This window comes from Pteropus alecto, unplaced genomic scaffold (assembly GCF_000325575.1).
Source record: "Pteropus alecto unplaced genomic scaffold, ASM32557v1 scaffold51, whole genome shotgun sequence".
In the NCBI taxonomy this organism is placed as follows: domain Eukaryota; kingdom Metazoa; phylum Chordata; class Mammalia; order Chiroptera; family Pteropodidae; genus Pteropus; species Pteropus alecto.
Genome location: NW_006431922.1, coordinates 1820643 through 1892731, shown reverse-complemented (window position 1 = coordinate 1892731; position 72089 = coordinate 1820643). Strand labels below are relative to the sequence as shown.

Here is a 72089-nt window from a genome sequence, read left to right as displayed (position 1 = left end):
ATTACCTAAGGTAAGCTCTGGGAAATGAAATAGGTGAGGAATATCAACTGTCACTTCTCATTTTATAGCCTTATGAATTATTTGATATTTTTATGATATGTACTTCAGTGATAATTTTTTTAATTTATTGGGGTGACATTGGTTAACAAAATTACATAATTTTCAAGAGTACAATTAAATAATACGTCACATGTAAATTGCATTGTGTGTTCACCACCCAATGTTGAATTTTCTTCCATCACCATATATTTGACCCCTTTTACTTTTACCTACCTCTCTCCACACCCTTTCCCTCTGGTAACCACTAAACTGTTTTCTGTGTCTACAAGTTTTTGTTTGTTTGTCATGTTCATTTGTTGCTTTTGTCTTTATATCCTACATGTAAGCAAAATCATATGGTTCTCAACTTTTACTGATTTATTTCGCTTAGCATGATAATCTCAAGATTCATCCACATTGTCACAAATAGCAGTATTTCATCTTTTCTTATGGTTGGGTACATGTACCACATCTTCTTTAACCAATCATCTATTGGAGGGTACTTCAGTTGTTTCCATGTCTTGGCCACCATGAATAATGCTGCAGTGAACACCGGGGTGACTATATCTTTACAGATGTTTTCAAATTTTGGAGGTAGAAACCCAGAAGAGGGATTGCTGGGTCATATGGCAATTCCATTCTTAATTTTTTTAGGAACCTCCATACTGTTTTCCATAGTGGCTGTACCAATTTACATTCCTACCAGCAGTGTATGAGGGTTCTTTTCCCCCCAGAAATTCTCCAGCTCTGGTTACCTGTCTTATTGATAACAGCCATTCTAATAGGTGTGAGGTGGTATCTCATTGTGGTTTGGATTTGCATTTCCCTAATAGCTACTGAAGTTGAATATCTTTTCATATGTCTGTTAGCTGTTTGTATGTCTTCTTGGGAGAAGTGTCTGTTCAGGTCCTCTGCCCATTTTTAAATTGGATTGTTTGTTCTTTTATTGTTGAGTGGTAAGAGTTCTTTATATATTTTGGATATTAGCCCCTTATCAGAAGTGTCATTTGCAAATATCTTCTCCCATTTGTTGGCTGCCTCTTTGTTTTGTTGATGGTTTCTTTTGCTATGCAGAAGCTTTTTAGTTTTATATAGTCTCATTCATTTATTTTTGCTTTTACTTCTCTTGCCTTTGAGGTCAAATTCATAAAATCCTCTCCAAATCCAAGGTCTATGAGTTAAGTACCTACATTTTCTTCCATGCAATTTACTGTTTCAGGTCAATTTACTGTTTGGGTCTTTGATCCATTTTAAGTTAATTTTGGTTTATAGTGGCAGACAGGACTCTAGTTTCATTATTTTGCATGTGGCTTTCCAATTTTCCCAGCACCATTTATAAAGAGGCTTTTTTTCTATTGTATGTTTTTGGCTTCTTTGTGGGAAATTATTTGCCCACATATATGTAGGTTTATTTCTGGGTTCTCAATTCAGTTCCATTGGTCTGTGTGTCTGGTTTTCTGTCACCATGCTGTTTTTATTACTGTCGCTTTGCAGTATAATTTGAAGTCAGGCAGTGTGATACCTGCAAACTTGTTCTTTAAATGGTAGAATTCACTAGTGAAGCCATCTGGTCCTGGACTTTTTCTTTTGAGAGGTTTTTGATGATTGTTTCAATTTTCTTACTGTTGATTGTTTTTTTATTGTCTCAAATTATCCCTATTTATGCTCTGAGTTCATTTCTGAGTTGCAGTACCTATTGTCTTCTCTTTTTAAAATGTTTTTACTTCCTTTAACCACTATGTAATATTTAAGTGTATAATATCCTATTCTGAGGAAGGGTTGCAATTTCCTGTTTCTGTCTGTTAGTCATCTTACTCATAGTTTTATATCTTTTTGTTTTTGTTTCAGGTAGAATAACCCCCTGCATTATTTCCTGTAATTGCAGGTCTTGTGGTTGAAAATTTCCTCATCTTCAGTATGTCTGAAAAGGTCTTTATTTCTCCTTTGTATCTAAAGAATAACTTTGTGTCTACGGCCATGCTACCCTGAACAAGCCCGATCCTGTCTGATTTCTGAAGCTAAGCAGGGTCGGGCCGGGTTAGTACTTGGATGGGAGACCAACTAGGAAGACCAGGTGCTGTAGGTGTAAAAAATAAAAATAAGAGATTGTAAACTGACAAGGTCCTTGCAATCTGTGAGGTCAACCAAGGGTTGTCTCACCTAATAAAATAAATAATAACTTTGTTGGATATACTATTCTTGGCTGGTAATTTCTCTCTTTCAATAGTTGGAATATTTGATTCCACTCCCTCCTAGCTTGTAGAGTCTTTGCTGAAAAGTCTGATGATAATCTAAAGAGTTTTCCTTCATAGCTTATAGTCTTCTTTTCCCTGGCTGCCTTGAGAATTCTTTGTCATTAGTTTTTGACAATTTCAATATAACATGCCTTGGAAAAGGCCTTCTTGGATTGAGAGAATTAGCTGTTCTGTTTGCTTCTTGGTTTCAAGCATCCAGTTCTTTCCACAAGTTTCAGAAGTTCTTGTTGACTGTTTGAATAGGCTCTGTATATCCTCCTCGCTCTGTTCTTCTTTTGGTACACACATTATTATTATATTGCTCTTTCTGATGGGGTCAGATAGCTCTTGGGCTTTTTTTTTTTTTTTTTTTTACTCTCAAGTCTCTCTCTTCTTCCATCTGCGTCATTTCCAAATTTCTGTCTTCAATATCACTAATTTTTTCCCCCATCTGGTCAGCTCTATTTCCTAAGTTTGCTATTTCATTCTTCACCTCTTTTAATGAGTTCTTCATCTCCAGAAAATGCATTTAGTTCTTTTTTAAAGTTTCAATCTCTCTGGTAAAGTATTCCTTTAATTCATTGATTTTATTTCTGTGTTCATTAAATTGTCTGAGTTTTCTTGCCTCTCATTTTTTTTCAGAACTGCAATCTTGAATTCTCTGTCATTTAAATCACATATTTCTATATCTTTAAGTGTGTTTTCTGGAGATTTTTCATTTTTTTTTCTGAGCTGCCTTGTTATCTCGGTTGTTCATGGTATTTGATGAATTATTTCTCCACCTAGTTATTTAAGGGAATGAACTCTGCTTTTTAAAAATTTTTATTATTATTAAGAGTGAAAGTGAAATCTCTTTAGCAGGTTGCTAAGAAGGGGTTTTTCTGTTGTTTTCCAGTGGGGGATGCCTGCACCACCAGGCCTCCCGGATCTCTGCTGGGTAACAAAAATGCCCTTTACTCCTGGGGAGGTGTGTGTCTCCTCAGTGACCAAGTCACCTTGATTTCAGGACTCCCGTGGGAGAATATGGTGGGTGATGGGGTTTTGAGCTCCTGAAGTCCCAGTGCTGCCCCAGTGGCCAGATTCAGTGTTGTGCTGCTGAGGTGTACCAGGTGCCTCCACTAGGATCATTATCCATGCATGGAGGTGGGGTAGGTTGGGAGAGGGTGCTGGTGTACCTGTGACTTTGTTTTCAGTAATGGTGGCTGTCAGGCCTCAGCTGCTCTGCCTCTGTATCTCCACCCCTGTCACTAGGGCCAGCTGCAGTGTACGTCTACAGCTCAGAAGCTGTCTCCTCAGTTCTTGGCTGCAGACTCCCTGCTCTGTAGCCTGACACTTTTGCTGCAGTTTTCCTTGGGGCCCACCACTAGCTCTGGGAGAGTGAGGGGAGGTGAGCTTTGGAGGGTAGGGGAAGGTGGTCAGGTTCTATGACTCTGTTTTCTGCCTGGCAATGGCAGCTGCTAGAACACAGCAATCATACCTCTGTATTCTGCTTCGCCCTAATCACTGGGTTCTGCCATAGTGTATGCTGATCATTCAGGCAGGAATACTTGGGGCTACAGAGAGTACACACCACAAACTAACTTCTCCCCTCTCCCCAAGTCCTGCAGGGAGCTCCGAGCTGGCTTCACAGCACCCATCTCTGCTCCTCTCCCTTTCCTTCTCCCTTGCTCACCTGATTTGCCCACTTTCAGATGCTTTGATGCAGAGATCTCTCAGAAGTGTCTGTCAGGCTGGGAATCTTACATTGGATTATAGCTGTTCAATTTGTAGTCTCAAGGGGAGGAATCAAAGGGACCCCTCACACCACCATGCTTCTCACAAGTTACCTAATAATTTTTTAAAAATTTTCGGATCACCTGGGCATTTTCTTATGTCAGAAATGGAAATAGTTGAGAGAAACTATGCAAGATGTACCCTCTTGCTTTCCACTCTTCCACTCCTCCACAACCCCTCTTGCAAATCCATGAAGAAATTAACAGCGAAAGTTCAAGGTGGCTCTAAGGAACTCATAGCACGGATAATTTCAAGTATGCAATAGTAGCCTCTAAAATAGTGAAAGACTGTTTTGGGAGCTGTCACCCAGCCTTAAGGGGTCACTAGGTATTAGAGCTACTGTTTAGACCCCCTGGCATATAGCCTTCATTTTTAGCAACTCGCTAAAACTGCAACTTTAGCATCAGTGATTTCTGACTGTCAAAAGTAATCTTAGTAACTCAGGCTATATTGACTTCTCCTTAGCATGTGAATCTATTAGCCATCACGTCCTTCATTCCCACTTAGATATCCCAGAGGTATTTTTGACTTTACCTTTTCCTTATCCTTATAATTCCTTCACTCATCTAGGTCTATGATCATCCTTTGAATATTTCTAGCATCTACTCCTTTGTATATAATTTTGTCCTAATTCTGGTTCTGGTCCTTATAACCTCATGCCTACAATAACACAGAAGCCTCTTCACAGTTCTCCTACTTCCAGTCTTCCATCTCTTAAATGTAAACTTCGCAAGGACAGGGACTTAGTTCATGTTTACTAAACTCTGTGTACAGCTTTATCTTATGCTCCTGGACAATGCCCAGCACATAGTAGTAGTTCAATAAATATATGCTAAATGAATATATATGCTAAATGAATATATATGCTGAATTATATGCTGAATGAATGCAACAAATGACTGCCAGATTAATCTTAATTATTTCCCTGTTCAAAACATTCAATGAAATGCCTATGCCTATAGAATATCCTACCATTCAAGCCATTCTACAATCTAACCAACGCACCTTTAAACTCAGCAACCTGATATCCTCATAATCCCTTCATACTCAATCTAGATGTTTACATTTATAATAATATCCTTGCTTACACTGTTCCTCTGCCTGGAATATTCTCCTCTTTCTTGCTACATTTGAAATCTCACTAATCCTTTAAGGTCCAGCTATTACACTGCCTCCGCATGGCAACCTTTCCAAACAACTCTGGTTCTTCCTTATAGAGCATTTATTACCTATAGTGCTCATTTGATGATTTATTATGTGTGCCCTTGCGAAAATCTTTTATTGCTATCTTACTCTGAAAATAAATTTTCCACATGCGTGTCCTGCCTTCTAACTAGATTTTAAATAAATTGGTGGCAGAAATTTTTATTCTATTAAAAATAATTTTCAAACAGGTAATACATAAAGTATAAAAAATGAAAAGCAAAGAAGGATTTAAAGAGAAAATTAAGTCTCTTTCCCACCCAATTCTCTACCTGGAGGCAACACTGCTACTAGTTTCTTGTAAATTCTTCCAGAAATAAGCTATGCATATACAAGCAAGTATACATATATAATCTTTTGTAGAAAACATAAATGGTAGCATACCAAATACATTAAACAGCAAGTACTCAATAAATGTTTGTGGGTGAATGGATAAACTTTTCTATTCTTTGTTTTTTAAGTTAATATCTTAAGTTAATATATCTTAGATTTCTTTTCATAGGAAACTGCTTTATTTTTCTATAGCTGCATCCTATACCATTGTACGGATGTACCATAGTTTATTTGACCGATATTCTCTTAACAGACTTTGACATTATTTATAATCTTTTGTCTCAGGAATAATGTTGCAATTTTTAAAAAAATGAATATACTTCTTCAGACATATATTTACCATGCTGAGACAAGAAATTCCTAAACAAGGGCTTGCTGGACAATGATCTGCATTTGATAAATAATGTCAGCTTGCCCTCCATAGAGGTTGCAACCAGTTATTCTTCCCCAATAATTGATGACTGTTTCCCTGTATCCCTGCAAACACATTGCCAAAGTTCAAAAAGTTTGATAATAAAATTTGGTGGGTTAAAAATAAAATTTTTAAATAAAATTTATTTTAAAATAAAATTTTGTTATTCTTACTCTGAGTAAGGTTGAGCAAATTTTTCATGTTTAAATCTTTCTTTCTCCATAAACTTTATTATTTTTGATCATTTTAAAAATTCAGTTATTCACTTTGCTCTTATTTATTTGTAAAAGTTTTATATATTGCCATACCTAGCCTTCTGTCTATTGTATACATTATGAATTTTTCTCCAGTTTGTAGTTTTTTTTCTAATATTGTTTATGTGGTGTTTCATGTGGTATTTTTTATTTTTATGTAGTCAAATTTATTGATTTTTCTTTCAATAGCTTCTGAGTTTTTTCTCATACTTAGGCCTATTCCACACCAAGACTACTAATTTTTTCCTGTTTTTTACAAACTTTCATAGTCACATTTAATATTTAAATATTTGACTGACTTGAAATTTATTTTTAAAAAATAAGGGTAGAAAGCCAACTTAGTCTTTTCCAAAATACCGTTTATTAATCAGTGTTTTCTCCAATGATATGAAATAGCACTTTTATCCCATACCACATTCCCAAATGAATTGGATCTATTTTGATTCTCTAAGTTCTATCAATCAGTCTATGTTATCCATAAGCCAGCCATCCATGTTATTAAGTAGCTATAAAATGTGCATATTTGAAAAGATGGTTTCCTCTTTCCTTTTTTATAATTTTCTTGACTGTTCACATATTTTCCTAGATAAACTTTAGAATTAGTTTTTGCACTCCCTAAAACAGACAAACAAAATCCTAGTAGAATTTATTAGGGTTCTTTTAAATGTACAAACTGCTATTGGGAGAGCTGACATTCACATAATATTTAATCGTTGCATCCAAGAATATGGGATGTAGTTCATTTATTAAAGCTTACCTCCGTGTTCCTCAGTAGCATGCTAAAATTTCTTCAATAATTTATCTTGAACATTTCTTTTAAAGTTTATGGCTAGGCATTTTTTGCTTTTCTGATTGCTAATGTAGATGATCTTTTCTTCCTTCAAAGTTTCTAAAGGATTATAGAAGGCTACTAATTTTAGGATATTAATTTTATATCTACTAACCTTTACTGTTTATAATAATTTTTAGTGATTCCCTTGGATTTTCTGAACATACATGCAAATCGGAAATTAATGATTTTTATCTTCTTTTAAATTTCTCTATGAATTATTTCTTTCATTTACTTAAGTGCATTATTTACATCTTTATCTGGGTCCTGATATTAATAGGAATGCTTATAATTTTTCCCTACTAATCATCATGTTGGCTTTTGAGTTGAAATACATATATTTTATCTTGTTATATTAAGGAAGTATCCATCTAATCCTACACTATTAAGAATTAAAAAAAATTTTTTTAGTCAGGTAGGACTTTTTATCCTCTCAATGCCTATACTGTCTCAAATATCATTAAATTTTGAACAACAATAAAAATAATACTGTTAAGAAATGACCATTTTATTTCAATTTATGTCCTCATCAAAAACACAAATGAGGATTTGTTACTATTTCATAAGAGATCTACTTCTTACCTAAAATATGGCCAGTGGGACAATAGCAATTTCCTTCTGCAGTTAAACCACCAGGGCAAGAAATGCAGTTCCAGCCATCTTTGGTAACACCTTTCTAAATTAAAAAATAAAAAATAAATACACACACTCACACACACACATATGTATGTATTCTCCTTCTTATTCAACTTTCTCCTTCTTAATTGATCATGTAAGTCCAAAAAGCCATAATACTGTATAATTTGCAGTTGATATTCATATAAATACACATATGAGCCACATAAAAATTCCCTGGATAGCCAATTTGTGCTTATATTCCAAAATTAAGATATACATTATAACTATGTATCAACTACTATTAACTGTGGGCAACAGTCCTTTCTGCCTCTTGATTTTCAGTTCAAATAAGTCTTTACTTTCATAATTAATAATATCATTCAGTTTTCCATTTACAAAGATAAAACAAAATTCAACAGGATTTAATAAATAGCCAGTTAACAGTTTAATATTACCTGTTTTAAAGTAATTATTCTAATTTTTAAAAATTCAAATACACTAGCTTTTTAAAATTAAGTTGTGATTCAAATGGGTGAATGTTATAGTATATAAATGATATGTAAACAAAGTTGTTAAAATTAAATTGTAAGTATATTTCCTTCTATCCATTAATAGTGTGTACTAGTAAAGGTTTTTGATAAAATACCTTTTCTTAAATCATACTATATGATTTAGGAAAACCTGGGGCAAAAATACAATAATTGTATTACTAACATGGATGTAAACAAAATTAATAGAGAACTATGGCAATAACGAAATAATACTACAAATTAAATTTTGGTTGAAAAACTGGATATAGAGATATATATCCTATATTTGACAGCACATTTACATAGGACTATTTAAAAATTGTTATCTTAGTAATGTCACTGAAAAACAAATCTACTTGGTATCACTTCATATTGGTGGCTATTTTATCATAGGTTATTCAGCTAGGATCAATATTTCCAAAAATATAAAATAAGTATCAAAATGACCATCAAACCCGTATTAGCCATAAAGTAGGACAACTAGAAACTTTGTATTAAATTCCCAGATTCAATGCTTTTCTAATACAGATAATGAGAAGAAACATTACTATAAAATCAGAACTGCCACACAGAGACTCCTAATTATTCAAAATGATTGAAATGTATTTCTGTTAATTAAGAATCATCATATACTAAAACTATTAATTTACTAATTTTCCGAAAGTTATGATGAAATGAAATGACTAAAAAAACAGCGACAGATATTTTTAAACCTATTTAGCAATGCAACTGGCATTTCATGAACTTATCACACCTTACATATCATTATGAATATTAATTATTATATAAAACTGTTGACACACAGGTCTAAAGCACTTAATCTGTACCAGTCAGAGGATACGCACATCCCAAATTGCTCTATAGATGTATGTATCAATCATGTTTTTCTTTATAACTGAGTTACTCTATGAGGAAAAATAAAGAAACAAATATTTATTGCTTTGTGGGTTTTTTGGATTTCAGATTTTAAAAAGTAAAGCAATACATTCCTGTTTTTTCCAAGTTTCCATAAAATTTCACTGATCTCTCAAAATTTACTCTAGTAAAAACAAAGCTTAAAATTTTTTTTAATTTGTGAGAAAATATTAGAGTACAGCATTAAATTATGGTTTAAAAAATAAATACATTTAATATTTTACTTGTTACGGTAAAATCATTTAAAGATAAATATGCCATACCATGTTTTCTGGGCACTTTTTACAAATAGTATCAGGTCCTCCATTATTAGAGATCATCTGAAATCCTGGTATACACACACATGAAGTTCCTAAAAAGAAGAGAGTCAATTTTGATCGTGGTAAATAATAATAAAACTCCAAGACAGGAAAACTTTTCATCATTCTTAAGATCTAGAGAAGCAATATAGTAGTTAGGAGCAGGATTCTGGAGCCAGTACTGCCTGGGTTCAATTCCACAAACATACTTCTTGGGTTCTAGATTCTGCTACTTAGCTGCGTGACCGTGAGCAAGTTACTAAACTTTTCTGTGGTCTGGCTTCCACTTTGGTAAAATGAGGGGAAAGTACCTACCTCATAGGGTTAGTATGAGTATTAAATAAGTTTTACATGTAATGATCTTAGAATGTGTGTGGCACACACTAGGTATTGTGTTTGCTACCATTTTAAGTGCAAGCATAACTAAACTGTCAAATTATTTAAATAGGAAACTAATGATCAAGTTATTAACTGTTATGAGAAAGTTTACATTTCTATTTCACTCAACCATACACATATATTCAATTAACGTAAATTTACTTTGTCAAAACAAAACCTTATTGGGAAAGTTATATTGATTCAAATAAATCATATTCCTGTTTTCACAGATAATAAATATTATAAGATAATCAATATTCAATATGCTGGATACATTAGAACAACATTCTCTAAGGAAGCATGAAATGGAAAATAACATGCAGAGGAATTTATGCAGAATGCATATGAAATCTAGGTTCATTATTATGAAACTAACACCATACATTCTAGCCTATGAAATTCTTTCTCATTCTTATTTCCTCAACTGAGGAGCTTGAACTGTCCTATATGATGACTTAAATGAGGATATGTCAAATTTGAAGATGGGGGAAAGTTTATACAATGAGTGACTAAATCAGGATTAAAAACATCTTAGACTTTGGAAAATGGGAAAAGTCTTATTCTAAGCAGTTTCAGTGAGACCTAGGACCAAATGATGGATGTTTCAACAACAAAAATTTAAGATTAATCTAAAGAGAGTTTAAGGACAATTAGAAATGTTAAATAATAAAAAGGACAAGTCCTAAGGAAATCTATGATATTACTGACACATCTTATAGTGGAAATACATAGGTAGAGACTGAGGGCAAAGATACACAATTTCTTCCAGGCCCCAATTTAACTGACAAAAAAGGACATTACAACCTCGCTGGACTTCAATTTCCTTATCCGTAAAATAAGACTGGACCTGCTCAAGGTTAAAGTACCTTCAGGCTCTAAGTTTCTGGGATTTGTAAATAAAAATAAAGGGCTATCAGAGTTTACAAGCGCTAATCTGCATTCCTTCCACGACCTGTCCTGTCACCTGCTCCTCTGCACCTCGGATTACTTCTCTATTTTTTCTGCTTTGGATAGGCAGCTTCCTAGGTGCTGGGTAAAAGACTCCTCAGCTGAGCAGTGAGGGACTGGCGCCGAGCAATTAATTACTGGCAACAGCTCATGGGGTAGCGGACACGGGGTTCCCCAACCTCATTAGAGTGTAAACTCCAATCCTCCGACGAAATCCTTTTAGGTGTTAGCAGTTAACTTTCCTGATATATTCTTCCCGCAGACGAAAAGGCGTTTCAGCGACGCCGGAGGCTGGACACAGTACCAACGCAGGCGGGTTACTTGGGCCAGGGCCCACCCCAAATCATCTCACCTCGGGCGTCCTGCCTCTGGTTGACTCCACACCGGACACAGGAGAGCGCGGAGATGTCGAAATACTGGTGGTGGCCGCACATCACCGGCTGCTGGAAAGGTAAGGAGAAGGTCTGGGCCTGTGAGAAGCCAGGGAGGACCAACAGCAGAAAAACAGTCACAGCCACATTCGAAAAGATGAACCGAGCCGCCATTGCCACCCCAACGCCACTGCCGCCGTTACTATGGTGCTGACGCTGGTGGTCGCGCAGTCTCCGGCGTCCCGTCAGCCTCTGCGGCGACTCAGAGCCAATGAGACAACTGGCTTGAGGTTCCGGAAGTGTCTAACAACTGTTTAGTTGCTAGGTTACCAAAGCCGCGGAAAAGAGTGGATTAAAAGCAAACTAACCCTGGAACCTGGCAGGCGCAACTCGATACTTAAAACATTTGCTTCAAAATTCTAGGATGCGACCCATTAGCAGGACGTGAAATCAACTAGGAGATCTGGAAATAAAATACCACAGGAAAGAAAATATCAGATTGTATCGCACAAATTAAGAGTAAGCATGGTTTCCACACAATTTCCGCACAATTTCCGTAAGCCAGTCACGAGGTTCTCGTGAGATATCAGCTGCTTCAGTACCAAGCGCTGGTGTCTGGCAGGGCCACTGTGAGACCAAGAGACAGTCTTTCCTTGCCGCCGGGATAATCAAGAGAAAAGGTCGGACCTTTGAGCACACATGGAGATAGTGAGGGTCCAGACGCAAAGCATCGACTATGGCCTGAAACGCCATAAGGAACTTAGTGATTTGGCCCGTGACCCTGCAGTACAATGTTCTGCAGGTCCAATTGGGTATATGTTTCATTGGCAAGCCACAATTACAGGGCCTAATGACGACCAATGTTGAGGTGGTGTATTCTTTTTGACATTTCATTTTCCTACAGACTACCCCTTCAAACCACCTAAGGTTGATTGTATTTATAACAAGACTTCATCAAAATATTAATAGTAATGGCAGTATTTGTCTCAATATTCTAAGGTTACAGTGGTCTCCTGCTTTAACTATTTCTAAAGTTCTTTTATCCATTTGTTCACTGCTATGTGATCCAAACCCAGATGACCCCCTAGTACCAGAGATCGCACCAATCTGTAAAACAGTCAGAGATAACTACAGCAGAATATCTTGGGAATGAACTCAGAAGAATGCCATGTAATGCCACCTTGAAGTCATAACTTGCATTATAGAATACACTTTAAATTACTGTTCTTTTTATTTATTTTATTTATTTTATTTTTGATTTTTTTATCTGGCTGCTCTCCTATCACAACTCATCTTTTTAAATTTTATTTTCGTTTACCTCCATTCATTCACATGCTCACCTGAGAAGACTTAAATTCTTCCAGTTTTTAGAAACTGTAAAGTAGTAACAAGAGAACAGTTGCCCAAGATTCAGAATTTTTTAAAAAAACGGGCACATGTATTACGTGGCCAGTGTATTCACTCTAACTTGGTTATGAGACTAAAACCATCCCTTACTGCTCTAACATACTGAAGAAATCATCTGTGGAAATGGGAGATGGATGTGTAGCTGTCACATCAAAGGAAGCAGCATTATTTTAATAACATCTATTCTTGTTTAAGCCTTCTACTGTTAGAGATCTGAGGTTACATTATACATATATATATAATGTTCTTGTTCTACAGGTAATGGAAATTGGAAGTCAAACACCCTTTGTATTCCAAAATAGGGTCTCCAATATACTATAATCTTCATTTAAATTGTTAGGAGCCTTGGAGCTATTCATTAATCTATCTTCCAATACATTGTTTAATACAGCACTGAATAAATGATGCAAGTTGTCAATAGATGAGTGATCAACTAATAGTTCTGCTAGTAATTGATTTATTTTTCTTCAATAAAGTTGTATAAACCAATGAATTAGCTGCCTGGATTAATCAGTATGAGAAACAATCTTGTAAATGCCTAGTTGTTTTGCGCAAATACTGTTGAGATTTGCTTTATTGTTTGATGTCAAATGACAATGTAAAGTTCAAAAGAGTGAATATTTTACCATGTACATTTAAAAGTGCTAAATCTGTTACAGGTTGACACATTGACCTGATTTATGCAGAATTAATAAGCTATTATCATCAGAACCAATTTAATAGGTCATAAAAGAAAATTTTATTTCTTAATATTTAAGTCTCACTTCTGTTATTATTGTATTTTGTATTTTTGATTGTTGTATTTTTGTCCCCACCCCCCGTAAAATCACCTGGCATATATTTAAGTCATCTTATTCATCAGTAGTAGAGAGGTATAGCAAAAAAAGGATGTGGAGGTCTAATGCTTTATGAAGAGGTTGGAACCAGAAATGGAAATTACCTTGGGTGTTCTAAACATTATTGTGTTGTGAATCCCCAAGCTGAGTTATTGAGCATTTGTATGAGTATACGCTTCTCAGGCACAATAGCTCTCTACGGTGCTTTCTCTCAGGGGCCTCATAATCTAGTAGAGAAACAGACATAGAAACAAATCATTAAAATATGTTGAGATAATTTATCCAATTGAGACTGTGAAACTGGAAGATGACATTAACTCTGCCTTGTGGGGTGGGAAGGAGATCAGCAAAGAAGTCACAGAGGAGGAGATATTATAGGACAAGACAGGGCCAGCAGAAACAGACTCAAAGGCTTGAGACAGCAGGCACATTGGAGAATGACATGTCTTTCAGTATCCTTGAGGTGCAGGGTGTATACATGGTCAGTGGTAGGAAATAAGATTGAAAAGAAAGGAAGGAATGAAAATGAAGGCTCTTGAATGCTTATAGTTGCCTTCCATGATTTTAAGTTTATTAAGACTTAAAGCTAGGGAATAATATGATCAGATTTGCATTTTAGGAAATAACCTGGATAAGAAGTATATAGAAACCTCTAGAGATAGAGATCACTTGGGCGGCTAACTCAGAAATTTAGGGTCTAAATTAGGGTAATGGAAGAAGAGAGAGCCAGAAAAGGATGAATGAAAGAGCAGTTTAGAAGGAAGAATTGTGAGAATGTTATGACTTGAACAAAGAAAGTAAAGAAACAGAGACAAGGATCACTCTGATTTCTGATTTGTGTGGCTGGGTGGATTTCGTCATTGAAGGAATGTAAGAATGATCTGGAACTGATAAAAACTTCATATTGAACGAAGAAAAATATTAAAGGTAGAAATTAAAGTTATAGGAATTATCTAATATGTTGGTGGGAGGGTGGTGGATAATAATTGAAATAATTGATATTAATTGCTGGCTTTCAGTGTGTCAATCACTACAATATCTAATTTGATAAAATTGAGACCATTATCATTACCTTAACTTTACAAATGAGAAAACCAAGGCTTAGAAAGCATATATGACTTCCTAAGGTCATGCTCGGATCATGATTCTAACCCTAGCAATTTAATACCAGAATCCACACTCTTAACACTGATTCTTTACTTCTGTTCTGAATATGCTTTTCTAGGCATTAATCTTTTTAAAAAAGGAAAGGCAAGTGAACCAATAAGGGGATTGATGAATTAAAATATTACAAAGAATATGAAGAACAACTTCAAAGTGCAAAAGTGGAGGTGGTAGTCAGAAAGGGGAATTAGAGAAGTCAAGATCTTACAGTTGGGACATTTTGTGCGGTGAGCTCTAAACTTTTCCCCAATCTCTAGATTCTTAGTGCTAATGCTTACTAGATATAAACAACTGCCACATCATATTCAGTATGTTCCCAACTGAACTTGGCTTTCATGATGGAACACTCTTTTGGCTTTCCTGTAGGTTATTCCTAGAATAAACTTTCTGCCTTTTGTAGGCTCAGCCTCTTTTACTTGGCTATTAAACATAGTATCCCTAAGGGCTCAGTCCTAGACTTTTGTCCCTTCCTTTCTTTCCATTCCTTGTTTTCCCTCCTAAGTGATGTCAAACATGTCCATCCAACTTGTAATATAGGTCAAAAAATCTAGGGGCCACTAACAAGATGGACAAGGGGCCACTTGTCCATTAACAAGAACTCCTGATTTTCATCTTCTAAATAACTCTTGGATTTATTGCACAAGTATCTCTAAAATTTATTTTTCTTAACCTGTACTATCACTACCACCCCGAACTGCTTTCTTCTTCTCCCATATGAATTACTGCAATGACTTATTTTAAAACTTAATTTTTCAGTTTTAGGCATTATCAATTGACTGCCTGCTATGGAAGATGAAGACTTACTTTCTACCACATTTTCTACACTTGATCTTAGCTGAAAGGCTGAGAAGCAATACTACCACATTTTCTGAACCCCTTCATATTTCTAATATGTATATTTTATAATTTAGAGTTAAGGTAGTAATCACTTTTACATTATTATGACTACTTAAGTGTTATTCACAATTGAGTCATGTACCATTTTCTCTTTAATGTGTCTTCTTTGCTTCTTATCCAGTGCTGTCATTAATTCCTAAATTCTTCCTCAGAACTATTAATCTCCTTTCAATATATTTAATACAGTTAGTATATGCCAGGTTTTCCCCTATGTGCTTTTAGTTTTTCTAATAGCCCTTCGAAGAAGATATTGTTGTCCCCAATTTATAGATGAGGAATTTAGACACAGAGAAAACCAATAAGAACTGGTATTAGGATCCAAGCATCTATATTCTTTTTTTTTTTTTAAGGAAAATATTTAATTTAATTATTTTTATTGAGTTATAATTGATATAACATTGTATTAGTTTCAAGTGTATAAAATAATGATTCGATATTTGTATGTACTTTGAAATGATCACAATAAATCTAGTTAACATCCATCACCATACAGTTACAAAAATTGTTTTTATTGTGATGAGAATGTTTAAGATCTACTCAGCAATTTGCAAATGTTCTACGCAGTATTATTAACTACAGTCACCATACTACTATATATTACATCTCCATGACTTATTTATTTTATAACAGGAAGTTTATATCTTTTGGCCACCTTAACCCATTTTACCCAACTCCCATCCCCTGCCTATGGCAACCATCAATCTGTGTGCTCTGTATCTATAAGCTTAGGTTTTTTGTTTGTTTGTTTGGTTGGTTGGTTTTATTTTATTTTTTTAGATTCCACATAAATAGGATCATATGATATTTGTCTTTCTCTGGCTGACTTATTTCACTTAGCGTAATACCCTTAAGTTTCATTCATGTTGTTGCAAACATGTTTTCATTCTTTTTCATAATAATATTATTTCATTATATTATTAAAATAATATTTCATTATATATATCTCACATCTTCTTTATCCATTCATCCATCAATGGACACTTACATTTCTTCCACATCATGGTTTGTAAATAATGCTACAACCAACATGGTAGTGTAAATATCTTTTTAAGTTACTGTTTTCATTTTTTAAGTTACTGTTTTCATTTTCTTTGGATAAATACTCAGAAGTAGAATTGCTGGATCATATAATGTTTATTTTTAATTTTTTGAGGAATCTCCGTAATGTTTTCCATAGTAGCTGCACCAATTTACATTGCCATCAACAGGGCACAAAGAGTCCTTTTTCTCTACATACTCACCAACATTTGCTATTGCTTATCTTTTTGATAATGACCATTCTATCAGGTGTGAGGTGATAGCTCTTGTGGTTTTGATTTGCATTTTCCTGTTGAATAGTGTTGTTGAACACCTTTTAATGCCATCTGTATGACTTCTTTGGAGAAATGGCTATTCAGATCTTTTGCCTATTTTTAAATCAGATTGTTTATTTTTTGCTATTGAGTTATATGAGTTGTTTATATATTTTTGGATATTAACCTCTTATTAGATATATGATTTGCAAAATTTTCTCCCATTCTATAGGTTGCTTTTTTATTGTGTTGATAGTTTCTTTTGCTGTACAAGTTTTTAGTTTGATGTGGTCCCACTTGCTTATTTTCTCTTTTGTTGCCTCAAGCATTTATGTTCTTAACCACTATGTTATGTGGTCCCACCTTAAGGAAGTAAAATAAGAATGAAGAGAACATGCAACCTATTAAACTTGGAGGGGAAAATGGAGTGATGTTAAAGAGAGATCTCAAGTTTAGTGGATTGTTTATCCTCTTCTCTTTTGGTTTACTCGTTAGGGTAGAGCATGCAGTTCAGCAGCTTTCTGAGAAAGGGTGCATAAGATGTAAATTTTTGAGACCTTGCATATCTGAAAATGTCTCCCTTCTTCCTTCATACTTACTTAATAGTTTACTTGAGTATGGAATGCTAGTTTGGAAATAATTTCCCCTCAGACTTTTGAAGGCACTACTACTATTTCTTTTGGTTTCCAATGTTGCTGTTGAAAAATCTGCTGCTATTTTAATTCTTATACTTTTGAGTGAACTTTATTTTTTATTCTCAGGATATCTTTAGAATGTTCCTCCATCCTCATTTTTCTTAATTTTGCAGTGATGTGTGTTGGGGTATTTCATTGTCTTCTTTTGCGTTGATCATTTATTGGAACTTAATTATTTCTTTGAATATCTCCTCTCCTTTTTTCCTGTTCTTTCATTCTGGCTATCTTATTTTTCAGATATTGGGCTCTTGGATTGTTTCTCTAATTTTCTTGAATTATCTTTTCCATTTTCCATTTTTCATTTTATTTTTGTTTTACTCTACTTTCTGGAAGATTTCTAAGCTCTCCCTGTCAAACATTCCTTGAACTTTTCATTTCCACTATTATTAATTCAAGTTCTAAGAACCCGTTTTTGTTTTCTGACTCTATCTTATTTATAACTCCCTAGTATTCTTTCACGGATACAATATTTTATCTCTTTGAGGACATTACTGAAAGTGTTTTAAAATTTTCTTCTGCCTGTGAAATCTATGTCTCTTCGAAGTTATGTTTGTATTAGAGGATTTCCCCATAAATCTGGTGACTGTGTTTGTATATATTATATCTAGGTATCTATGTAATATATACATATTAGAGTGGAGCACACTGAAAAGCTATCTGATGCTCTACAAGAATAGTTAGGGTTTTTTAACTGGGTTACAGTGTGTAGGGTGATTTGCCTTGACTGATTCATAGGGAATTCTCCATGTCAGTGTTCCCTGCCCCCCGCCCCCTGCTAGCTCATTGTGCTGATCAAATTCCCCAGAAAGAGTCTTCTCCCTAGAGGATTTAAGCCTGGCTGCCAGGTGTAGTGGAGAAACAGGGTGTGAGTTTCATCATTCAGTTTCATCATTCACATAATGTCCTTCTTTTATATATAGAACCCCTGATCTTATCTGTATCTATTGTCCCCTAGTCATACTTTCTCCAGACTATAAACCTTCCATTATCTGCTCTGCTCTAGTGGGGGAGAGATAGGTTTCTTGGTACTTGAAGGAAAGAGACTTTAGTGCTTTATTAATTGATGTTCCACCAATTCTGTTTTCACCTTTTTCCCCCAACAGAAAATTTTGAGGGCTCCTGAGCCTTTGAGGACTTATTTGGTGCATATCGGGTTGCTTCTTAGCTTTCTTTTCCACTGTCAATGTAGGATTCAACCTTTCATGGCAGAAATTAACACCTATCCACCTGCTTCCTGCTTATAAAGTTTTATGGCTATTGCCTCCTACCCGATTATCTTCATTCTTATCAGTTTTTGCATCTTTGGAACGTTTCTTTTCTGTTATTTAAGCAGGATTTCTGGAAGGAGTGGGAGTAAATACCTATGTCCAAACTGTCACCTTAAACTAGAAATCAAAATAACCTGTTAACCTGTCTTCACACACATAGTCTTGCCACCCTCTAATCCATTCTCCATATAACAGCTGGAGTAATCTTTTGAAATGCAAGTATGTCACCTGTCTGCTTAAAATAGTTCACTGTTTTTCCAGTGGAGAGCTCAAAGTCTTTAACATGAACTGTAACCCCCAGCAGGATTTGCCTTCTTCCTACAGCCTCTCACTGTCCTGTGTAGTATTGTGCATTCCACCCACACTGGTCTTTCAGTTCTCTGAATGCTTCTAAGCCTGTGCACTTCTCTGCCTGCTCCCCACCCACTTCCTAGCAGTTTCCCTTTACGTTGTAAACTGTTTTCCTTTTAGCTCATATCACTTATTTAGGAAACTCCTCCTGCTTTTTGTAACCAGTCCAGGCCCTCCTGGAAATACATGAAATACTCTCACAGCACCACGTATGTCCCTTTTATAGATCTTATCCCTGCTATAAATTTACATTTAGTTGAATCGTTCTTTCATTAGTTTTATTTTCTCTCCTGGACCTCAAGCTTCATCAGGTCAAGGACCATACAATTTTTGTTCAGAATTGTCGCCTTAGCACCTGGAATTGTGTATAATACATTGTAAGCATTTAATACACATTTGTTGCAATGGAAAAGAATAAATCAAACTTGCTTCATTTCCTCATTCTCTAATTTATTGTCAACTTCCAAACTCTAAACTGCTGAGGGTGTTATGGCGCAAACGATTCTAAGACCCACGGAGCCAATTGAGAATAATTATAAGCCTTTATTAGCCGGCCGGCGACTGACTCTCTACCACGCAGTGTTAGAGGAGATCAGCCCTAAGATTCCAGAAGAGGCAGCTTATAAAGCCTCCAACTACATCCTTGAATAAGCAGATTACAAGAAGCAGAAGTTAGCCTTTAATGTTTTGTACAAAGATAAATGTATCCAGGGGACTCTCAGATCAAACAGGGCCTAGTAGACAGTTTTGTCATCTGCACCTTGGAATGTTGTGCTTCTCCTGGGGCTGGCGCCTGGGAATATCACCTCCCTGAAACTGGAGAATTTCTACTTTTACATTCCCCACTGGTTTTCGAAGAGAAATCAAATCATTGATTTTCTGACTTGGAGTGGTTGGTAGTTTGTTATGAAGATCATGAATTTCACTGCCTGGACCCGCTTTCTGACATAGGCAGTTATCCAATTAATTAGACAGGGGCCAAATAGCAACCCCAGAAATACCAGCATTAGGGGTCCTGTGATGGAGTAAGCAGTGTAGTTAACCAAGGGGATCCATTGAACAGGTTCTCATACCAAGACCCTGTCCGCTGACGTTGTTCTTCTCTGTCACAGAGTCTCTGTCTGACCAGGGCTAAACTATCTCTAATAATACCTGAATGATTAGCGCAGAAACAGCAGATTTCATCCAGAGCCACACAGAGACCTCTCTGTTTCAGGACGAGGAGATCCAGTCCTCTCCTATTCTGTAAGACTACCTCTGCTAGGGAGTTTACGGAAGTCTCTAGGTGAGAAACCGATGTCTCTAAGTCTTGTAAGTCCTTGTCCACTTGTTGATTCAGGGTCAGGTAGTTAGAATCCCCCGTTACTAAGGCTGCCGCTCCAACAGCAGTTGATCAGCACGCGCCTGCGCCCGTTCGCCCGCGCCCACCGGGGAGGCACGCACGACGTCCTCAGCCCCGTGGGGTTCCTCACGTTTGCTGCGTGCGCCGCGGGGCTGCCGCCGTCTGGCGCCAGCGTCCGCCGGAAGTGAACTGCGTCTGAGGAGCTCCGCCCACCTGCAGCCGGCGGTAACGATAACGCGGAGTGGCCACCCAGGCAGGCGGTGGGCGCAGACATCCAGCCCTTTGGCCGTGTGGAAAAAATCCCAAACCAGCCCCGAGAAACACCGAGCAGTTACTCGGACACAAAAGAGAACTCAGGTTTATGCCCATCGTCCCAGAGGTGGTAGTACTCCAGATCTGAGCAGCGGGCTCAGCTGCACCTTTCTCATGTACTAGAATTTTTACACACGCTAATTGGTCAGTTTGAACTCAAACCCTTACCACCGGTGAGGGCTGCCATGGAGACTGCAAGGAGTAACATTGGTAACAGTGGACACTTTCACTGGCTGCTAGGGGTACAAGTAGTTACATTTGTTGAGCAAAAGGCAAGTAGCACAAAGTGTACAAATAGCTGTGCAGTGAGCTTCTGCGTGCAGCAAGCCCATCTACGGAAGCAGAACAAAAAAGGTGATTAGCTCTAAAAGTTAATTAGCTCCTCTGTCCAACGCAGGGTACGTTGTTCTGATGTCTGTGGTGGATGCGCAGCCTCGATCCTGGTATGGTGAATCCAATGACGGCGTCCAGCTACCTGGACTGAGGTGGGTGTTGTGAGGATGACAGGGAAAGGTCCGTCCCAGCGGTGCTCAAGAGAAGCAGGCTGTACCTTTTTCATCCAGATCCAATGGCCTGGAGTGTGGTTGTGTGGCAGGATGGGATGCTGAGCAGTTGTTCTGGTGGCAGAGACCAGTTGGTGGGTCTCCTGCCGTGCGAGATAGAGGGCCTGCAAGGACTTAAGCAGTGAAAAATTATGAACTTCTGTTAGCTTTTCTTCCCCTAACTTAGAGGGAGGAGAGGTGGGGGTCTTCCAAACATTATTTCATAAGGCGTGATTCCCTTATAATAGAGTGTGCACCGTGCCCTTAACAGGACAAAGGGGAGGAGACTCACACAGTTTTCGCCAGTTTCCAGCTCGAACTTAGTTAAGGTTTCTTTCAAGGTTCTATTCATTCTTTTTACTTGTCCTGAACTCTGAGGCCTATAAATGCAATGCAATTTCCAATTGATCCCTAACATCTTTGCTAGAGATTGGCTGGTCTGGGTGATGAACACCGGGCCGTTGTCGGACCCCAGTGCTATGGGCGGGCCAAATCGGGGCACTATTTCTGAGACTAATTTCTTTGCTACTACCTGAGCTGTCTCCTGCTTGATGGGGAAGGCTTCAGTCCATCCTGAGAAAGTGTCAATGAACACAAGCAAGTACTTGAATCCGAAGGTTCCCGGGCTGACCTCAGTGACATCCAACTCCCAATGTTCCCCCGGTGCCTGACCACAAAGTCTCGTCCCTTGCTGTATTTTCTTGGAGGGCCCTGGATTCACTTGTGCGCAGATGTGGCACCGGGCTGATACCTGCTTGGCCGTTGTTGCAGCCCCGGAATGGAATAATCTCTTTTGAATAGTTCAACTAACTTGGTTCCTCCCAAGTGAGTGCTCTGGTGAACCTGGGTTATAAGGTCTCGGCCCAAGGCCTCAGGTACTACAATGCGGCCGTCTGGGAGCCTAACCTACCCAGTAGATTCCTCTTTGCCTCCCAGCTTGTTGCATAGTTCAACTTCCCCTGGAGTGTAGGTAGGGGTGTCCATTAGCACCCTGGCCGGTAGGGCCAGCAGAATGTCAATTGGCCCCACTGGTTTTGGGGTAGCCTCCTTTGCTGTCTGATTAGCGAAGGAGTTGCCTTGTGCTACCTCTGAGCCCGAGTTCCGGTGCCCTGGGCAGTGGATGATTGCCACTTTCTTTGGCAGCCAAATTGCCTCAAGCAGGGCTAGTATTTCTTCCTCATTCTTAATTTCTTTTCCTCCCGAGGTCAGTAGCCCCCTTTCTTTATATAACGCCCCATGTACATGTGCCGTGGCAAAGGCATACCTGCTGTCCGTGTAGATGTTAACAGTCTTGTTTTCCCCCCACTGCAGAGCTTGTTCAGCCCGCTGAGATGAAGTTCCATGGCTTAGGGCTTGTGCCCAGATGACAGTTTCAGTGGTAACCACTGCAGCCCCGGCATACCTGAGTCCTTTTGAGACGAAGCTACTTCCATCCATAATTAGAGTAGCGTCTGGATTCGGCCAAGGGCTGTCTGTCAGGTCTGGTCTGGTGCAGGTGACGTTCTCTAGGACCTCAAGGCAGTCATGCAGGGGTTGGTGAGGGTCATTGTCAGGCAGTAGGGTGGCTGGGTTGAGTGCGGCAGTTTTCAGGAACCGTATGTGAGGTGAGTTGAGAAGCAGGACCTGATACTTGGTGATTCGAGCATTGGAAATCCACCAGTCCAGTGGACTGCGAAGCATTGACTCAACTGTGTGTGGGGTGATGATCTGGAAAGTCTGTCCTAGTGTCAATTTTAGGACTTCCTTAATGAGGATTGCAGTGGCAGCGATTGCCCTCAAACAGTTGGCGCATCCTGCTGCCACGTAGTCCAATCTTTTGGAGAGGTATGCAGCTGGTCGCTGCCAGGGTCCTAGGGTCTTTGTCAGGACTCCTTTAGCAATTCCCTGCACCTCGGTAACAAAGAGCTGGAATGGCTTTTCCAGGTTGGGCAGGGCTAATGCAGGGGCTGTGGTTAGGGCTGCCTTCAGGGCTTCAAATGCTTTCCTTTCTTCCTTTCCACAGGCTAGGTCCTCTCCTTTCCCTCCGGTACTGGTGTACAGAGGCTTAGGTGTTTCTGTGAACCCCGGAATGCAAAGCCTGCAGTAACCTATTGCTCCCAGGAGCTCTCGAACCTGTTGCTTGGTGCACGGCTGGGGTATCCTCAGAATAGCCTCGATCCGACTAGAGGACAGGGTCCTTTTTCCTTTCTGTAGATTGGACCCTAGGTACGCTGCTTGGGGAGTGCAAAGTTGAGCCTTCTTAGCAGACACCCGATACACATTCTTGTCTAACTCCTGGAGTAGGTCCTCAGTAGCCTGTTTACACTCTAATTCTGTTTCAGCCGCTAGCAAAAGATCATCAACATATTGTAGAAGTACTACCTCTGGGTGCCTCTGGTGGAATTCAACTAAGTCCTGACTTAGGGCTTCATCGAATTGGAGAATTCTTGAAGCCCTGAGGCAGTTGAGTCCAAGTCAACTTTCCTAAGTAAAGTCTGTCTGGGTCTTCCCATTCAAAAGCAAAGATGGGCTGGCTAGCTTTGGCCAGCGGCAGAGTAAAGAAGGCATCCTTCAGATCTAGGACAGTAAATACTTGATGACTTGCGGGTAGTTGGCTGAGAAGAGTGTAAGGGTTGGGGACTGTCGGGTGGATGGTCTCAACTCGCTTATTAACCTCCCTGAGATCCTGGACAGGCCGGTAGTCATGGGTGCCGGGCTTCTGTCCTGGGAGTAAGGGAGTGTTCCAGGGGGAGTGGCAGGGAACTAAGACTCCTGCCTCCCTCAACCTTCGAATATGGACAACAATACCCGCTCGGGCCTTCTGACTGACAGGGTATTGACGTACCTGGGCTGGAGTAGCTGAGCTGGACAGAGTCACTATAATAGGAAAATGATGTGCTGCCAAGCCGGGGGTTTTGTTTCTGCCCAGACACCAGGAATCTTTTGTTGGAATTCAGTTAATAGGGGATTTGTAGGTAAGGCTCATGGCTAGTTTATTAGGGGCTCCTCTAGCAATAGGTATTCCCTAAACAATGGGCAGGTGAATAGAATGGTTGGTGGGCCTGACCCAACGGTCAGTTCAGTATGCCCTTTCTTGAAGGAAATTGTGGCCTGTAACTTCTGTAGCAAGTTTCTACCCAGCAGCGGGCATGGGCATTCTGGCATAACTAGAAATGAATGGGTAATTGTTCCTTTTCCCAGATCTGTTATCCTGGCTTGGGTCCAAGGGTAAGATTTCCCTTGTCCAGTGGCCCCTTGTAAAGTGTATTTTCCTTTGAGAGTGGGCCTTGGGCGCTCTGTAGGACAGAGTAGGTAGCTCCTGTGTCTACCAAGAAGTTCACAGGCTTGCCCCCGACTTGTAAAGTTACCCTGGGCTCCCGGGGCCTTATAATGTAAGAGCCCCGACCTCCTCATTCTGCATCATCGAAGAGGACGAGGGGAGCCTTCTTCTTGGGGGGCTCGTCCTTTTTCAGGGCACTCATTCTTCCAATGTCTCTTTTTCTTGCAGTATGCGCATTGGTCCTTCTTTAGCTCGATTCTCCTAGGTCCACTGTTCGCTCTGGGTGCCTGTTCCTGGCCTCTGCCTTTTCCGGTCAGTCCCTTTGGATTGGCTCCTTGCATGGTTGCAAGCAGGACTTTGGTCATCTTCTTGGTCTGTGCTATATTTACCTCATCTCTATTGTTGAATACTCGTTGGGCTCTCTCGACCAGTTCAGACAGGTTCTTTTCTTCAAACCCTTCCATCCTCTGCAATTTCTTTCTAATATCCAGGACCGACTGACTGCCAAAGGCTAAATTCACAGCCCTCCTATTATTAGAGTCCTCTGGGTCAATAGGGGTATATAACCGGTACGACTCTAAAAGTTGTTCCAGGAAAGCCGGTGATTCATCCTTAGTTTGGATGACCTCACTTACCTTAGATAAGTTAATGGGTCGTCGGGCAGCAGACTGGAGGCCCTGGAGCAGAAGCTGACAATACCGTTGGAGAGCCTCCTTACCTTAGTCGGTGTTGGGGTTCCAAGGCGGACGGGTTTTAGGGAAAACATACTGGATGCGGGCTGGATCGGTGGAAGGCTGCCCATTGGGCTCTAATACCATCCTTACGCCTCCCTCGGGATTCGTTCCCGCTCCTCTGAGGTAAACAGGACCTGGAGAAGTTGCTGACAATCATCCTAAGTCGGCTGGTGGGTAAAGAAAATAGTCTCTAGGAGAGAGATTAATCTCTGAGGTTTCTCTGAGAATGAGAGGTTCTGGTGTTTCCAATTGTATAAATCGCTGGTGGAGAAAGGGACATAGACCATGAATGGCCTCTGGGTTTCTCCCCCAACCGGGGCTGCCAATTGCTGGAGCGGGGCCAGGATTGCTGCCTGGTTCGAGGAATTAGGAGCAGAGTCAGGGTCTTGTGGGGGCCGATACACATCTCCAGTGCGGGTATGGGGAGGGCTCCAGAGAGATTTTGCCTCCTGGCTGGACGGAGACAAGAATGGGTTACGAGGGGAATAAGGGGGAGGAGTAGTGATCTCCGGGTCCTCAGGGAGTTCCTGTAAGACAAGGTAAAGAGAGTTAGGTGTCTGTCCAGATGGTTTCTCCTTTTGCCCCTTCGGTGCTGAGAGGATAGGTTTGGGAGTCGCCCTTGACTCTTGACCACAGCGGCAGCCCTTCAAGTACTTGGGGGCATCAGAAACAATATCGACCCACAAATCGATATATGGAGCCTGATCAGGGTGGCCAGGATCTCTGTAGATGATATCCCGCACCCGAAAGGCTGCTTGCAGGTCGAGCGACTTTTCTGATGGCCACCCTGTTCCAAATGTGGGCTACTCCAACTGGCAGAACCTTTGGAGGTTGAAGGGAGTGACATTATCTCCATAGGCTTGGGCTTGTCTCTTAGAATCCTTAAATTGGTTAAGGAGTCACCGCAGGGGGGAAGGACGATTTGAGGAGGAAGCCTGACCCATATTAGAGAAAATCCCCACAAAAGCCAAATAAGCCAGGGCTAGGATCAGCCTCTGACCTAACGTCCAGTCGGGCAGGGCCACGGAGGCCAGACCTAAGGAAAGAATCAAACTAAGTAAACTTATGAAGGCTAAAGCAATAAGAGGGTAACAGTACATTCGGCTGGTCCAGACAGACAGACACAATACAGACAGTCAAGACAAACTACAGGTGACACAAAATGCTAGCGCACCAGACAACTGAATACCTGGAGTCAAGTCTGACATCTCAGACTTTGACCGGACTAGGGAAATATTGCTACGTCCAGCCTTTCACTAGTTCTCTTTAGGGCCCACCGACAGACAGATCCAAGCGCAGTCTACTTATCTGTGAAGCTGCTCCAGATGGCTCGTGCCCAATTGTTACAGAATTAAACCTTTTTGTCCACCTGCCCTCCTGGGCGAGTCTGCCTGGTGTCCGGTGCTGAGGAACGTCTCTCAGCGGCCGTCCCCTGGACGGGCAGGTCCTCGCCCAAGGCGGCCGGAGCTGCGGGTCTTAGGAGAGCTCCCCTCTGGAGAGATCTCGCTGGGGCTCCAAATGTTATGGTGCAAACAATTCTAAGACCTACGGGGCCAATTGAAATTAATTATGAGCCTTTATTAGCCGGCTGGCGACTGACTCTCTACTACGCAGTGTTAGAGGAGATCAGCCCTGAGCTTCCAGAAGAGGCAGCTTATAACTACATCCTTGAATAAGCAGATTACAAGAAGCAGAAGTTAGCCGTTAACGTTTTGTACAAAGATAAATGTATCCGGGGGACTCTCAGATCAAACGGGGCCTATTTTAGACAATTTTATCATCTGCACCTTGGAATGTTGTGCTTCTCCTGGGGCTGGCACTTGGCGATACCACCTCCCTGAAACTGGAGAATTTCCACTTTTACAAGGGGCCATAGGACTGATGTGGGTTAGACCTGAACCACAAGGCCTCTGGTTGTAGTCCTAAGGAACAGAATTTTTTGTGTCCATACAACAGGTGTCAAGCAGAGTATCATGCACCAGCTGCCAATCCCAGGAGAAGACTCCAAACACTTCTGCTCATTGTAACTTGTTATTGATGCAGGACGGGGCAAATTTCCCTGAGTTGATGTGGAGAGACCAAGCCCTGCACAGAGAGAAAAGGGTCCTTTGGCAGAGAGTAAAGAAATAATTCAACACACACACCAAAGTTAGAGTCAAAAGGAAAGTTTATTGGAAAAGGAGTAACACTCCACAGAGCGTGGTCTCCTCTCAGAGGCAGAGTGAGTGAGACAATGAGAGACAGAGAAAAAGCATTGAGAGGGACCTGAGTGTTCAGGGAATTCAGTTTATATGCCATCATGAAAACCTATTCATTTTAGAGAACAGAGAGAAAACTAAGTTTCTAGAACAGCAAAACAGAAGTCCATACCCTAAACATGGTAACCACACCAAGCCATGGCCAGTCTGTGGCTCTGCCTGGGCAATTAGCCAGCCTCCCCGAGTGTATTATCACGACTAGAGCACTATCTACCTCCGGAATGATTTTGGTATCAGACAGTTTTCAGCTGCACTTCCTAGCTATTCAACATCTACAAGAACAGTTATGTATCACTTGGTCTCAGAGTTCTTCAATCTTATCAGTTGCCACAACCTTCATCCCTCTTGCAGACCTTGACTTTTATTTAATTCAACTAGTATTTATTGAGCATAGACTGTGTGCTAAGCACCTTGTTTAAGGCTCATGAAAGACAAAGGTGAAGAACAGTTCTCTTTCCTCAAGAAGTTCATACCAGCAGAAGAGACAGTACCCATAATACAGGCCTCTTATGAGGACTAAGTAAAATGATGCTTGCAAAGCACTTAGCACAATCCCTAACAAACACACAAAAAAAACTCCAGTATATTTTAGAAATCAAGAAATCTGGCTCAGAAATCAGAATACCATAGTTCCAAACCTAACTCTGTCACTTGGTAGTTATGCCTCTTTAGTTTCTAAACCTCTCTATGCCTCGATTTTTTTCACCTGCTGAATGAACATGACAAAAGCAGAGTTGTTGTGTAGCCAAAATCATCACACACACACACACACAAACACACACACACACACATTAAAGGCACATAATGAAGTACCAACAAAGGCATAACATGAAATCTTAAATGTTGCTCTGATGGCCTGTATAATTCTTTCCTATTTTTCCTCTGCAGTGGTCCTCAGAGGCACATCCTGAGGTAAATGGGTGTCTCATCTTCATGGTGGAAAGGTGGAGAAGATTGAGATCCTGAACATTCTATTAATGCTATACCTTAACAAAAGAGGCATGCAGAAAGGGTACTGTATAAAATCTTTGTGTTTTACTGATAAGATGACGCTTTGGCATCCCCAAATCTTAGTGTGGAAACCATTTCTAGTAAAGAGTCAGGACCACACATGAAACAGAATGTCTCCTTCTGCGTAAATTTCTTTTCTCTGGGTTCCATCCAACCTCAGGAATATAAAACAAAAGAAAGAAGCAAGAGGAAGACCTAAAAATTTACAAAGAAATTCTAAAGAGAGAAGAGAACAAACAGAAAAGAGAGAATCCAGAAGACCTTGTTTTGGAAAAGACACTCGGGGAGGCTGGCTAATTGCCCAGGCAGAGCCACAGACTGGCCATGGCTTGGTGTGGTTACCATGTTTAGGGTATGGACTTCTGTTTTGCTGTTCTAGAAACTTAGTTTTCTCTCTGTTCTCTAAAATGAATAGGTTTTCATGATGACACACTAAAAGCTCAAGAAACTATTCAATAACCAGCATACCATGTAATTAAACCCAATTACCTTGACTGTAATTTTTTAAAAATTGTTATAGTGTGGTCATCTGAGAAGGGCAGAGACAGATTATAAAAGACATGCATGAACTATAGTGTCCTGTTTGGAGAAAATCTGTGTGAATAGAAAGGGATAATTATCCCAGAACACCGAAGGAGGCTGGCAATACCTATTTAAGCTTGTCCAAGGAAGGCAGTCTAATCTAAGCACACTTCAGATGTGTCTTAAAGTAAGTGTTCATTAAATGATAGCTGTTATTTTTGTTAAGATGGATGAGAATGCTTCTAGGTACCCGTGACTGAGAAACATCTTTTGGGATTAGGTAACTTGTGTTCTATTTCCATGCTTAGCAAACAGCTCTCTGATTATTCAACTTCATATAGAGAATGTGTATAGCCAGGAAAGTTCTGGTCAGCCTGAGTCCATCTCAGAATCACTTTACTAGTGTTTCTTCTTGTGAATCCATATTGACATTCTAGACCATTGCTTTTATGTACTTTTTAAAGGGAGTCTGCCTCAGAGGACAGAATCCTCTCCCTGCGAAATAGTGTACAGGCATACCTCATTTTATTGCACTTTGCTTTATTGTGCTTCACATATATTATTTATTTAAGAAATACATTTCATAAGGCTATAGCTGCCATACATAGTGATTCTTCTGATGGATCTGGGCAAAGTAAACTGAAAATCTTCTGGAAAGGATTCACCATTCTAGATGCCATTAAGAATATTCATGATTCATGGGAAGAGATCAAAATATCACATTAACAAGAGTTTGGAGGAAGTTAATTCCAACCTTGTGGATGATTTTGAAGGGTTCAAGACTTCAGTAGAGGAAGTAACCTGTAGACGTGCTGGAAAGAGCAACAGAACTAGAGTTGGAAATGGAGCCTGAAGATGTGACTGAATTGCTACAATTGCATGATAAAACTTCAACGAATGAGGAATTGTTTTTTTATGGGTGAGCAAAGAAAGTGGTTTATTGAGATGAAATATACTCCTTACAAAGATGCTGTGAAGATTGTTGAAATGACAACAAAAGATTTAGAATAGCACATAAACTCAGTTGATAAAGCAGTGGCGGGGTTTGAGAGGATTGACTCCAATTTTGAAAGTAGTTGTGTGCGTATGGGTTGTCAAACAGCATCACATGATACAGACAAACCATTCATGAAAGGAAAAGTCGTTCCACGCAGCCAACTTCATTGTTGTCGTATTTTAAGAAATTGTCACAGGCATCTCAACCTTCAACAACCACCACCCTAATCAGTCAGCTGCTAACAACACTGAGGCAAGACCATCCATCAGCAAAAAGATTAGGACTCCCGAATGCTCAGATGATGGGCAGCATTTTTTAACAATAAAGTATTTTTTAATTAAGGTATGTACTGTTGTTTTTAGACATAATGTTATTGCACACCTAATAGGCAATAGTATAGTATAAACTACACACAACTTTTATATGCACTGGGAAACCAAAAAATTCATGTGACTTGCTTTATTGTGGTATTTGCTTTATTACAGTGGTCTGGAACAGAACCTGCAATGTTTCTGAGATATGCCTGTAGTATCCTCTGGAAACAAATTACTGTTCAGTTCCTGGCTTGTACAATTTATATAACCTTGGGCAAGCTATGTAATCTCTTATGCTTCAATTTCTCTTATTTGTAAAATAGGAAAAATAATAGTACCTACCTCCAAACGTAGTAAGAATGAGACATTGCATAGGGCCTGGCACATAATAAACCCTCAATAAATATTAGCTTTTAAGTTCAGGTTCCTAAACTTCCAAGGCCAGGACCAAACCCTGGACTGCAGGGAATAATCAAGGTAAATGGTACTTAGTCAATGAGCCTAGCTCCACAAGGTGACATCCTCTACTTGATTATGGATTACCTTGACATTTGAAACAAGTCACTAATACTTAAAAAGGCTCAGATACTTACACGTGGAATCATTCGACATTTCCAGCACCCCTAAGAGGTAGGTATTATCGGCTCCATTTTACAGATGAGGAAGAGGCATAGAGAGGCTAAGTTATTTGCCCAAGTGGGTAAACGGCGGCTCTCACTCCAGGAACTACTTATTATCCACTCGTTAAACTGCCTCTTCATTCTCACAACCATATCATTAAATTAAAGAATGGGTATTTTGCAGTGAGAGAGGGATTGGAAATTCATTTTTCTTATTTGTAACTGTTTTAAAGGTGTGGTTTCTTCTTAGTGAGTTTGAATCCACCTATGCGTACGTAGTTATAAACGTGATGGGCGGCTTTGTTATTTGCGAATAATAAAATAAAATTAAACACAGGGTTGATCACCAGCTATTAAAGAGCAGGTATTACAAAACATGCCTGTAATTATGCTTTCCACTTCCCAATTTTCATGCTTGGCCTATCTGGTCTCCTGTTTCAAAACACCAGAAGGTAGGAATAACAAATATATAAAGGGACTTCTGCATGAAGTTATTAATGTCTATGAAATTGAATAAGCATGCATTCATTAAGCCCTCTGGGGATTGGCATTTTCTCCGTGGTCTTTTAGAGTTTACAAAGATCCTTTCATAAGATGCTTACACTACATAGTAACTGTAGTGCTGTAAAGACAGAGAAAAGGCCAACTTTTCCCTGCTTTTATATCTCTTCTCTCAACTCCTGGAAATGACGAACGTCTGTCCAGTATTCTAAGGCAGTTACTTATTGAAGCTTCTCAATACAGCAACCAGCATAAGCCAAATTTTGTGCAAGAATCTCCCCTTTAACAGGGAAGGCGATCAGGTTGGCGAACCTGAGCATGCGCAGAAGCTGAGCAAAGCCGGGGCGGGCTGGCGCCTCCCTTCCCCGCCGACTACGGGAAGCGGGTGAGCGTCAAGGCGCGTGCGCAAACGTGGCCGGGGCGCCTGTGGGGGTGGGTTACGCTTGGAGAGCGCATGGGCAAACTGTACGTCCGTTTGTCCGGAGCGGAGGGGAGAGTGGGCGCCATCTTCTTCTAGGCTCACTGAGGGTTCTCTCTGTTTGTTCTGGGGAGGCTGCTGCGACGAGGAGTGCCCCCTGCCCCCGGTCTTGTGTGTCCGACTCTGCAGCAGTGGTGTGTGTTTATTGCCAAGTGCGAAGCAGTTACCCTTGGGGCGTCGGAGGTGGGAAGGGGTTGGTGACGGGGACGGAAGAACAGAGAAAGGCGGGGCTGGCGGTCGCGCCGGGAGCTAGCATAGCTTCTGCCGTTAGGGCACCCTCTTTCCTTGCTAAACACCGACACTCCCGTCATCCTCCATGTGCTGTTGTGTGCGCGCTTCCCAGTTTTCTTGAGAGAAGATCTCGAAGGATTTCATAGGTATTTTCTTTTCCTTTGCTATGTCATCGTAGTCAGTGGTGGCAGGAAAGCGCTGAAGGCCCGGCTTTTTAGGCGTGAGAGGGGCCAAAGTGTTTCAGTTAGATTTGGGAACAGTTCAGCCTGTAGCGAGGTAGGGTGGAATGTTTGCCCTTGGGACGGCGTAACGGAAAGGCACGGATGTTGGGCGGTCCAGGTTAATTTGAAAGCTCATTTTGGCTGAAGGTCTGGCGACAGCATCGGATCGCACGTAGCAACTTTGGCTTGGCGTGAAAAAAGGAAGCTCTGACCCCTGGGAGTCTGGACAAAGGCTTTGGGGTATTGAAGCGAAGCCTTCGGATGATCCCCGTTTGAGAATGATGGATGTTATGGGAAATCCTGTGCCGTGTGGAATCGTCTTCATTTACAGTTCCTCTTGGGGACTATGGCTCTGTGTCGTCATGCCTTTGGTTTTCATTTTGACCATCTACATTATAAGGATAAAACGCAGGCCGTCATAAAGAATAATTGTGGACTGGGGTAGATTATTTTCTGCAGGGGAAACTCACACATTTAGAATTTGAATGTGCTTCATCATAACTGAGTTTTCAGAAATAGTCGCAGTTTTCGCTCTCTCACCTTGTCTGGAAATGACTTGTTATTCGCTAGTTAAAATCAGATGGATCTGAAATAATATGTATTTAAATTTAGCCTCCTCCCAGTTTCCCTCTCAGGCTTGATTAGAATATGGACATTTCAATATTGATTGGTGATAGTGGTGATCAAGTGGTATGAACTGGTTAAAACTTTAGCAAAATTATTTAAAACGTTTATTTCAATGACTTGCCCTTAAGTGTGCTTTTAAGGACCTATTTTCATAGGTCAGAGGTTATAACATCACTGTCTTTAAGCCGAGTCACATAATAAATTCATAAGTAGAAAATTTTAAAGTGCAGAGTACTTTAAGAGTATCTTGTGTGTTTAGCTTTTTGTATAATGTTCTAAGAATAGAATTTCTGGGGAATTTGCTTAAGGAAATAACATGGCAACCACAAGAAAGTGCTCATTTTTGAGAGCTGGGCTTTTATAGGTGGTCTCCTAAGTGTGTTATTGTATGGAGATAAATGGTACATTACCCTACTATCTCAAGAGCAAAAAAGTTTATTAGTTATATTTAACTGTGGCAAATTAGAACAAAATTTTAATTTAGTCTGAATTGGCATTCATGAGATTTGTACTCATGGAACTTAATTACAATGTTTTTAACTTAGGATAAATTACTATAATTTGACATAAAATTATTCCTTGAAACATCCCTAACTTTTCTCATAGATACATTCATGTTCTCAGGGTAAATTTCTTTTAAATTAAAAAAAATTAGAAGGGAAGAATGAAGTATATCTTAAACGCTGCTTTCTAAAAAATTTTAAAAGTAAAAAAAGGAGCTAAGTCAATTTGCAGAGGAAGGAGTCTTGGAACTTTAATGTGGACATCTATTCCCGAAGGCAGTTATAGTTTTTGTTAAAGTGTTGGTGTGACTATTAGTTTGTTGAAGGAACTAGGTGTGTACTTGATTTTTTTGGTACTGTGCAGATTTTTTTTTTTTAATAGACTATTTTTTAGAGCAGTTTTTTAGGTTCACAGCATATATTGAGCAGATGATAGAGATTTCTCATATCCCCCCTGCCCTTACATATACTGTGCAAATATTTTAAGAGTAAACCTCATTAATATTTTTAATATTAATTTGGCATTGATAATTTAGTATAGAATGTGCCAAGTAATTTCTTGATATCTTTGTTAGTTTAGCTTGTAGTTTAAAAAGTTTAATCTATGGACCACTTTTCAAAGGAAAATAAACATTGCAGACCTCAAAGAATATGTCTTCAGACCCCACCTTGTGGAAGAGTGGTACCTAAGTGTAAGTACTGAATTAAAGCAACATTTACAAATTAAAAACATAATTTTTTATTAATTTGGCAGGTCTTAATTTGGTAAGACTATTAAATATTGTTAGTTCAGGTATCTTTGAAAGTGTTCAATGTGAATTTCCTTAAAGAGATTTTTCAGTAGTTAATACTGATAGCCCTTGAACTTCTAAATTAATATATTTCTATTATATTTTTAAGTTTTCTACATTGTCGTTGGGTTTCCTCAGTAGAATCCAGAACAGTTGTTTGAAGTGGAATAAACTTATTAGCATAAGAAGAGCCTCTTTTTAGCTGAACAGTTTTGTTTGGCTTGAGATGAATTTTAATAGTAATTGTCTTTTAATAAAGGGTTTACTGAGTAGTAGTTGAGTTTACGATAAGGAGTGATAGTTGAGATTAGGGATATATTAGTATTTGCCTGCCTTATATTAGAGTCAGGAGATTTGGTTCCATGTTTGGAAGTACGAACTGTATATTTAGAACTTAAAATTGCTTCCAAATGGTAGCCATTGTTTGGATTTTGCTTTAGAAAATGGTTTTTGAATTTGAAACATTAGTGTTCATTTGTTTTGTCATTTGAATGGTCGCCTTTATAATTTAATTTGGTCTTATATTTTGAAAGAGAGGAGACTTGTAAGAGTTGAACATGAGTTAGGTGCTTGGTCTTTCATAGGTGGAAGTTACAGAAAGTTTTTGGGAATTGTTTGGTGTTTTTAAATGTCATTTTACTTGTAGAACAGTTGTCTTTTTAAGTGGATGTTAAATTTATATGCATTTAAATGCACGGATCTTAAATATAGAATTCATTTAGCCTTGAAAAATTTATACATCCATGTAACCAACACTGTAATCAAAATATATCAATCACATTTCTATCACCCCTTTCTTTGTACCATTTCCAGTCAAGTTTAGTTTATAGAAAGTTTTTTTGTTTTTAAATAATTTGCAGATGTCTGCTTGGAAGGATGATTCATTTCCCCTAGGAACAAAGAAGACCATTTTGTAATGCCCATAGTTGTGGTTCCTTATATTGCTTCACTTTTAATAGGTAATTCTGAGGTGAATATCCTAATCTGGCGTTGTTTAAGATCAATTACAGGGTCCGAGGATTAATTATATTTCATTTTCTTTCCACAGTTAAGTTGCTTTTACAGAATTAACAGGTCTCCAAGAAATAATAAAAGGTAAGATATCCAGAGCTTAAGGCTTTTCATAGAGGCTTGACAAAAAAAAAATGTGAAGTAGAATAGTACATCTTAGGTACACATGGCTTATGTACTTTATGACTGGCCAGTGATGCTTTAGTGGTAAGCAATTTATTATGAGCAAAAATTATAGAGATGGCTTTTATAACTATGTAAAATTCATCGTGGTAAAATCCACAAAGTTCTCTCTCATGTTTCAGTAGAAGATATGTTTCTTAGTGAGTCTGAAAATAGTTTGGTCTTGTTGTGAAGCAGTACTTGGTAGACTTACAAAGAAGATTTGATATTTCTGTTGTCCATACTGTATAGGATAGGTGATATGAAAATGTATCTTCATTGTAGTTGGTTTATTTGTATATTTAGATGGGAGAAAGTTTATTGTTTTTTTTTGAGAATTAGATACAGTCAGTATTTTTCGAACTTGTATTTTGTTTTCATTTATAAATACTGAAGAAGGTAGGAACCAAGTAATTATTAAGCTTACTTCAAAAATAAGACTTGCTATTATGTGTACCTTTTTGTCTGCAGGTCATTATTGCTGTGGTTTGAGCTCAGCATGGCTGTAGTCATCCGTTTACTGGGGCTTCCTTTTATTGCGGGGCCTGTGGATATTCGTCACTTCTTCACGGGATTGACTATTCCTGATGGAGGAGTGCATATAATTGGAGGGGATGTTGGGGAGGCTTTTATTATTTTTGCAACAGATGAAGATGCAAGACGTGCCATAAGTCGTTCAGGAGGGTTTATCAAGGATTCATCTGTAGAGCTCTTTCTTAGCAGTAAGGCAGAAATGCAGAAGACTATAGAAATGAAAAGAACTGATCGCATAGGAAGAGAGCGACCAGGATCTGGGGCATCTGGGGTTGGCTGCTTATCTAATTTCGTTGAGGGTATTAAAGCAGCAAGTAATTCTGGATATGGCTCTCCGATTAATCAAGATTCTGGGTTTCATACTAACGGTACAGGACATGGTGATTTGAGGCCAAGAAAGACACGGCCACTGAAGGCAGAGAATCCTTACTTGTTTCTACGTGGTTTGCCTTACTTAGTAAATGAAAATGATGTACGTGTCTTTTTCTCTGGTTTGTGTGTGGATGGAGTAATTTTCTTAAAACATCACGATGGCCGAAATAATGGTGATGCCATAGTAAAGTTTGCTTCATGTATTGATGCTTCGGGAGGTCTTAAATGTCATAGAAGTTTTATGGGTTCAAGATTTATAGAAGTAATGCAAGGCTCAGAACAACAGTGGATTGAGTTTGGTGGTAGTGCAATTAAGGAGGGTGATATTCCTTTGAGAACTGAAGAACATTCTCCACTAAGAGGAGTAAATGATAGACATTTTCGGAAACGATCTCATTCAAAATCTCCCAGAAGAACACGTTCTCGTTCCCCTCTTGGATTTTATGTTCACTTAAAAAATCTGTCCCTAAGTATTAACAAGAGAGACTTAAAAAACTTCTTTAAAGATACTGATCTGACTAATGAACAGATTAGGTTTTTATATAAGGATGAAAGAAGAACAAGATATGCCTTTGTGATGTTTAAAACTCTGAAAGACTACAACACTGCTCTGGGTTTACATAAGACTGTTTTACAATATCGTCCAGTTCTTGTCGATCCAGTTTCTAGAAAACAGATGCTGAAGTTCATTGAATGTTATGAAAAGAAAAGACCAGCGTCAATAGAGAAAGAGAGGCTTGGACATGTTTCACAAAAATACTCTCAAGGCTACTCTGGCCAAAAACTGTGCATATATATAAGAAATTTTCCATTTGATGTTACAAAAGTTGAAGTTCAGAAGTTCTTTGCAGACTTTTCTCTTGAGGAGGATGACATTTACTTGCTTTATGATGACAAAGGAGTTGGTTTGGGTGAAGCATTGGTGAAATTCAAATCAGAAGAACAGGCCATGAAGGCAGAACGTTTAAACCGTCGAAGATTCTTGGGGACAGAAGTATTGTTAAGACTTATATCTGAGGCACAAATGCAAGAATTTGGTGTAAACTTACTGCCCACCAAGAGAATGCAAGACCATTCACAGTCGTGTGATAGAGATGACCATTCCCATTCATTTGACTCAAATGATCTACCAGTGTTCACAGTGGGCCTTTCTGAAAACTTTAAACATCAGCAAGAGGACTTGAGGCAACTGGACAACTTCAGGCATACCCAGGGGGATTTCCGACAGCCTGATAGGCGCCCTCCGGAAAACTTTAGACATTCCCCAGAGGACTTCAGGCACCCTTGGGAGGAACATTTCCGGAGGCCTCCTGAAGAGGACTTCAGATGCCCCTGGGAGGAGGACTTCAGGCACCCTAGAGAGGAGGACTGGAGGCGGCCACCTGAGGAGGATTTCAGGCGGCCTCCCAAGGAAGACTTCAGGCGACCCCCTGAAGAAGACTGGCGGTGGCCCCCGGAGAAGGACTGGAGGCGGCCACCTGAGGAAGATTGGAGACGGCCCCATGAGGATGACTTCAGGCGGCTTCCCCAGGCAGAATGGAGGCGACCACCAAAGGAGGACTTCAGGCGACTTTCAGAGGAAGACTTAAGGAAACCTCCCGAGGACTATAGGCATTCTCCTGAGGATTTCAGGTGCTCTCCTGAGGAGGACTTAAGGCGGCTGCCTCCCGAGCACTTCCGGAGGCCGCCCCACGAGCATTTCCGGCGGCCGCCCCAGGAGCATTTCCGGCGGCCGCCTCAGGACCATTTCAGGCGCCCCCTAGAGGAAGATTTCAGGCACCCACCGGATGAAGATTTCAGAGGTCCTCCAGGTGAGGACTTTAGGCACCCTCCTGATAAGGACTTCAGGAGCCCTCAGGAGGAAGATTTTAGATCGCCTTCTGATGAGGACTTTAGGCGGCTCCCGGAGGAAGACCTCAGAGAACCTCTGGAGGAGGACCCTAGACTTCCTGAAGATTTTAGACCTCCTGGTGAGGAGTTTAGGAGCCCACCTGATTTTAGAAGTCATCGCCCTTTTGTGAATTTTGGTCGCCCAGAAGGTGGCAAGTTTGATTTTGGAAAGCGTAATATGGGAAGTTTTCCTGAGGGGAGATTTATGCCTGATCCAAAATTAAATTGTAGTTCAGGTAGAGTAACACCTATTAAGATAATGAATCTTCCATTTAAAGCTAATGTTAATGAAATTCTAGACTTTTTCCATGGTTATAGAATCATACCTGATTCAGTTTCGATACAGTATAATGAGCAAGGATTACCTACAGGAGAAGCCATTGTTGCCATGATAAACTATAATGAAGCTATGGCTGCTATTAAAGATTTAAATGATAGACCAGTTGGCCCGCGCAAAGTGAAGTTAATTTTGCTCTAGAGGGCTTCTAAATTCAGAGTTACTTACCCACAGTATTGGTGCAGTAAAATGCATTTATGTTTTTATAAAAGTGTTTATTTTTAATTATCTATGAAAAGAAACATTTAAAATTTGACCTGTGAATAGAACAAATGTAAATAGTAGAATGTGAGTTTAGTTTTCTTTTGCTTGCAAATTGCCATTTACTTTTTCTAATTTAAAATTATATGTGCTTTCTTTTTGACCGTGGGGGAGAGGACTAATTCCCTGAGTGCATTAATTTTTGTTGATGTCATGGGTAAACCTCAAGACCTGTATAAAGTAGAGCTGTATTTGGGAAAGATAAATTTTATATTCACTTTTGTTTGCATTCTGTAGTCTACATCTTTTACTCAAAATGTATATGGAAATGGTCAGTAACTGATTGTTCAGGTTTAGCATTTTCATTGCTAATTGCCTGCAGAATTAATGCCCTCTTCCTTGTCTGAGATATTACTGTGTTAAGCCTCTCATTAATAATAGTTCAAAATGAACTGACTGTGAACTTGAAATTTACTTATGTAAAAGGCTTAGGAGATTCTTAGTTTCTATGTTCATAATTTGCTAAGTTTTATAAAAATAAAAAAATTGCAACTGAATAGACCAACTAATTAACTTGTATTTGTATAAAAAGAATAATTACAGCTTTTGTGAAGTTTTTCGATAGCTACGTTAAGCAATACTTTTTACATACAGGAGGGACCAAACATTCTATAAGAGTGCTATGTATAGTTCAATGGTTTCTCTTCATTATCTCATCAACCAAGATTAACACAAAATACTTAAAAGACCAAAAATAATTTAGGTGCAGAGAGACTTTCATGCTTACGCTGTGAACACCTGATAAATGGATGGATATAGTTTGTGTTTCTAGGAAGAATTTATGGCAATTTTTTATTAGGTTCTCATTTATAATTTCAAAACTTTGTATCAAAAGACTCAGCAACTAAGTACAAAATTTTCGTGAGACTGAATTTGATTTGATATTCAACATTTAGTGTAGACATTTTGCAAATAATTGGATTTGATTTTCTGTATTCATAATGTCTAACAAATATTGGGCTCTTACTATGTGCTATGAAGTATAAGCACTTTACATGCATGATCTCGATATTTTCTAAGAACCATAAAGTATTATTTACCTCTATTTCACAAATGAGATAATGTTTAGAGAGGATAAATAACTTGCCTAAAGTCATAGCTAGTATATCATGGAGCCAATTTCAACCCCAACTAACCACTGACTTTAGTTCATGCTCTTAACACTTTGCCTACTTTGTTAAATGGTATTTTAATTTTAGTAAGACCAGGCTAAAAATATTTTAAAGAATGAGCTATATTGTCTTCCATTGCTTTAAAAATAGCATTAAAAATAAGATTCATATTTTCAATCATTGTTAAAAGTAACTTAAAAAATTTTTATATCCAAGGTTTGTCTTGGATACTAACATTATATATTGGGTTCTAATTTAAAGTTGTTCATTTTCTCAAACATGATTTGACTTTGGCTTTTTATAGTTGTATAAAACAAAGTCAATTTTCTTCAATTCTGTGATCCAGAGATTTCCCACATTGAGCAAATAACTATAAAATTTGAATTTATATACAGTAGTTGTCAGTTAATAGGATATTGCAGAACTAGAATACTTTGTAAGCCAATTAGTATTTTGGATTAATACTAATAAGTATTTTGGATTAATCTTTAGTGATTTAAAGAAATCTAAGAGAAGCCAAGTTTCTGTGCTTGTTTTTAATAATAGCGAATAAATCCAGCTTGCTAGTAGAGTGAGTAAACTGGTAAATTTGGTTCAAAAACTCATCAGTAAGGCTCTTTATAAACTTATAAATAGAATGATAAATATCCAAACTAAGCACAATGAACAAAATAGGAAGAAATGTTTTTAAATGCTCAAAGGTTATATAGATGATTCATTTTGATCAGCATTCTTGAGGAATGTATGGAAGACAACACTTCTCAAATATAAATAAAAGCTAAGATGAAACGTAAAGAGAAATATTAACGTAGAACTAGGCTGGGGTGGTGTAGTAGATAAGAGGCTAACAATAGTAAAAACAAACTTTTAATTGTATAATTACTGAATTGATATGAATAGTTAATTTTATTCTGTAATTAGTTTGATATATTTTTAAACAACTTTTTTAAATAAAAAGTTTATTATACAAAGCTGGCTTCTACTGGTTGGGAGCCATTTTTTCATCTCTCTTCCCAACTCTGCCTTGAGTGATATGTTGATAACCGAAATTGGCCACGGTGGAGTATTACACCATGGAAATTGGCAAATACAACAAATCAGGGTGTTTTCTACCCCCGAGAGCCAGCTTATGAGCACACCACCAATTTCAAACACATTAAAGAGAGAAGGGTACTAAATCCTCCTATATCCATTATCTAGCTTCAATAATTAGAGTCACTTGTTCCCTTTCTCCTACTCCCAGATGGGTCAGGTACACTAGGGACATACTGGTTCAATTTAATACCCAGTGCCATTTTAATTAAACATTTTTGTCTAGAGGGTATGTGAAAAATGCAGATCATGTCTTAATCTTATAACCAAGAATAGGTAAGGATCATATTAAGAGTGCACTTTTATCACTAAGAAAACTCAAGAGTAGTGGTTCTTGGTCTATGCATCACCAATAGGTAGTGACCCTGTCACCTGTTTTTGTTTTCAGTGTCAGCTGTTATTTATTGAGCTGTGTTACTATGTATGATCTGTAATTATATATGAGTTAACTATATCATTTAATCCCAATAACTAAAATAACTTTAAACCTATTTTAGAGATAAGAAATGGAGGCCTTATAGGCTAAGTAACCAGTCAAGGTTTTTTTGTTTGTTTGTTTTTTAAATAAGCTGTTTTTACATTTTTAAAGGTAGTTACATTTTAAATGGTTATTTAAATACCTATGTAATACCCTTCATTTTGTCTCTGCCCACTTATTGTAAAAATATTTACTGCCTAGCCTTTTAAAAAGTTTGCCAACCTATGTCTGGTCTGAAAAACAATTTTGATGAAAGTATTATCATGTATAGTATTCCTTTTGTCCTCAGAATATTTCTTTGAGGAAGGCAGAGCATACATTTTATATCAGAATTATTTGCTGATTGCTTTACATCAGATATGCTTTGACTGAACAGATAACAGCAACAGATGCTCAAGAGAAGTGAGTTGTTATAAACAGCAAAAGAAATACTATAACTCTTTTTTCTCCCAAATTTAATGCGAAATTTAACTACCGAGAAAATAAGTATGCAATGATATCCTGTTTCTTAAGAATATCAATTTATTTAGGATTTTAAAATGTTTTGAATATTTTACTTAAAAAGTACTGAAGTAATTGCATCAGTCAGGAAACAGTGTTTTGTTAAGAACAGAACCATGAATAACAAAGTCAAAAAGCTTTCTAGAAAGTTTTTATTTTTCTGTTATGAATGATTGCTTTTTTGTTATTTTCCCAAATGATTTTATAAATTTCCTAATTTTTACATGCCTGACTGGAATCCATGAAATAAAGTACAGTTCCCCATCCAAAGAAACAAAAGCATGAGACATACTGAAAAGCTCTGATTAAATTCTTTTACATTTTTCAGGCATAAGAGTGACTATACATTTATTAGGTGGTAATTTGGTAAAACTTTTACAGATTTTTATATATGGTTTCCATGATGTTTTCTTAGCTATAATTCCACCAAATTATAGCTTTTCAAAAGCTGTACTATGTATAGCTTTAGCATGATAGCAGTTTTGTTTTAAAACCAGAAACAGGCTGAATGTGGCTTTCTTTTTAAAGCTAAAATTTACACTTACAGTTATAAAACACTGATGACCTAGGTTCCCATTACTTTTAATCAAGTGATTATACTCTTGTCGAAAAGTAAACTGAGGTATTAAATGATGAAACTTCAGGTTGTAAAAGTGAAAAAAGGAAAAAAAGACTTGTCTTTTTGATTAAGGCTTATGGAATAGAATTTATATTTAATCAGAATGACTATTCTAGGACCCTTTTCTGGTAACGAAAGCATGGCATCTTAACCTAAAATAAGCAAGTGAAATTATTAAATTTTTTTTGTCATCTACTTTTGCAACCTCAACCAGGTATGGTACACTAATTAATATGAAATACTTTTGAAATACATAATTTTTTAAAAAAAAATGGAACCTATACAAACATCACATACTGCTAGACAGGATGTTTAAATGACTGGTGTGTAATATTTCTTAAAGCCTTCATTTTTGTCAACATAAATTTCCTTTAATTATTTCCCATTTCCAATAGGATTTCATTTTGAAGTTTAATATATCGACCAGTATAAAGTTTCACAATTTAGTAATTCTGGATTTCAAATAATTTAAATTAAAAATGGAAATGTGAAGTTTACTTAAGAAAATTAATTTTCTTCTTCTGTTACATCTAAGTCTTCATCCTCTTCATCATCATCTTCTGGTTGTTGATCCTTTCTTAATCGACAAGTGGATACCTGTTAAACACATTTTAAAATATCCTAACTTAAAAATATTTTTACATGTTTGGTATCTTTTTAGTATGCCCTTACAGTGAAGGGCACATAGAACAACTATTCCAGAAAAATGTCCATAAGTATTAATTTTTAGTAGTGAAAATTCCCTATGAATTATTGTATTTTAAGGTAGAAAAGAGTCAATAGGTTTTCCACTCATTTATCATGTTATTTTTGAGTAAAAAAGTGAAATTAACCATTTGATTCCAGTTGGATACCAGCACTTCTATAACATACTTTCAGAGAAAAGTATAGTCTCAATATATTATAAATGCCAAAATATTTTAGATTAAACAATTCTTGGGTCACAAAATCATGTTTGAATGAGTGATCAAAGGGATGGCAAAAACAAGACTATTTCAACTAGGCTTTGAAAATAGTGTGATTTAAATGGAATGAGTTCAGAATCTGAATTCACCACTGACTTACCAGTGGGTCACCTTGTTTCAAACCTTTCTGAGGGTGATTATACCTCCCAGGGAACATGTGGCAATGTCTGGAGACATTTCTAATTGTCACGATGGGAGTTGGGGGTGTGTGTGTGTTTGTGTGTTTGTGTCACTGGCATCTTGTCAGTAGTGAAGCTGCTCAACATCTTTACAATGCACAAGACAGTATTCTCTTCTCTCCCACCAAATCATCTGGCCCAAAGTCAATAGTGTGAGGTGGAGAAACCCTGGGATAATGTATTCTATACTTAGGTAACATCATTAGCTCTAAATAGTCAAACAAAACTTTGTAGAGATGCATAAAGCAGTAAATACATGCTTAGAGGAGAGTCAAAAGAAAATAGTAGGTGCTGGGCCAAATTTAACATTATATTTTGAAAATATTTTGCTCTATTTTAAATTTCTGAAGGCAAGTTATGTAAAAGGGCATAAGCTTTTTAGGTGAAGAGTTAGGCAAGTTATGGCTCAGTTTGCTTTTTTTTTTTTAAGTTTTATTATAACACAGCCGTAATGGTTTTTTAATTTATTTATGGCTGCTTTTTTGGGACAGACCATATAGCCTGTAAAATCTGATACTTTTCTCTGTGGTTCCTTAGAGAAAAAGGTTGTTGATCCTTCTCTGTTCTAAGTACCAGGTAACTGAGGCTTTCTAGGTATAGAAGAAATGAGAAAATTGGCTTTTTACCTAAAGATCTGTGCTTTTGGATCTATGATAATGTTCAGGAAAAGCCCTTTTTAGGTATAATTTCCAACAAGTTGTGGCAGTGGGACTTTAAGCAGTTTGACTTCAGAATCTATGCTCTTTATATTATACCAGAGAACAAATCTAGAATAGCATTTGCCTGTCCTTTCCACCTTTGTTCTTAAGTGTTCTGCTATAGAGAGTAATATTATAGAATAAGAAATATATTAACAGCCACACCTAGTGCAGTCTAATATTTTACCTAAGATCATAAGAGAGGGTAAGTTATATGAAGTCATGTGACTCAAGGGAAACATTTTTAGTACTAAACAATTCCAAAGGCACCAGCTCAAAATCCTTTAAATTATGGTTTCTAGCTCACCTGTCCTGTTCCAGATACACACTTAGCTGACAGTGATCTCTGGAGAGGCGACTTTGAATTTGCTCTTACAATATCTAAACGAGATGAATAATCTGGTGGATACAGAGAATTTCGGAAAACCTGTTGCAATGACAAAACAACATTATAGATACTAAACAATGGAAATCTAGAAAGCCATATTAAATTCCTTAGTTAAGAGTTTTTAAAGCACTTCCTATCCCCAGACAAAATTTCAATTTTTTATTGTAAATTTAAAACAAAAAAAATACAAAAATATTTTAAGTTGTAAAGAGGAAAGCTAAAATAATTTGAACCATGTAAAACACTGATGGGTCCTGAAACAACCACTTGCGAGTTTGTCTTGGGGAAATGTGAAAGTTCCTACCCTTGAATATGCAGGTTAGCAGGGAGGCTGCAGGTCACATCTTTGATTCTGTTCTGCCTATCCACAGCTTCACTGCAGTACTTTTTATAGTACATCACATAAGAGTAAATAGGAGCCACTATATAGATTCCAATCTCACTAGGATCTGGAATGTCATTACTTTTCAGTTCTTTTTCCTTAAAGCAAGCAGTAGTTCCAGACCTTACCACTTTAAACCTCCCTGGTTTCTCAGTCCATTCTCTTACATAGAGACTAATAGGTAAGGTTATCAGACGTGAATTTCCTCAGCTGCTCTCTCTTTTTTCCCTCAACTATAAATGCCATCTTTTCTTTTTATTTTTTTAAAGTTAATATCATTTTGATTCTTTCCAAGGTGCATTTTTCCTTTTTCCAAAACTTCAAACCGACAAAAGCTTGCTTTCTCTACAGGTTCCCTCCCCCAGCAAATAAACTCAGGATACTTATTTTTTATTTCAAGGTATAAATTTACTTAGAAAACTTCTCAAATATCCTACTTCATCTCCATTAATTTGTCAATAAACTACAGTTAGGCTTTCACCTTCCACTGAAATTACTCTTGCCAAAAATCACCAGTCTTTTTGTCTTCATCTTGTCCTGAAACAGTTCCATGCATGCCATCGCTAAACTCTTTTCATGTGCTAGCTGCCCTATTTCTTCGCATCTCCGTTTTTACTGCTTACAGTGTAAATATTTTTAAAAGGTTTCCCTTAGGCCACTTTTCCTTTTTTGACACCTTTCTCTGAAAGATCTTATCTACACAGTTTAATGGCTACCTTTCAATCAATTCTCTATAGACTCTCTTCTAATAGCCGCGTTTATGCTCCCAACTACCTTCTGTTCTAGATCAGCACTGTCTAACAGAACTTTTCTAAGATGACAAAAATCCTTGCTGTTCTGTCCAAAAAGGCCACATGAGGCTTCTGAGCCCTTGAAATGTGGTTTCTGTGACTGAGGAACTAAACTTTGTTTCAGTTTAACCTTAAATACCTACATATGCCTAATGGTTACTATACTGGACAGTTTAGCTCTAGATTTCACCTTTGTAATGAAAGACATTACCATATATTTAGTAGACTGAGCTAGAAGCCTGAGCATTCTCCCTAAATTTCTCACCTTAGGTACTTCTATTTTAATTTTTGACGCTGAACATTTTTCTTTATAGCTTACTTGGAATTATCTTACTAAAGACCAAAATATAATTCCTATACCAAAAAACTTTGTGGTTCCTAATTACCCAGATGCCTTGGGTGACACCTAAGAGGCTTAAGATAACCAAACCTACCCATCACTCTTCACTTCTAGCCTATAGACCTATATGAACATGTTATACTCTAGAGCAAGGTGCCCAGTTTTATCTTTGCAACTTTTCTCAGCTTAAGATAAATCAATGGTAAATGAATGATGTGAACATGAACTTAATCCGTATGTTTTTGGGGAAAAAAGGAGACCTAGACTTAAGGATGCCTCTACACATTTCTTTAAATCTCAGAAAACTATGGGACACAAAGTAATAAAGGGATGAAATTTAACAAGAGGCAAGACTTATGTTTTAGGGCAATTTGGGCATGCTGGTTAGGTTATTTAGCAAGTTACTAAGGACCCAACTATATTTTGGTGCCAGACGAGAAACACTGGCATGCTAGTATGATAAAAACCTGCATGACTTATTAATCAACTGGTATTTGGAAAGGATATGTTTTTGTTAAAACAGCATTCTTTTTTTAACTTTTCTAGCAAAAAAAGTAGGAAGTAGAAGACAACATACAGCCCTTGAGATAAAAGTTTAAACCAGTTAAAATTAGTCTTACCAAAAAAACCAGATTTACAGGAATATTAATGTATTGGCAATAATGCATTTTCCAATATGGTCCAAGATCTCTTCTAGGAGCAAGTCTCAAGACTTGAATATGCTCCAAAGTTACTACTGCACAGAGAAAATGGGCCTGACTATACTGGACAGTATGCTGTAATTTTTTTTTTTTTTGTGAAGAACAAATAAGATGGTTTGTGATATAGCTAGATGCCTACCTGCAGAGAATTAGGTGCTGCCACAATGTCTCGGCAGTTCTCATAAAGCATGGACTACTTAAGAAGAATAGCAAGTTATTTCTTTGTCCCTCTCTGCATACTTTCTTTACTTGTTTCCAAGAAACCTTATATTTAAAGGATTCTTTCTCTTCTTGGTACCTGTTTGATATAATTTTACTTCCCCTGGTCCTACAAATCTCCCCAGATTATTCTCTCTTCTCCACAATTTCTGTATGGCAAAACAGTAATAGTTTATGCCTATAATTCATTATGCCTCAGACCTCTATATATCTATATGCTCTTAACTGAAAGCTGTTGCCAGGAATCCTTCAAGCTTCTAATTAAGAAATCATTCTTTGATTCTTTAGACTATTTAGAATCTTCCATTCACATTACACTCACAGTACACTGTATTTTTTTCTCTGTGGGACTGGTCACATTATAAAACTTTAACAGTTATACATTTTTTTTAATGTCTGAATTCCCGGTAGACTTCAGTTTCTGCTTTGACAAGTTGGACCATATCCAACTTATAATGCTAAATCCTCAGCACTTAGAATGGTGCCTGGCACATGACAGGTACTCAATAAACAATTGTTGAATGAACATTTTATAAGGTAAGTACTATAAGTATCTCCATGTTAGAGATGAGGATGCTAAAGTATGAGGAAGTTAACTTGCTCAATATTTTCCAGCTAGAAAGTGGGGAAGTTGATACTCAAAAACACGTCTACCATATAGCGCTGAGATCTTTAGTTTTTTTTATGATTCTCCTCCCACAAGCTACCTATCCAGCTGATTAAAAATAGTGGTAAGAAAAGTTGGAAGTGGTGTGACAAAAAAGATATCTAGGACTTCTGGAATAAGAAACAAAATTTTGGGGTTCAAAGTGTTTGCAGGAGCTTTAGTGTCAGTTAAATGGCATGTCAAGGGTATTAGAAAAAAGAGAATGAAAATACTTGTAAAGGAGACTCTAGTCATATAGGAAAAGTGGGAGATCAGTTTTTAACATGGTAATCAATGCACTTATTGTTTCTGCAGGAAGTGGTTTAGGACACTCATCAAGAACCACACTTCTGGCAGTAGAGTGTAGAGAGGATAAAAACAGTGTCTTTAGTAAGTCTTCTGGGTTTGGCTCCCAGCTATGTTACTTACTAGCTATGAGAACCTCTGGGAAGTTTCTTAACTTCTCTGTGCCTGTTTTCTCACCCAAAGAAACAAAATAAGTATTTTTTTTTACCAAAGTTGATGGGAGGATTAAAATAATATAATCAAAGTGCATAGATCAGTAGCTGGTCCAAAATAAATGCTATATAAACATTTGCTATTTTATTTTACAAATGACAGATAATAGCTAAATCTATTTTTTAAACAATAGGACATGAAAAGGAGTGAAAAACAGTTTTATTTGGAAGGGATGGACACTTAGGAAGCTATCTATTGAGAAACAGTAAATAGAAATATGATCATGTAGGCATAACTGATATAAAACTGTGAGACAGATTTTGGCACTGGAAAACATAATAAAACATGTACCTTCATTTTACTCAAGCTGGTTTTACTATATTAAGTTTCCCAGAACCAGTTGAGTAGTGGGAAGAGAAGACCTAAGGGATCTCTTTGTGGATAGTTAGTGAAAAACAAACAAACAAACAAAAAAATTGGGGGAGATCTTTGAAATTGCCAAATGGAAGGCGCTCCCAAATTCTCTCACTTGTTAATAGAGAATCATGGTTATATCTTGAGAACACATGGCTTTTTTCACTTTATGAATTATCTCTTGAATTTTTATCTATTTCAGCAAAAATATACTTTTGTTGCCCCCCCTTCCCACCCGCTTTTGAAGTAAGGGGGTAGGATATGTACCCTTCAGATATGTTTACTGGAGCCAGGCTTTGATATTTAATTGCTCTAATGTTAGTTGGCCAATCAGATTTATTTGCATTTAACTACCAGTACAGAGCAAGCCTTTTATATAAAACTTCATTTATTTCATAGTTTATTGATTAAGTCACACAAAACTGGTTATATTCTAATTCTGCTATTTACTAGCTAAGTGACCATGGGCAAGTTATTTAAAGACTTTAAACCTGTTTCTGTAGTTGTCAAAATTAAAAGAATAACAGCACCTACCTCACAGGATTGTGCGAGGAGTGAGAAATTGCACATAAAGCTTTGGGTATGGTGCATGGCATAAACACTCAAATGTTAGCTCAAATTGATGAATGTTATTTTTAGCACACTTAAGTGACATCATGTCAAAATGATACATTTGGCTTTATTCAGATTGTATTTTACTGGCTATTAATAAATTAACTCTTAGAACTTTACTGTGGTTAATTTGAACAGTTAAAAAATAAATAGAAAATCATGAAGTTCAGCTATTTGGGACTGCACACAATAACAAATAACCATTGTAATGTTCTAATTTAAGATATTTTTAACCAAACAAATGCTATGTTTTAAGTATCTACATATTAATAGAAGAACTGAGTTTGGATAGACAGTCCTACCTCTAAATCTTCTTCTTCATCAATCTTTTGTATATTTTGGTAGGCAGCAGTGTAGACCTCTAAAGCTTTGCCGTGAAATAACATTTCAATAGTGATAAATTCTGAAAATATAGTCTAAAAAACAAATATTGGAATTTAAACAATCATAAAAATTGGCGAATGTTATAAAGATATTCTTTATTTTAATCTTGCCATTTTATGAAATGCAAAGGTATCTGTTTTTCTGCAAGGCAAATGAAGTTTAGAAGATAATAAAAATAATTGCAAAGACCTTCTGCAGCTAAACCTTCAAATTATACAAAATATTTCCTATCTCACCATTTACTTTTTTTAGTCAGTTTTATTTATACCTTACAATTGACATCTGTGATAAAAAAAAAAGATCTGAATAAAATATGTGCCATTATGTACTCTGTTTACCCTGTGCCTATAAGTATTAGATAAAACAGTTTAGTTCTGAAGCTGGTATTTTAGCAATTCCAACTGATTTTAAACAATAGAATGTTTTTTAGACAGGAATTATATCCCATCATATTTCTGGCTATATGTTACTTATATTCTCAAACCACAAAGGAATTACTTGATGATAATTATATTCCTATCACTGATAACAGCAGCATACATTCGCATAGAGATTTTTAGCTTATAAATATATGATTTGACTATCGTTGCTCAGCTAGAATGTTCAAGCTTGGATCTGATTCTTCATAAGTTATAGCTCTTGCTCATACTGTGCTGTTCTTGCTGGAAACAGTTTTCTTCACAAATAAACTGTGCAGGTAATCTCTAAGCATGAAGACAACTTACGACAAGGAAGATCATGAACAAAGAGAATGAATGAAGATGTGCATGTTGATCTAGCAGAAGATAATCAGTTGAAAGGATAAAAACCAGACAAGTTTTTAATTAAATAGGATCTTACCCTTTTGTTATTTTGTCTCTTATCAAATGAAAAATAAGAGCATTAATGTAGAAGTGGGCAAATATGAACAAGGTAGAAAACAATCAAGCATTGTATTTAAGCAAGATAGAAGAGATAGGTTAGGCTAGAAGGCAAGAGTCAAATACATATTTCTGTTCATTCTTGCTCTTCTGTGTTAACCAGCCAGACAGGAGTGATCCTTCATTTTGGAAGAGAGACATACAGATATCTCTCAGTGTCCTGTAATTTTTTTCTCCATCTCCATTCTATCTTAAAGGTTAGAAAAATATTTAAGGGAGTCCTAACAGACTTCTGATCACTACTCAATGGAAACATCTGTAGTTGAAAGTAACCCTCCTGGGGTAAAAGCACATATGTCAGTTTGACTGCAAAGACTGGGTTCTAGGTTAAGAGATATAACTATATGACTAATAATTACCCTTTCTGTCACTTCATATAGGTCACAGAGGGCTCTGGTATCCTGGTCTAGTAACTTGACAATAAATACCATTATGCCAAGATACAATTTTGGATTTCACACCAAGACTCTCCAGATACCCAGGAATACCTTAGAGGTGAAATGGCTTTTGACTAGGGTTGAGACTGTCTCTTAGTTGTCAGTCTTCTAAGATAGTTGGCTAGCTAGAAAGGGGTCAGGTGGCCTTTAGGAGCATGGAAACTCCTAGAAGAAAACAGAACTGGGAGTTTCTGTTTTCTGACAAGCTCACACACTAAGGACCCCTACTTGCTTCTTGGTCTGCTGCTTATTTTAGGTAATAGGAGCAATCAAGCACAGGCTTACATCTTTCCTGTGAATCTTAAATTTAAGATTCTCTACCTTTAATAAACAAACTATATAAATATAATATAGACATAGTTTGATTTTATTTTTATTCAAGGCTGTAACAGAAATTTTTGTTTTTCAATTACTTAGGATTAAATTAGAATTGTAGAGTCTAAGGCCATGCTACCCTGAACAAGCCAGATCCTGTCTGATCTCAGAAGCTAAGGGTGGGGCCTGGTTAGTACTTGGATGGGAGACCACCTAGGAAGACCAGGTACTGTAGGTGTAAAAAATAAGGGATTGTAAACTGGCAAGGTCCTTGCAATCTGTGAGGTCAACCAAGGGTTGCCTCACCGAAATAAATAAACAAACAAACAAATAAGAAAGAATTGTAGAATAAGACCTTAGACTTGTTTAAGGTGAGTACCCAGGGAACTGGTGAACATACATTTAGAATGTCAAACAATCAACTCTTTTTTTAATTTTTCTTTCTTAGATAGAGGATTTAGAGACCATCTGTTTACTTATGTGGATTTCTTTACAGGCATACCTCGTGTTATTGCACTTTGCTTTATTGTGTCTCACAGACAGTGCATTTTTTCTTTATATAAATTGAAGGTAAGACCCTCTACCAGCAAAAAGATTACGACTCACTGAAGGCTCAGATGATGGTTAGCATTTTTTAGCAATAAAGTATTTTTTAATTAAGGTATGTTTTAGACATAATGTTATTGCACTTATTGGGATACAGCATAGTGTAAACATTAATATGTGCTGAGAAACCAAAAATTCATGTGACTTGCTTTATTGCAATAGTCACTTTATTGCAGTGGCCTGGAAACAAACCCATAACATCTGAGGTATGCCTGTACTTAGGGGAGAGAAAAGAGGTATTTTGTCTTTATAAAATCACCTGAGAAATAAAAAAAGCCTCATATAAGGGATTAAGTTTAAATGAAATAAGTTGAGTATTATCTCCTATTTTTAAATATTTCTACAAATGGAAATTCTAAATCTTTAACAGACCATCACACTATTTAATAACTAGTGAGATCCAAACAGTTACAACTTTATTACACCTAAATTTGTTTGTTTACACTTAATTCAAATCTATTCCACTTTGATAACTTTGTGGAATATGCAAAAATTTCAAAACAAAAATTTTCAAATATTTGAATAGTTATTAAATTCCTGATGGTCAAAATCTCTGATGAATGTGATGTCATCTCTAACAATTTTTTAATACTAGCATCTTCTTGGTGTTATATTCCCCCAAGCTGATAAGCCCTGAAAAATATGTAGATGTGTCTGTCTGTCACTAAAGAAATAAACATTGTGTATTTACATTCTCATTTTAAAAGACAGTGACCAACTTTGAGTTTGTTAGCATTTTCCAACCTCAAAATTTAATTTCAGTTTGTGATAAAAAAGCAATTTAAACAGTATCTTTAATCATGAAATGGCTATTATTTACTACTTGCAAGGTGGGGGGATATCAAGTTTTCTGATACTTTGGTTTAGTCCTTTATGGTCTGACCTTTTATTTCTTAACAAAACTTGTATTATACACCTCTATAAGACTGGAATGGCTGTGCTAATTTTTTATACTGTCTATTTTTCTGTGAAGAACAGTGATGGGGAATCTGTGGCACTACTAAGCTAGAATCCTAGATTTGGAATTTTTGACCCAAGAGCCATGAAGCCTTAAGATTATCACAGAGAAGAATTATATCTCTGAGGATTGTCAGGAGGGAAAACTGCCAATTATACTCTTTTATTTCTAACCAGAATTTCATAAAACCAAAAACAGGTATAAAGGAGAATAATTTCAAAGAACAATAATGCTAGGTGACAACTGGTATAAATAAGAGAGAACATGGAAAACATTATGTTTCTGTAATAAAATAATTTCAATGAGTCACTAGAAAGGTGGTAGAACTTTCTAGGGCCCTATCATATTTAGTAATAATTTTCTATAAATATAGCTAACTTTCAATGACCTCATATAATCTGTTTATTTGGAATGGGTCAGTATGGTCAGGGACAGAGGCATTTTGAGTTACTTTTTTCCTTCCCTTTTCATTTTTATTTTGTGTTACTAGAAGACACATACTTTTTATTGGTGGGGGTGGGGCAGGAGCTAATCTGAAATTCTTTATCCATCTGTAAGTATTCTGTAAAGCAGGATGGTTAAGAATATGGGCTCTGGATTAAGATAAACCTTGGTTCAAATTATGACTGAAACATACCAGCTATGTAATATTAAACAGTTTATCTGCTCTTTCCTTCATTTTCCTCATCTATAAAATGAGAGAACAATAGTATCAACCTCATAAGTTTTGCCTTAAGAATTAAATGAGTTAATCTAAGCAAAAGTATTGTATGGTAACTGGCTTAGAGTAAGTGTCCAACACAAGTTAGATATTTTTATTGCTTAAGAAGTAAACCAGCTAAATTTGAAAAAGTTCATTATCCTAATATTAAAGCCTCTATCTGCTTTAATTAGCAAGTGAGATATTTAACAAAAAAGTTCTAAATGGTCTTGTTTAAAGTTTGGCAAACAAAGGGGAAATGACAGCTCTCCAGAGTAGAGGCTATTCAATAAATGATGTCAGAAGAACTTCCTATCCGTAACAAAGTTAGATATCTACCTCATATCATATGCAAAACACAACTGCCAGATAAAATATTTAAATATTTAAAAAGTCATATAAATAGTAGAAGAAAATATAAGCAAATATTTATATAATTTTGAGGATGAAAACTACCTTTCTAAACATGACACCAAGGCAGAAACCAAAAAGACCAATAGATCTAGCAACAAAAATAAAACTTTAAAGTTGACAACGCACAATAAGCAACAAAATGCAAAAATACATTTGCAACATATCTTCTCTTTAATATAAGGGGTTAATTGTCTAAAGAATTTCTACAACTTAATAAGAAAAACGCCAACACTAAAAAATATAGGCTAAGGATAAGTGTGAGTAATTAAGAAAGAAATAAAATGTATCATTAAATATATGAAAAGGCACTCTGCTTCAACATTAGTACCAATGCAAATTTAGACACTGATATTTTTAATCTATCAGATTGGCTATTGAAACTACTACTCATCATTGTTATATTAGGGTGCTCATGCAAGGTTTTGTAGGCATGTAAACTTTGTGGACAGAAGCTTCAAAATAGGTATTAAAATTGAAAGTGTGTTCTTTGAATCAGAAGTACTACTTTTGGTAATTTATCCCCCCAAAATAAATGGACCAGCAAAAACCTGATGTTTAATGATGCAGTGAGATCTATAACTGCAAAAATAATCTAGATGTCCCCCAGTGAGGACTGGTTAAATAAACTAGTATGTCCATATAGCAAAATACTATGAGGATACCAAAAAGGATGATATGACCTATGTTTCTTAGCACAAATATGTCCATGATATATTAAATTTTAAAAAGAGATGCTACATGTGGTCTGGTCCTATTTAAATATAACTGCATAGGAATAATAATATTACCTTCCTTAAGGATGTTTTGAGGGATAAATGAGGTTTATCTTCATAAAATGCTTAAAATGTGTGACATAACAATGCCTAAGAAATGTGTGTTGTTATTATTACTATCCATATCTCTTATGTATATGTGTATACATAAAAAGTCTGAAAGGGTATAAGTCAAAACACTATTTCTGATTAGTGGGATTATTATGTTTTTCTCAATTTTAAAAAATGTATGGTGATTTTATATTTATAAGAAAAATAAAGCTATTAAAAATTAAATTTAGAAGATGTTTCTTGCTCCTGTTAGCTACTTTACCACATACTGAATTTCTACTCTTATCTATTCAAGAGTGACCCCTGGTCAAGATCCTTTTTGTAGGTCTGAGATTCTCTAGATACTCACCATATAGTTGATGACTTTTCTTATTACATGGGAAACAAATGGGACTGTGATTTTTCTTCCACATTTTGTATACTAAGTTCCATACCAACTTTTCTCAGAAAGACAAATTCTTTGTAAGGTTCCTATGAAAAGTCTTGGTCTAAAAACTATGCTACCTCTCTGATTATTGCTGCTACCAAAATTTAGATGGACTTGTTGATTAAACCCCACATCAAACACGGTAATACAGTTATAAACAGTGAAGGACCTACAGAACAGTTTCAGAACCCTAATAGACTCTGATACTGATTTCTGGAACTCATTTCTGGAAGTTTGCTAAGAGTTGTGTGGGGTCAGCATTAAAAGTGTACGTTGCAGATGACATGATCTGGTATGTAGAAAATCCTAAAGAATCTACTAAAAAACTATCAGAGCTAATAGATGTGTTCTGCAGGGTTGCAGGGTATAAGATCAGTGTACAAAAGTCAATTGTATTTCTGTGCATTTACAACGAAAAATCTGAAAATGAAATTAAGGAAACAAATTCATTTATAATAGCATCAAGAATTATAAAATACTTAGGAAAAAGTTTAAGAAAAGCACAAAACTTTTATATTCTGAAAAATATAAACACTGTTAAAATAAATTAAATAGATAGAAAACATCCCATTTTCAAGGATTGGAAGAATTAATCTTAAAATGGCAGTACTCCCCAAACTAATCTACAGATTTAATGCAATCCCTATCAGAGCCCAGCTGACTTTATAGAAATGGACAGGCTAATGGCAAAATTCATACTAAATTGCGATAGATTCAGAGTAGCCAAAACAATCTTAAAAAAGAACAAAGAGGAAAAACACACCCTGATTTTAAAATTCACTACAAAGCATTACTAATTAATCAAGATAGTGTGGTAATGGCATAAGGACAGACATAGATAAATGAAAGAAGATGCGAATCCAGAGACAAAACCATGTCAACTTTTTAAAAATATTTTAAATATTTAAAAATCAACAAGGGTGCCAAAACTAGTCAATGGAAAAGAACAGTCTCCATTCAACAAATAGTGGTGGGACAATTGGATAGTCACATGCAAAAACTGAAGTTTAACTTTCAGCTCATACCATATAAAAATATTAAATGGGTAAAAGACCTATATGAAACAAAAAGTATAAAACTGTTAAGAAAAAACAGAGATAAATCTTTATAATCTCAAATTTGGCAATGAACCAAAAGGATGAACAACAACAATGAAAAAATAGATACACTGGACTTCATCAAAATTAAAACTTATGCTTCAAGGAACACCATTGGAGTAAAAAGAAGCCACAGAATGGGAGAAAATAATGCAAATCATACATCTGATAAAGGACTTGTATCCGAATATATTAAGAACACTTACAATTCAATAATAAAAAGAAAACCCAACTAAAATGCAGGCAAAGAATTTGAATAGCCATTTATTTCTTCAAGGAAGATATACAAACGGCCAAGAAGCATAGGAGGTAAATGTAAACCAAACCCACAATGAGATACTACTTCACGCTCACTAGGATGACTATAATGAAAAAGTCTGATTAATAGCAAATACTGGTGAGGATATAGATAAACTGGAACCCTCATATACTATTGGTGCAGCCATTTTGGAAAAACAGTGTGGCACTTTCTCAAATGATTAAAGAGTTACCATATGATCCAGCAATTAACTAGGTATATACCCAAGAGAAATGAAAATATGTGTCCATATAAATACTTGCATGTGAATGCTTATATCATTAATCACAACGGCCAAAAGGTAGAAACCACCAAAAAGTCCGTCAGCTGATGAATGGATAAATGAAATGTGGCAATTGGCCACACAATGGAATATTATGAAGCTATAAAAAAGAATTAACTGATACATGTTACAATATGGGTGAACTTTGATAACATTATGCAAAGTGAAGGACACCAGTCACAAAAACAACGTATTTTAGGATTCCACTCATATGAAATGTCCAGAACAGCCAAATTCAGAGACTGAGATCAGAGGTAGTTGCTTAGGGCTGAGGTGGGAGTATGGGGGTAGCAGGGAGGTAAAAGCTAAAATCTATTATATCTCGCTTTGAGGTGATAAAAGTGTTCTAAAATTAAGTGGTGACAGTTGCACATATCTGAACATTAAAAACCACTGAACTGTACATTTTAAGTGGGTGAACTGCATCAATTTTTTAAAAAGTGGGTTTCTTCCTGTCTTTTTTTTGTGTGTGTGACTTTCCTCTTCCAGGGGCATGATACAGCAGGCAAAGAGAAAAACTTGGAAGGCTAAGGCTTTCTCTTTGTGCACCCTCCACTGTGCAGTCCCTCACTCCATGTCCTACTGTTTCAGGAAATCCCAGGTAGTAGTAATTGTAGCTGGGAATTCTGCACTCATTCACTCTGCCCCAGTTTTGTAATTGATGGTGCTCAGAGAATTAAAAACACCTGTAGAGGTAGCAAGCATGGAGGCTGAATAATGAAATGAACTAAAGAGAAGCCTTTAGGTGGTAGTAGAATCAGGCATACCTCACAAGTCTCCATTCTCATTTTTCAGGTTAAAGTTAATTATTTTAATAACTTTTCTTTCTCCCTCAATTTAAGAGGCTGTCAGCGATTTTAAAACATTAATCCAGTTTATACTCTCCCACGTCAGTAAAGAGGTTTGTCTCAGGGCAGCTTTCTGAGATGCTCGTAGTACATAGCAATCTACTATTAGACAGCAGAGTGCAGACTGAATTGAGAAGTTTAAAACTTTTTTTCGTCTTCAGGACCAAACTGGAGAAACTTCTGAAATCCTTTGAAATTGTGATAGGGAATTAAAAAAAGTACAAATCAGTGTTTCATGAATTAAGTGGCAGATAATACTTATTGATAAGAACATAACTTTTGAAAACACAATGTTTTTTTTTGTTTACAGTTGTAAAATGACAAAAATATTTTTCTTTAAAGCTTGTTCCAGGAAAATTTTCAGTGAGCCAAAAAGCATCTTTAGATGACTTGTTTTAAAGGACATACTATAGTTAAAAACGATCCTCGAAATCTTCGAGATGCTTATGAAAAAGTCATTGAAGACCTAAAGGCCATGATCCTGAAAGTTTCATATCTCCTGATGTGTTACAATAAAGCAATTCTTGTGACACCATATCATGGTGAATGCACGTTTACATGGTTGGCTACTCTTACCCAATTTATTTGATAATATGTAGTTATTAGAAAACTTAATGCTATAAAAATAACAGTGTATTATATAGAATATGGATAATACCACCTCATTCTCATGGAGTTGCTGTAAAGATTATGTAAAGTGCCTGGAACAGCACCTGATACAAAAAAAATAATAAATGTTAGTTCCCTTTGATTAAATAGTACTTGTGATAAAAAGCTGTATATTTGGCCTCTGTTTGGGAATGTAGCCCCTTGATATATCATTGTTTCCATAAGGAAATAAAATTTGATACATTTTTATTTATATTTTTTCACACAGACTATGGGCTAAAAATAGCAGTAATTTAAATTTTCCATAAATTTAAATAAAACAAAAAGGTTAGAAAACATGTTATGAACCTTAACTGTTATTTTATTACCTTTATATCCTTTATTTTCTGCTTTTCAAAATTGTCAATGGTTTCCTCCAGATGACGAGTTGTTCGGGTAGCATCCATTGTAGCTCTCTGTAATTCAGTTTCTGCCTACAAAAGATGAAAAAAATTAAGTCAGAGTCATGCATTTGAGTCTATTAGTAAATGCTACCATTGCAGTATTAGCTTTTTGGCATTACAATGTAAATGTTCAATAATATATTTTGCCACATAAAATAAAATGATCCATATAATAAGCACATGCAGAATAAAAAACTTTATTAAGTGATGTGATTCATGATCTCAAACAAAAACAAAACTCCTCCCTTTCTTTTTACAAACCCATTTTTTCCCTATATTACCCTTGGATAATTTACTATAAAACAATTTGTATTTTCTCCTGCTTTCGCCTTTTTCACTGGGCTATCTAATGTAGTCTTTTTCTCCTCACTCTCTCTCTCCCTTTTGTCTCCTCACCAAAAGAAAGGTCTTGTGATTTAAGTATTTTCAATTTTCTAGTTCTCCAGATGTATTAACTGTTTCTAATTCTGTAATGTTCTAATCAGGTAGAGCAGAATAGTCACTACAAATATTTATTTCAGCTTGGAATTTCTATTTGTATATTCTTATTAGCTACCAGTATTATACTGTTACTAGTTAATTCTTATATAAAAAATATATATACACATACATGCATATATATATGTACACACACACACACACCAGCAGCTAATAAATTAGATGACAAGTCTAATGTTTTACTTAATATATTCTAAGTAATATACAAGTACTCATACTATCTAGATTTGTGTTGTATGATCTTGTTGTACCATACTTGGTGGTACTAGCCACATGTAGCAATTTATACTTAAAATTAAATTAGAATTTAAAATCTGGTTTCTCAGTTCTCTAGTCACATTTCAAGAGCTCAACAGCCATATATAGCTAGTGGCTACAGTACTGTAAAGTACAGAACATTTCCAATCTAACCATGTATTTCTCTTTAAAAAGCATCTCTTCCTTTAGGACAATAGTTGCCCAAAAATATTTAAGATTTTTTTGTTAAACAGTAACATAGAGAGTTTAAAAGACAGCCCAATTTTCTGATTAAATTCTTTCGAATAAAGTTTTGTTTCCTATGCTAGTATTATATTTGCTCAAAAGTATCACATATCATCATTTAACAGTTAATTCATGAGAAAATTTGCATTTGTCATCAATGTTCTGTGACACATTCTGACATTTAGCCCTTTTTCAAGAAAATGTATAAATTGAAATAAGTAAAAGGGTTTACTATAAGGATCCATCTTGACACACCATTTTATTACCCACCTGTGACTGAAATTTTTCATAAAGGAAAAAATACATTTCAAATAGAACAATTTTTTCAATAAATTAAAATCATGTACTCTTATAGAATTATATACTCTTGCAATTATACAGTATAACTTTATATTGGTTATATATACTTACAGTAAGGTTAATTCAAACATAATTTCAAGATACTGTGCATTTAACAATATATTCATTTATACCTCTGTGCGTGTATGCTTGCCACATAAAATGTCATTTTTTTTAAAACCACACAAATGTTAATCATAACCAGTAATCAAAAGCAATTTTCTATATTACTGGGCTTGGGATTTTAAAAAATATAACTTCAACACAGAATATTCAAAAGTAAACGAACTCCTTTGAAGATTTATCAGTTTGAGAAAATTTTTGAGTTAGAAACCTTTAACTTTTACTATGAGAATATTCACGAAGACTAATTTCTTAATGCTATTTATTACATGTGACTCATGCAATTCTTTACTTGTGAGTTCTTCCTTTTTATTTATGTTTTTTTCTTCCCCATTTATTGATAGTTTCATTTAAAAATTTGGAAAGGTAGGGAAATTTGGCTAACCTAGGAAAGAATGGGGAAGCAGAAGCCATAGCTGGGACATCTGAATCTTAATCTACCATCCTCCAGCAATTACTACTCATTTCCTAAAGTCTCAAGTCCCTTTACTCCAGCATAGTAATGTGCCCAAAATTACACAAAGGTGTTTTTAACAAAGAGGATAAGGATTTCTATTTCTACCTTTTGTTGAAAATTCTTCAAAATTCTATCATGTACCAATATGAGTAGGAAATGGTTTCGATTAAAATATGACTCTATGAATGTCAGTATATTTAATAAAAGTACTCACGAGTGCAAAATGGCTTATAAAAGGGTGAGCCAGATTGGTGTTTTTCAAATTGTGTTATAGGCATCTTGTTCAGAAGTCACTGAGGACCTTGGGGGTGAGCAGGCAGAACCGTGGGATCCTTCACCCCATCCTCTTGTACCACAGCTACTCCATTTTATTTTACATATTGAACTTTAACATGCTCCTTTTGAACAGTCCAATGAATTTCAAGGGTCTCTCCTGGTATTTTATGATGGTATGACTGAATATTTTTATATTTATATCAAACATATTTATATGTAGATTGTCCTTTATTTTCTTATCTCCAGCTGACAAAATCCACTGGATTCATAGATCTTTCTCAGTGAGCATAGCAATTCACTTGTAGCAGTAATAATCTATTTAGTTGTTGCATGTTTTCCCCCAGGTGAACCTGCAGACCTGCTTCATCTACAGTATAAGACGACTCCCTCCACAGCAGTGTTTACAGAAGAGCATCTATGTTGGAAACATTTTTGTTTTAAGAAGAGATTCATTTCTGTGTTGACTGTCTATACTAAAACCCTCGATTCAAACTGGACAGCTGCTCAGAATTCCAGATGTGACATTTTTTCTGCCTTTATGTACTCTCCTTCACACAAAACAATAAAATTTTGACCTCTGGCTAAATTCTTAAAAGCTAGTGACACCCCCTGACTTCTGCCTCAGTCCCTATTTGTCAGTCATAAATTTTCCAGCATTCTCTGGTTTGTCTGACTTGCTTAAAACCCAGATTCTATAATCTCCAGTTTGTAGATCTTAAGCCTCAACTACTGTCTAGATGTTCCTATCTCAGCCTCCAATGGGTAGTCCCAGCCCTGTGGCTGCCCATTTTTGTTTATTACAAGGTTGGGCATATGTACCTTTGGTCCAAAGGAAGGAGGACCAGGCAACTGGCGTAGCCCCAAATCACTGCTCAAGGGATTCCCCTCAGGAATGGAGGTGTTCTGGAACCTCAAATGCCCCCAAGGAGCCACTCCTCATGTGGTTTCTGGCTGAGCTGGGCAGTAAAAACCTTAAGGAAGTAGGAAGGAAACATAAAAAGGAATGGGAAAAAGAGGCAGTGGGATAAATTAGTACTTCTATACAATTGCACCTATCCCAGTTGCTGGCAATTAGGCACTATTTTCTATTTTGTTTAGTCACAAACAAGGCACATTCTAGTTTAAGCAACAGTCATTCTTAACAGAAGAACCTTGTTACAGTAGACACTCCTATCTAGATCCCTTGGTGCCCAGCCATGGACATCAACTATACTCCTGAACTCTTGAAGGTCTTGGTAGAAGTCATAATTGTGATTTTAAAGATGAAGGGAATTACATTGGGAAAAAAGATTTTCCTTCCTTTTCTCAAAAGCAGGGCATATAATATTGATATGATTAATGATAGATCTTTAAGTTACTTTTTATATTAATATTTAGTCATTATCATGAAAAAAATCTCAAGTTTGAATTTACTCTTTATAAAAACATCTACTTTTATGAGTTTTATTTTTTGAATATCTAATGTGGAAAATAATGTAAAAGGGACTGAATTAGGTGGTATATTCTCTTTAAAATTATCTGATTTCTATAGTGAGAATTCATAAGTGCATGTGTTTCTTTTAACCTTTATATTCAAATTCTTTGCATATTTAAAAGTAGAAATTAATCATTTCCACATATATTTACTTCTGTACTGCATACCTTACAAAACATTTTTTTAAGACCAAATTCAAAGGATACAATAACATGTCGATCAGATGGGTTTCGCTGACGTGTTCTTTCTAACTGAGTTAACTGCTTAGCTTCTCGATTCCTTGCTGTTAATGTTGCTTTGAGGTCATCCTGTAAATAGGCATTTTTTTGTTAATAAAAATCTGTGATTTAAGAAATAAAATGCACTCTGATTTAAGAATGGGAGAAATGGTCCTTGTTTGATCCAGGCATCATTACCAAAAGAATTATTACTACTGCATAATTAGTGTGTATCTTTGTGTGTGAGAGTGTGCACATGTGTGGTTCTTTAGTATCCCCTCAAAATAATGACACAGACAAGATAATTTCAATGTAAAACTATAACCACATAAATATAAATATGTATGTAAAATTTTGATTGTGGTAGTAGTTACATATATATACACATTTGCCAAAACTCAATGAATACTTAAAATGGGAGAATTTTATTACATGTAAATTATACCTCGGTAAAGTTGATTTAAAAAACAGAACTGTGGGGATGTAATGTATAGCATGGTGATTGATTAATAGTACTATATTGCATATTTGAAAGTTGCTAAGAGAGTAGATCTTAAAATCTCTCATCACAAAAAATATTTTTGTAACTATGGATGGTGAAGGATATTAACTAGACTTACTTTGGAGATCATTTCGCAATATATACAAATATTGAATCATTATGTTGTATACTTGAAACTAATTTGTCAATTATACCTCAATAAGAAAATAAAACTTCATCACATTCATTTTTAGTCCACATGTTATTGGCTGCTTTGAAACAAAAGTATAAACTTATATTTAGTAAAATAATTTCTATTCATATATTCTTAAAGACTATAAATATTAAATATTTTAAAGTTTCCATAATAAAAAATGCTACATGTTGCTACAGTAGTATATTTAGTAAGCTCACTAAAAATATTTCATTATTCTCAAAGTTCTAAGAAATGACACTTCAGAGTGTGTAAAAAGTGACTAAATACTACTTTGTACTTTTTATTAAAAGGACAACTATTGGAAGCCTTATCCTCTTCACCAGAATAGTAAAAAAATAATGAATTTACTTACCCGTTTCATTTTTACAATGGTTCCATAAGCTTTCAATGGTTCAACTACTTTGGCTTCAAGTCTTTCAACCTATTGAAAATTATTATAAAATATAACTGAAAAGAAACAGACATATCGAAATTTTAATTCTGAACTAAAACCTGTGCTTTTTAACCTGAACATAATTACTACACAGATTAATTTAAAAAATTTTAAATTAAAGTGTTATAGTTCAATTTATCTTCATAAAGAATAATAACCCGAAATTGAAAAGACTCAGAATCCAACCTCAAACACATTCAAAATCGTTAAGCTGTATATTAAATATAAAAGCAGAAAAGCACCTGGTGTGCAATATGACAAGAAAACGTCTCAGGTTTCCAAGGAGCTCATCCTTGTCACACCATCATGTTTCTACCTCAAAGTAGTAGCTTTTGGGTAAGCTTTAAGACATCTCAAATTTCAGTACAGCTACCACTTTCAGTGTGTTTAGCACGGTGTTGGATACTTTACATACATCACCTCCAATATGTAATAACAAACCAGCTTTCCAGATAGGAACATCAAAGCTGAAAGATTCAGCATATTAGAAACATTTAAAGTAACACAATCCTCGAAAGCAGGAAAGCTTAATACCATTGATTAGCTGTAATTTTTTTTTCTGAGAAGCCATTCATTAATTAGAAAATGATAAATGGTTTCAAGTGTTGCTGAGCTGTCAAGCTGTATGACTGATCTCTATTGAGAATTAACCAGATTTAAAAAACATTTTATCACATTTTAGGCAATTTTTTTTACTAATAGAACTAGTAAAAGGCACTGAGGAAATGAATTCTTTTAAAGGCAAGTATATAGCAAAAGAAAAATAATTCTTGGACATTAAAATTTTCTTTTTCAAGATAGGTAATACAAGATGACACATATTTAACTGTTTAAAATGAACATATATTATTTTTGGAGCAGGAAAAAGCTTGATGATACATGTTTCTGAGAACATTTGATGATACAATCAGTGAATGCATTTCATATTGATTTTTCTTTAGCTTTTATAAGTAAAATGCATATCAATGTTTCATTTTAAAAGATTTTAGAAAAACAAAAAAAATCAACTTCTCACTGAGCATTTAAATATAAGGAACCCTAAAATCAAAACCGTGAATATTCAGGATAGGTTAGTTGATATCATGTCAAATAATCCATACACTGATTCTTCAGTGTATGGATTACTCGAGTCTTATTTCTGTTCTCCTTTTTGTTGCCTACCTTTTGTTCATTGTTCATTAGCATCTCCACCATTTGGTAAGCAAGGGAAATAAAAAGGAGCATAAATCTAAATCAATTTACTTTGCTATTTGATAAATAGCATAAAGGTTTTCTAGAAAGGGGGACTGAAATTATTAGCTAACATGGGATTTTAAGGTTATCTGTGAGTATAAATTATTTTTGAAATAGTAAGTACCCAGTTATGTATAACGGTTATTACAGAAAAAATATATCAACATTTTCCCCAAAACTACCTCCCAAATGTAAATGAATAACAATTATAGGTTCAAAGATCATTATACCCTTTTTTTTTTTTTTGATAATTGCAATTTCTGTATTAGGCTTTAAAAAACCACTGAAAGCACTGATAAGTGCCAAAGAAGCGATGCAGCTCTAATTGGGCAACTTCTGACACATTAACCTGTACCTTGAAACCTAAAATTAACATAACTGAAAGTGTTTATGAGGTACTACAGGAAAAAGTAGGCTTTTAGAAAGAAAACAATTACAACCCCAACTTCTCACCTTCCCCTGACCCAGCAGAAATCTCCCCAGTCTCACTACTGGTTTGCATCTATGATATAAATCAGTGCTTTTTTTTCCCCCAGTGAAACTTTCCAGAGCATGGAAGCAGCGAAGATTTCTTGTCCATTCATTATTTATTCACTCATATTACCATTCCCAACATCTTCCATCTCCAGACATACTTTAAAATATACTTACATGCACATAAAACACATGCTCCTTTTCTTCCCCATGGGCACTTTGTTTACACCCACTGTAAATAGCCACTCCTTGGCCCAAAAGTGGCAAATGAAATGGGGAAATTTAGGATTTCAAGATACCTTAAAATTTAGTTTGAAAACGGTAAAATCACAAGAAGCTTAAAAAAATCTGGTAAAATCACAGACTCACACAATGTTACAGACATAAGGGAGGCTTATCATCAAGTGTGTGTTTACCACTGCAGATTAAAAGTGAGTCTTCAGGGTTTCTCCATCCACTACTTCAGGACTCATTCATAACAATGACGCTGTGACCTCACTCCATACCTCTGCTTGTCGATAGTCCTGAAGTTTGGCAAACTCATCAGCAAAGTTTTTCAGGCCCTGCTTTAAATTTGGGGTCTCCGTAGAGGCATACACGTTGATTTCATTCACCAGGAGGTCCGCTTTGTCTCGCAGTCTGGCAGTTTTCCGCACATAAGCAGCAAAGATTTGGCACAGTTCTCCAAAATGCTTCTCCACATTTGTGACAGCATCTTGCAGTTGTCTGGTTTGAGCGTCCCTAGAGAAAAAAGTGACGCAGAAAATAACTCATTCTCATTAGGGACGAAATGGCTTCATCTTCACGTTAATTTGACATACAAACACTCTCGGGGCACTTGGCGGCTTCTCATGAGGCAGAGTCCCCTCTAGTTTCCCATTCTGGGCCTGGCCTTAATATCCCAACAGTGTAGGCGCTGGAAGAGGCCCGGCTCCCGCCGCCACAGAGCGGCGGGGTGGCGGCTACTAGGGCTGCTCAGCCTGGGCACCCGGCTGCTTCCCGGGCGTCTACAGCGCCCGGGACAGTGCGGGGACTGAGTACAGCTGGCCCGGCCCCGGCTTCCGGGGCTTGGTGCAGCACGGCGAAGCAGGCCCCAGAGCGCGGCGGGGAGGGCCGGGCCGCCGGCTAAGGATCGGAACCGGGCGCAGAGGCCTCACGGAGAGAGGCGCCGCTTTCCCCCACCGTGCCCTCGCGTGTGCGGCATCTCGGGCAGCTGGGACCCCGGGGCTGTTACCGGTTTTCCAAGCTTCGCCTCAACATCTTAGTTCGCGCACCGCCGGGCCCCTCGACTGGGGTCCAACGACGGGCTCCGATGCGCCCGCGCTTGCGCTGGGGCGCGCGCAGACGCCGCCGGATCCCGAGAGCCCGCGCCGCGCGCCGCCGCGCCTTCCCGTCGTTTCTACGGCAAAGCGGCGCGCGTCCCCGCGGCCAATACCCGAGTCAGCGACCCCGGGGCGACAGGAGGGACCAGCGGCTAGGCCCAGCCGGGTGCCGCGGCGCCTTCCCGCCCGCGCTCTAGCCCGCTTCGTGTATCTGCACTTCGCGGACGCGGATGCCTACTGCTGGGCCTTTCATCCTCCTGCAGAGTCGCGCCGACCCAGCGCCGGTCTCCGGTCCGTCGGGCTGGACTGTGAACAAAGGAGGAAAATTTCAAGCCAATCCGCCAGTCACTAGGAGGGAAACGCAAAACTAAAGGCCAACGGGGTCCTTATACTGCTTATGCGACGTTTGGTCTTAGAGTTTATGCTCAACTTGTCTGATTACCCGTGTTGAATCTGAAAATATGGGTTCTTGGAAGCTTTGGAAGGAGAAGTGCTTACCGCCTCATCTTTAACTTTTCATTTATTTGACAAATATTTATTGATTTCCTATTTTGTGGAAAAGTTTGTGTTGGACCCTGGGAATAATTCAAAGATAAGAAGAAGGCACCACCACCCAGAAGGGCCTGAGGATTTGACGAGGAAACGGACACTTAAGCTGTAACAGTACCCTGAGATAAACAGACTTCTCTTTACCTTTGGATACTCATGTCCTTTCTGCCCTCTGGGCCTTCATTTATGCTGCTCTTCCAAGTAAACACTTTTAGGACTAAATTCAAGCTCTTTCTCTCTCAAGAAACCTCCCGCGACAACTCTCACACTTCCCTCTTCCAGAGAGTGATAGGGCCCCTTTCTCTGCGGTATATTGTTGATTTTGTACTGTCTCCTGTAGTAGACTAGACTTTGAACTCTTGGAGGCAGAGGAAATTTAATTTCGGTCTTGTATTCCTCAACACCTTGTACTGACAGAACTTTGTTTTGGACAAATGTGTATGTCCCTAGTCCTTTGTTACCTCTCTTATAGAAGGCCTTAATCTCTCATGTTACAATGTATACCTCTCCTCTCCGCTTTCATTCATTTAGCAAGTTATCTATTGAAGGCCTGCTGTAGTCCAGATATGCCAGGCTCTGAGCATAGAGTGGTAATTTAACATGAGAAGAGTCTTCACCCTTAATAGAGCTCACAGTCTCTTGGAGGAATAGACACTAATCAAACAACCACATGCAAAATTGCAATTTAGGAATGTGCTACTGCATCAGCTTTTGCTGTGTAGCAGACCACCACAAAACCTTGTGATTTACAACAATTTCCTAATTCAGGATTCTACGTGTGGGCTTAGGTGGCTCTACTTTGGGTCAGCTCAGCTGGGTTCTTTTTTATCTTTCTGGTCAGCTGGGTGGTCTGCTGGTCGCTGGATGGCCTCACTCACAGAGGCTACAGAGGCAACGTATTTTGCAACATATCGGGTACTGAAGAAAGGCACATGTCACCAAGAGAAGGCACATGTGCTTAATTCAGAAGTTTGGTTTGAACTGTGTAATCGGAGAAATGTCACGTTCTTAAAATGTCACTTTCGTTAAGAAAGTGACATTTGAGGCTGAGATCCAAAGATTGGGAAGAGGTTAACTGCGTGAACAGAGAGGGAAAAACAGTCCAGAGAGAGGGACAATGTAGGCAAATTGCCCTCCCCCACAGCCCCATTCTTAGTTCTACCCAACTTTCATGCCTTAGAAAATGGTATCACCCTCCAGCTGATTGTTCAAAAACCTAGGAGTTATTTTTTCTTTTCTGCAGGTACACTGGCAATTCCTGTTTGTTGTGCCTCCAAAACTTATCCTTAATCATTCTTTATTTCTTCTACGTTACTGTAATCCAAGCTACTATCATCATTCACCTTTATTACAAACCTTATTGATCTCTCTATGTCCATAGTTACATACTGCAACGCCATATCAAAAATGTAGATCAGATCATGCCACCTCTCAAAGCCTCTGTTGATTGGTCTTTGAAATGGAATCCTAAACATTAAGATATTTGGAGGTAGGGCCTTTGGAAGGTACTTAGGTCACGAGAATGGAACCATCATGGATAGAATTAATGTTCTTATAAAAAGAGACCCTAGAGAGCTCCCTTGCCGTGTTACAATAAGAATATAACCATCAATGAGGAAGAGGCTCTTACCAAACACCAAATTTGCCAGCATCATAATCTTGGACTTCACAGCCTCCAGAACTTTGAGAAATAACTTTCTGTTTTCCATAAGCCACCCAGTTTATGGTGTTTTTGTTAATAGCAACACAAATGAATTAAGACAGACCCCCAGTATACTTAAATAAAAATTTAAATCCTTACTCTGGCTGTGAAGGCTCTGTCTCATTCTTTCCTACCCATCTACTTCTCTCATTGCTACACTGTGCTATAGCTACAATATCTTTCTGTTCCTAGCATATATCAATCTCATTTTGGAGTTAGTTTTGTGTTTACTATTTTCTTTGCCTAGAATATGTCTTCTTCAGATTGTCATATGGCTAATTCTTTCTTATTACATAGAGTTCTGCTTAAAAGGCTGTATGTCAGAGTGAGACTTTCTCCAATTACCTACTGATTACCATATCATACTGTTTTGTTTCCTCTGAAGCACATGTCAGTCACACTCTGAAATTAAACTGTTTATAAGCTATTTCTATCTCCCATGACTAGAATATATTCTCCATGAAACCCGATATTTGCTATCTTGTTCCCATTATATTCCTCATACCACCATAGTCTTTGACTCACAATAGGAACTCAGTAAGTAGTTGAGTTTATCAGTGAATAAATGGGAGTGAGTGAGCGAAAATCCCGTGACAGAGGAAGCATGGCATATGTGAAGAAATAGAAAAAACCAATGAGGCTCGAGTGGAGGAGGTAGGCATCATGACATGTGATTGTGTGATACAGTTTGAGGGGTAGATAGGGGCCAGGTTATGTAGGGCATTTTAGCCATGCTAAGGAGTTTGGTCCTTGTTATTAGATAAGCAGAATGAATAGAAACAAAATTATATATATATAGTATGTGCTTAATATATATTATATATTATATGTGTACAGTTTTATTATAAAAATCGGTTCATGTGATTATAGAGGCTAAGTCTCAATATATGCAGTCAATAAGCTAGAGACCCAGGAAAGCTGATGGAATGAATTCCGATCCAAGAGCTGACAGGTTCAAGACTCAAGAAGAACTGATATTTCTGGCTGATTCTGAAGGCTGGAAAGAAAAAAAAAGGAAAAAGAAAAAAAGAAAAAAAATCACAGCTTACACAATAGGGCAGGAGGAGTTCCCTCTTCCTCAGCCTTTTTGTTCTGGTCAGCTCTTCAGCTGACTGTATGAGGCCCTACCACTTTAGGGAGGGCAATCTGTTTAACTCAGTCTACCAATTCAAATAATAATCTCATCTGGAAACACCTCACAAACACACTCAGAATAATGTTTGACCAAATGTCTGGGCATCCAGTGGTCCAGTCAAGTGACACAAATTAAACATCATAGCCCTTATCTTAGTATCAATGTGAAAGTATTGATGTATTAGAGCAAGAACTACATTATTCATCATGTAACTTAAATCTTTAGCAAATGTCTCAAGTATAGACTAGTAATTGTTGAACAAATATTAATCGAATTGAACTCTTTCAATCTCAACCCAATATATGGAATGGACGTGTTCTAGGACGTGTTCTCCTGAGATCTGGGCTCTTTGATCTTACAACAGATATTTCATAACGTGCATGAGCACAGCTGTTCTTGTCTTTACTGCTTGGAGGCACTTTCTTTTTTATAGGGTATGCTTTCTCCTGGTACACATCATTTCAAAGAAGAGGAGCTGGGCATGGGGAAGCCAAGTGCGTTGGCCAAGGTCACATAATGAGATAGTAGCAGAGCTGGAACTAAATCCTTTGTCTTCCCTCTCCAATGCTCTTCCCACTGCATAAGGATCAACATCTCTCTTTCTCTCTCTCTCTCTCTCTCACACACACACACACACACACACACACACACACACACTCTCTCACTCTTATGATTTTTTGCAAAGTTCTTAAACAAATATAAACATAAATAAATTATTTTAAGTAGTGGATGAGTTCCATTCCTTATTTGGAATAAGGAGAGTATGTGTCCATGATTGGTCAGTCATTGGGTGTAGTATTCCAAAATCTCTGGGAATTATTGTTCCAGGTTATAAGATGTATAACCTGATTTTTCAGTGACTTTTCTTAAATACTGCTTTTTTAACTGACTTTTCTTAAACTACTATATGATATATGTATATTTATTGTAAAATAGTACAAACTTATTTTTGCATCACATTAAATGAATTCCAATTTATTTAGGGTGGTTTAAGAGAGGTTCAGTAGAAGCAAAGAGTTACATTAACTTCACTCACTCATTTATTCAGCACTACTTACTGAGAAATTGTCATGTACTAGGTGTTGGGTTCACCATTCTTTAACCCGAGTGCTTTGAGTAGTGTGGAAACAAATATACAAGTGAATCATTTTCTGAAAAAATTTTCCGGTCTTATTTGGAACTTTAGAGGTAATGATGTAATTTAAGTCAGATTATTTTATTTAAATTATGTCATTATTTTGTCAATTGTAGCTTCCTCCTCCCCTCTCCCTTTGTCTCATTTTGGAAATGAAAGTTGTTAAGTGAACAACCATGATGTATTTCTTTACTATTGATTATGCCTAAACAATGTAACTTCAAATGCAGCTGTTCTAGGTTAAGAAGCTTAAGTAAATTATTTTAATGCTGATAATAGAAATAAAACCTCCCTCCAGCTAAAGATTTAGTTTTTTGCTTGGTTTTGTTTAGATTTTTTCTCTTTATAGATTCAGAATTTGAAGGAATGTAGGGACTCCCTCTAGTAGTGAATTTAGTAGGTAAAATTTGGGTAAGCACTAGAAGCCAAGGGGAGAGAATGAAACTGCCCCAAACTCCTATATTTATGACTAATTTTAAGCTTATTTGGTTAAGCACTAGAAGCC

General features: G+C 37.1%; 3 protein-coding genes and 2 pseudogenes across 16 annotated transcripts in view; 3 read left to right on the top strand and 2 right to left on the bottom strand.

The window, feature by feature from the left end:
- TMEM67 (transmembrane protein 67) overlaps positions 1-11367 on the bottom strand; it is a 52172-nt gene extending 40805 nt beyond the window's left edge. Inside the window, exons 1-3 of the mRNA XM_006906811.3 lie at positions 11118-11367; positions 9404-9492; positions 7660-7753 (exon numbers count right to left, since the gene is read on the bottom strand). Of these exons, the coding sequence (XP_006906873.1) occupies positions 7660-7753; positions 9404-9492; positions 11118-11310 (376 nt within the window). The 5' untranslated portion in view covers positions 11311-11367. The remainder of the gene's footprint in view (positions 1-7659; positions 7754-9403; positions 9493-11117) is intronic.
- On the top strand, positions 2007-2125 carry LOC112475515 (annotated as a pseudogene).
- Positions 11368-11517: 150 nt separating the features above from the next.
- Positions 11518-12310, top strand: LOC102890388 (annotated as a pseudogene).
- Positions 12311-31912: 19602 nt separating this feature from the next.
- On the top strand, positions 31913-39373 carry RBM12B (RNA binding motif protein 12B). 10 transcript variants are annotated; one of them, XM_025043331.1, is made up of 5 exons: positions 31917-32070; positions 34141-34210; positions 35170-35268; positions 35358-35404; positions 35954-39373. In XM_025043331.1, exon 5 carries the CDS (start codon positions 35982-35984, stop codon positions 38754-38756), a length of 2775 nt encoding a protein of 924 aa, XP_024899099.1. In that variant the 5' UTR covers positions 31917-32070; positions 34141-34210; positions 35170-35268; positions 35358-35404; positions 35954-35981; the 3' UTR covers positions 38757-39373. The 10 variants fall into 10 exon arrangements, with proteins under 10 accessions (XP_006906870.1, XP_024899099.1, XP_015440960.1 ...); XM_025043330.1 differs by lacking the exon at positions 31917-32070 and adding an exon at positions 32128-32313; XM_015585474.2 differs by lacking the exon at positions 34141-34210.
- A 2689-nt stretch (positions 39374-42062) lies between these two features.
- Positions 42063-67130, bottom strand: FAM92A (family with sequence similarity 92 member A). 5 transcript variants are annotated; one of them, XM_006906810.3, is made up of 9 exons: positions 66976-67130; positions 66248-66482; positions 63954-64022; positions 62892-62993; positions 60287-60292; positions 58961-59065; positions 49775-49888; positions 44828-44947; positions 42063-43275 (listed from the first exon to the last, which is right to left on the bottom strand). In XM_006906810.3, the coding sequence occupies exons 1-9, from the start codon at positions 66999-67001 to the stop codon at positions 43186-43188; spliced, it is 867 nt and encodes a 288-aa protein (XP_006906872.1). In that variant the 5' UTR covers positions 67002-67130; the 3' UTR covers positions 42063-43185. The 5 variants fall into 5 exon arrangements, with proteins under 5 accessions (XP_006906872.1, XP_006906871.1, XP_015440962.1 ...); XM_006906809.3 differs by lacking the exon at positions 60287-60292 and having other exon boundaries at positions 62853-62993; XM_015585476.2 differs by lacking the exons at positions 60287-60292; positions 62892-62993.
- Positions 67131-72089: the final 4959 nt, after the last annotated feature.

Coding starts and splice junctions, on each gene's coding strand:
- RBM12B (XM_006906808.3), top strand. CDS start 35,982: ATGGCTGTAGTCATCCGTTTACTGGGGCTTCCTTTTATTGCGGGGCCT.
- FAM92A (XM_006906809.3), bottom strand. CDS start 67,001: ATGTTGAGGCGAAGCTTGGAAAACCG. Junction 66,483..66,975: donor AGGCGAAGCTTGGAAAACCG/GTAACAGCCCCG, acceptor TTTTTTCTCTAG/GGACGCTCAAACCAGACAAC. Junction 62,994..63,953: donor CCATTGTAAAAATGAAACGG/GTAAGTAAATTC, acceptor GCCTATTTACAG/GATGACCTCAAAGCAACATT.